The sequence below is a fragment of the Gorilla gorilla genome, chromosome 14 (genome assembly GCF_029281585.2).
Source record: "Gorilla gorilla gorilla isolate KB3781 chromosome 14, NHGRI_mGorGor1-v2.1_pri, whole genome shotgun sequence".
Taxonomy (NCBI): domain Eukaryota; kingdom Metazoa; phylum Chordata; class Mammalia; order Primates; family Hominidae; genus Gorilla; species Gorilla gorilla.
The window spans coordinates 15,826,218-15,898,306 of record NC_073238.2 but is presented as its reverse complement, the minus strand read 5'-3'; positions in this window follow the sequence as shown (position 1 = coordinate 15,898,306).

The window sequence follows — 72,089 nt, the reverse complement described above, 5'->3', positions numbered from 1 at the left end:
CCATTCCATTCCATTCCATTCCATTCCATTCCATTCCATTCCATTCCATTCCATTGCATTCCATTCCATTCCATTCCATTCCATTCCATTCCATTCCATTCCATTCCATTGCATTCCATTCCATTCCATTCCATTCCATTCCGTTCCGTTCTACTCGGTTACATTCCCTTCAATTCCATTCCATTCCGTTCTACTCGGGTAGATTCCATTCCATTCCATTCCATTCCTTTCCATTCCATTGCATTCCATTGCATTACATTGCACTCAATTCCATTCCATTCCATTCCATTCCATTCCATTCCATTCCATTCCATTCCGTTCCGTTCAACTCGGTTACATTCCATTCAATTACATTCCATTCCGTTCTACTCGGTTACATTCCATTCCATTCCATTCCATTCCATTCCAATCCATTCCATTCCATTCCATTCCGTTCTACTCGGGTACATTCCATTCCATTCCATTCCATTCCATTCCATTCCATTCCATTCCATTCCGTTCTACTTTGGTACATTCCATTCCATTCCATTCCATTCCATTCCATTCCATTCCATTCCATTCCATTCCATTCCGTTCTACTCGGGTTGATTCCATTCTATTCCATTCCATTCCATTCCATTCCATTCCATTCCATTCCATTCCATTCCATTGAATTCCATTCCATTCCATTCCATTCCATGGAATTCCATTCCATTCCAATCCATTCCATTCCATTCCATTCCATTGAATTCCATTCCATTCCATTCCATTCCATTCCATTGAATTCCATTCCATTCCATTCCATTCCATTCCATTCTATTCCATTCCATTCCATTGAATTCCATTCCATTCCATTCCATTCCATTCCATTGAATTCCATTCCATTCCATTCCATTCCATGGAATTCCATTCCATTCCAATCCATTCCATTCCATTCCATTCCATTGAATTCCATTCCATTCCATTCCATTCCATTCCATTGAATTCCATTCCGTTCCATTCCATTCCATGGAATTCCATTCCATTCCATTCCATTCCATTCCATTCCATTCCATTCCATTGAATTCCATTCCATTCCATTCCATTCCATTCCATTCCATTCCATTCCGTTCTACTCGGGTTGATTCCATTCTATTCCATTCCATTCCATTCGATCCCATTTGATTCCATTCGATTCCATTCAATTCCATTCGATTCCATTCCATTCCACTCCATTCCATTCCATTGAATTCCATTCCATTCCATTCCATTCCATTCCATTGAATTCCATTCCATTCCATTCCATTCCATTCCATTCCATTCCATTCCATTCCATTCTACTGGTGTGCATTCCATTCCATTTCATTCCATTCCATTCCATTCCATTCCATTCCTTTCCATTCCATTGCATTCCACTGCATTCCATTCCATTCCATTCCATTCCATTCCATTCCACTCCACTCCACTCCACTCCACTCCATTCCACTCCACTCCACTCCGGTACATTCCATTCCATTCCATTCCATTCCATTCCATTCCATTCCATTCCATTCCATTCCATTCCATTCCGTGCTTCTCGGGTACATTCCGTTCCGTTCCATTCCATTCCATTCCATTCCATTCCGTTCCAGTGCACTCTACTCCACTCCACTCCACTCCACTCCACTCCGGTACATTCCATTCCATTCCATTCCATTCCATTCCATTCAATTTCCATTCCCATTCCATTTCCATTCCCGTACCATTTCCATTCCCGTTTCTTTTCCATTCCCGTTCCATTTCCATTCCCGTTCCATTTCCATTCCCGTTCCATTACCATTGCCGTTCCATTTCCGTTCCCGTTCCGTTTCCGTTCCCGTTCCATTTCCGTTCTCGTTCCGTTTCCGTTCCCGTTCCATTTCCATTCCCGTTCCATTTCCGTTCCCGTTCCATTTCCATTCCCGTTCCATTTCCATTCCCTTTCCATTTCCATTTCATTCCATTCCGTTCTGCTCGGGTACATTCCATTCCATTCCATTGCATTCCATTCCGTTCTGCTCCTGTCCATTCCATTCCATTCCAATCCGTTCCATTCCGTTCTACTCGGGTAGATTCCATTCCATTCCATTCCATTCCATTCCATTCCATTCCATTCCATTCTACTGGTGTCCATTCCATTCCATTCCATTCCATTCCATTCCATTCCATTCCATTGCATTCCATTCCATTCCATTCCATTCCGTTCCGTTCTACTCGGTTACATTCCATTCAATTCCATTCCATTCCGTTCTACTCGGGTAGATTCCATTCCATTCCATTCCATTCCTTTCCATTCCATTGCATTCCATTGAATTGCATTGCACTCAATTCCATTCCATTCCATTCCATTCCATTCCATTCCATTCCATTCCGTTCCGTTCAACTCAGTTACATTCCATTCAATTACATTCCATTCCGTTCTACTCGGTTACATTCCATTGCATTCCATTCCATTCCATTCCAATCCATTCCATTCCATTCCATTCCGTTCTACTCGGGTACATTCCGTTCCATTCCATTCCATTCCATTCCATTCCATTCCAATCCTTTCCGTTCTACTTTGGTACATTCCATTCCATTCCATTCCATTCCATTCCATTCCATTCCATTCCATTCCGTTCTACTCAGGTTGATTCCATTCTATTCCATTCCATTCCATTCCATTCCATTCGATTCCATTCCATTCCATTCCATTGAATTCCATTCCATTCCATTCCATTCCATGGAATTCCGTTCCATTCCATTCCATTCCATTCCATTCCATTCCATTCCATTCCATTGAATTCCGTTCCATTCCATTCCATTCCATTCCATTCCATTCCATTCCGTTCCATTCCATTCCATTGAATTCCATTCCATTCCATTCCATTCCATTCCATTCCATTCCACTGAATTCCATTCCATTCCATTCCATTCCATTCCATTCCATCCCATTCCATTCCATTCCATTCCATTCCGTTCTACTCGGGTTGAATCCATTCTATTCCATTCCATTCCATTCGATCCCATTTGATTCCATTCGATTCCATTCAATTCCATTTGATTCCATTCCATTCCACTCCATTCCATTCCATTGAATTCCATTCCATTCCATTCCATTCCTTTCCATTCCATTCCATTCCATGGAATTCCATTCCATTCCATTCCATTCCATGGAATTCCATTCCATTCCATTCCATTCCATTCCATTCCATTCCATTCCATTCCATAGAATTCCATTCCATTCCATTCCATTCCACTGAATTCCGTTCCATTCCATTCCATTCCGTTCCGTTCCGTTCCGTTGCGTTCCGTTCCGTTCCGTTGTGTTCCGTTCCGTTCTACTCGGGTTGATTCCATTCTATTCCATTCCATTCCAATCCATTCCGTTCCATTCCATTGAATTCCATTCCATTCCATTCCATTCCATTCCATTCCATTCCATTCCATTCCATTCTACTGGTGTCCATTCCATTCCATTCCATTCCATTGAATTCCATTCCATTCCATTCCATTCCATTCCATTCCATTCTACTGTTGTCCATTCCATTCCATTCCATTCCATTCCATTCCATTCCATTCCATTCCTTTCCATTCCATTGCATTCCATTGCATTCCATTCCATTCCATTCCATTCCATTCCATTCCATTCCACTCCACTCCACTCCACTCCACTCCATTCCACTCCACTCCACTCCGGTACATTCCATTCCATTCCATTCCATTCCATTCCATTCCATTCCGTGCTTCTCGGGTACATTCCGTTCCGTTCCATTCCATTCCATTCCATTCCATTCCGTTCCAGTGCACTCTACTCCACTCCACTCCACTCCACTCCACTCCGGTACATTCCATTCCATTCCATTCCATTCCATTCCATTCCATTTCCATTCCCATTCCATTTCCATTCCCGTTCCATTTCCATTCCCGTTTCTTTTCCATTCCCGTTCCATTTCCATTCCAGTTCCATTACCATTCCCGTTCCATTTCCATTCCCCATCCATTTCCATTCCCGTTCCTTTTCCATTCCCGTTCCATTTCCATTCCCGTTCCGTTACCATTCCCGTTCCATTTCCGTTCCCGTTCCGTTTCCGTTCCCGTTCCATTTCCGTTCTCGTTCCGTTTCCGTTCCCGTTCCATTTCCATTCCCGTTCCATTTCCGTTCCCGTTCCATTTCCATTCCCGTTCCATTTCCATTCCCTTTCCATTTCCATTTCATTCCATTCCGTTCTGCTCGGGTACATTCCATTCCATTCAATTGCATTCCATTCCGTTCTGCTCCTGTCCATTCCATTCCATTCCATTCCGTTCCATTCCGTTCTACTCGGGTAGATTCCATTCCATTCCTTTCCATTCCATTCCATTCCATTCCATTCCATTCCATTCCATTCTACTGGTGTCCATTCCATTCCATTCCATTCCATTCCATTCCGTTCCATTGCATTCCATTCCATGGAATTCCATTCCATTCCATTCCATTCCATGGAATTCCATTCCATGGAATTCCATTCCATTCCATTCCATTCCATGGAATTCCATTCCATTCCATTCCATTCCATTCCATTCCATTCCATTCCATTCCATAGAATTCCATTCCATTCCATTCCATTCCACTGAATTCCGTTCCATTCCATTCCATTCCGTTCCGTTCCGTTCCGTTGCGTTCCGTTCCGTTCCGTTGTGTTCCGTTCCGTTCTACTCGGGTTGATTCCATTCTATTCCATTCCATTCCAATCCATTCCGTTCCATTCCATTGAATTCCATTCCATTCCATTCCATTCCATTCCATTCCATTCCATTCCATTCCATTCCATTCCATTCTACTGGTGTCCATTCCATTCCATTCCATTCCATTGAATTCCATTCCATTCCATTCCATTCCATTCCATTCCATTCTACAGTTGTCCATTCCATTCCATTCCATTCCATTCCATTCCATTCCATTCCATTCCATTCCTTTCCATTCCATTGCATTCCATTGCATTCCATTCCATTCCATTCCATTCCATTCCATTCCATTCCACTCCACTCCACTCCACTCCACTCCATTCCACTCCACTCCACTCCGGTACATTCCATTCCATTCCATTCCATTCCATTCCATTCCATTCCGTGCTTCTCGGGTACATTCCGTTCCGTTCCATTCCATTCCATTCCATTCCATTCCGTTCCAGTGCACTCTACTCCACTCCACTCCACTCCACTCCACTCCGGTACATTCCATTCCATTCCATTCCATTCCATTCCATTCCATTTCCATTCCCATTCCATTTCCATTCCCGTTCCATTTCCATTCCCGTTTCTTTTCCATTCCCGTTCCATTTCCATTCCAGTTCCATTACCATTCCCGTTCCATTTCCATTCCCCATCCATTTCCATTCCCGTTCCTTTTCCATTCCCGTTCCATTTCCATTCCCGTTCCGTTACCATTCCCGTTCCATTTCCGTTCCCGTTCCGTTTCCGTTCCCGTTCCATTTCCGTTCTCGTTCCGTTTCCGTTCCCGTTCCATTTCCATTCCCGTTCCATTTCCGTTCCCGTTCCATTTCCATTCCCGTTCCATTTCCATTCCCTTTCCATTTCCATTTCATTCCATTCCGTTCTGCTCGGGTACATTCCATTCCATTCAATTGCATTCCATTCCGTTCTGCTCCTGTCCATTCCATTCCATTCCATTCCGTTCCATTCCGTTCTACTCGGGTAGATTCCATTCCATTCCTTTCCATTCCATTCCATTCCATTCCATTCCATTCCATTCCATTCCATTCTACTGGTGTCCATTCCATTCCATTCCATTCCATTCCATTCCGTTCCATTGCATTCCATTCCATTCCATTCCATTCCATTCCGTTCCGTTCTACTCGGTTACATTCCATTCAATTCCATTCCATTCCGTTCTACTCGGGTAGATTCCATTCCATTCCATTCCATTCCATTCCATTCCATTGCATTCCATTGCATTGCATTGCACTCAATTCCATTCCATTCCATTCCATTCCATTCCATTCCATTCCATTCCATTCCATTCCATTCCGTTCCGTTCAACTCGGTTACATTCCATTCAATTACATTCCATTCCGTTCTACTCGGTTACATTCCATTCCATTCCATTCCATTCCATTCCAATCCATTCCATTCCATTCCATTCCGTTCTACTCGTGTACATTCCATTCCATTCCATTCCATTCCCTTTCCATTTCCATTTCTTTCCATTCCGTTCTGCTCGGGTACATTCCTTTCCATTCCATTGCATTCCATTGCATTCCATTCCATTCCATTCCATTCCATTCCATTCCATTCCATTTCCATTCCCATTCCATTTCCATTCCCGTTCCATTTCCATTCCCGTTTCTTTTCCATTCCCGTTCCATTTCCATTCCAGTTCCATTACCATTCCCGTTCCATTTCCATTCCCGATCCATTTCCATTCCCGTTCCATTTCCATTCCAGTTCCATTACCATTCCCGTTCCATTTCCATTCCCGATCCATTTCCATTCCCGTTCCATTTCCATTCCCGTTCCATTTCCTTTCCCGTTCCATTACCATTCCCGTTCCATTTCCGTTCCCGTTCCGTTTCCGTTCCCGTTCCATTTCCGTTCTCGTTCCGTTTCCGTTCCCGTTCCATTTCCATTCCCGTTCCATTTCCGTTCCCGTTCCATTTCCGTTCCCGTTCCATTTCCATTCCCTTTTCATTTCCATTTCATTCCATTCCGTTCTGCTCGGGTACATTCCTTTCCATTCCATTGCATTCCATTCCGTTCTGCTCCTGTCCATTCCATTCCATTCCAATCCGTTCCATTCCGTTCTACTCGGGTAGATTCCATTCCATTCCATTCCATTCCATTCCATTCCATTCCATTCCATTCCATTCCATTCCATTCTACTGGTGTCCATTCCATTCCATTCCATTCCATTCCATTCCATTCCATTCCATTCCATTGCATTCCATTCCATTCCATTCCGTTCCGTTCTACTCGGTTACATTCCATTCAATTCCATTCCATTCCGTTCTACTCGGGTAGATTTCATTCCATTCCATTCCATTCCTTTCCATTCCATTGCATTCCATTGCATTGCATTGCACTCAATTCCATTCCATTCCATTCCATTCCATTCCATTCCATTCCATTCCATTCCATTCCGTTCCGTTCAACTCGGTTACATTCCATTCAATTACATTCCATTCCGTTCTACTCGGTTACATTCCATTCCATTCCATTCCATTCCATTCCAATCCATTCCATTCCATTGAATTCCATTCCATTCCATTCCATTCCATTCCATTCCATTCCATTCCATTCTACTGGTGTCCATTCCATTCCATTCCATTCCATTCCATTCCATTCCATTCCATTCCATTCCATTCCATTGCATTCCATTGCATTCCATTCCATTCCATTCCATTCCATTCCACTCCACTCCACTCCACTCCACTCCATTCCACTCCACTCCATGCCGGTACATTCCATTCCATTCCATTCCATTCCATTCCATTCCATTCCATTCCATTCCATTCCGTGCTTCTCGGGTACATTCCGTTCCGTTCCATTCCATTCCATTCCATTCCATTCCGTTCCAGTGCACTCTACTCCACTCCACTCCACTCCACTCCACTCCGGTACATTCCATTCCATTCCATTCCATTCCATTCCATTTCCATTCCCATTCCATTTCCATTCCCGTTCCATTTCCATTCCCGTTTCTTTTCCATTCCCGTTCCATTTCCATTCCAGTTCCATTACCATTCCCGTTCCATTTCCATTCCCGATCCATTTCCATTCCCGTTCCATTTCCATTCCCGTTCCATTTCCATTCCCGTTCCATTACCATTCCCGTTCCATTTCCGTTCCCGTTCCGTTTCCGTTCCCGTTCCATTTCCGTTCTCGTTCCGTTTCAGTTCCCGTTCCATTTCCATTCCCGTTCCATTTCCGTTCCCGTTCCATTTCCATTCCCGTTCCATTTCCATTCCCTTTCCATTTCCATTTCATTCCATTCCGTTCTACTCGGGTACATTCCATTCCATTCCATTGCATTCCATTCCGTTCTGCTCCTGTCCATTCCATTCCATTCCAATCCGTTCCATTCCGTTCTACTCGGGTAGATTCCATTCCATTCCATTCCATTCCATTCCATTCCATTCCATTCCATTCCATTCCATTCTACTGGTGTCCATTCCATTCCATTCCATTCCATTCCATTCCATTGCATTCCATTCCATTGCATTCCATTCCATTCCATTCCATTCCGTTCCGTTCTACTCGGTTACATTCCATTCAATTCCATTCCATTCCGTTCTACTCGGGTAGATTCCATTCCATTCCATTCCATTCCTTTCCATTCCATTGCATTCCATTGCATTGCATTGCACTCAATTCCATTCCATTCCATTCCATTCCATTCCATTCCATTCCGTTCCGTTCAACTCAGTTACATTCCATTCAATTACATTCCATTCCGTTCTACTCGGTTACATTCCATTCCATTCCATTCCATTCCATTCCAATCCATTCCATTCCATTCCATTCCGTTCTACTCTGGTACATTCCGTTCCATTCCATTCCATTCCATTCCATTCCATTCCATTCCTTTCCGTTCTACTTTGGTACATTCCATTCCATTCCATTCCATTCCATTCCATTCCATTCCATTCCATTCCATTCCATTCCTTTCCGTTCTACTCAGGTTGATTCCATTCTATTCCATTCCATTCCATTCCAATCCATTCCATTCCATTCCATTCCATTCGATTCCATTCCTTTCCATTCCATTGAATTCCATTCCATTCCATTCCATTCCATGGAATTCCATTCCATTCCATTCCATTCCATTCCATTCCATTCCATTCCATTCCATTCCATTCCATTGAATTCCATTCCATTCCATTCCATTCCATTCCATTCCATTCCGTTCCATTCCATTCCATTGAATTCCACTCCATTCCATTCCATTCCATTCCATTCCATTCCATTGAATTCCATTCCATTCCATTCCATTCCATTCCATTCCATCCCATTCCATTCCATTCCATTCCATTCCATTCTACTCGGGTTGATTCCATTCTATTCCATTCCATTCCATTCGATCCCATTTGATTCCATTCGATTCCATTCAATTCCATTCGATTCCATTCCATTCCACTCCATTCCATTCCATTGAATTCCATTCCATTCCATTCCATTCCATTCCATTCCATTCCATTCCATGGAATTCCATTCCATTCCATTCCATTCCATTCCATAGAATTCCATTCCATTCCATTCCATTCCACTGAGTTCCGTTCCATTCCATTCCATTCCGTTCCGTTCCATTCCGTTCCGTTCCGTTGCGTTCCGTTCCGTTCCGTTGTGTTCCGTTCCGTTCTACTCGGGTTGATTCCATTCTATTCCATTCCATTCCAATCCATTCCGTTCCATTCCATTGAATTCCATTCCATTCCATTCCATTCCGTTCTACTCAGGTTGATTCCATTCTATTCCATTCCATTCCATTCCATTCCATTCCATTCCATTCCATTCCATTCCATTCCATTCCATTCCATTGAATTCCATTCCATTCCATTCCATTCCATGGAATTCCATTCCATTCCATTCCATCCCATTCCATTCCATTCCATTCCATTCCATTCCATTGAATTCCATTCCATTCCATTCCATTCCATTCCATTGAATTCCATTCCATTCCATTCCATTCCATTGAATTCCATTCCATTCCATTCCATTCCATTCCATTCCATTCCATTCCATTCCATTCCATTCCATTCTACTGGTGTCCATTCCATTCCATTCTATTCCATTCCATTCCATTCCATTCCATTCCATTCCTTTCCATTCCATTGCATTCCATTGCATTCCATTCCATTCCATTCCATTCCATTCCATTCCATTCCATTCCATTCCATTCCACTCCACTCCACTCCACTCCACTCCATTCCACTCCACTCCACTCCGGTACATTCCATTCCATTCCATTCCATTCCATTCCATTCCATTCCGTGCTTCTCGGGTACATTCCGTTCCGTTCCATTCCATTCCATTCCGTTCCAGTGCACTCTACTCCACTCCACTCCACTCCACTCCACTCCGGTACATTCCATTCCATTCCATTCCATTCCATTTCCATTCCCATTCCATTTCCATTCCCGTTCCATTTCCATTCCCGTTTCTTTTCCATTCCCGTTCCATTTCCATTCCAGTTCCATTACCATTCCCGTTCCATTTCCATTCCCGATCCATTTCCATTCCCGTTCCTTTTCCATTCCCGTTCCATTTCCATTCCCGTTCCGTTACCATTCCCGTTCCATTTCCGTTCCCGTTCCGTTTCCGTTCCCGTTCCATTTCCGTTCTCGTTCCGTTTCCGTTCCCGTTCCATTTCCCTTCCCGTTCCATTTCCCTTCCCGTTCCATTTCCGTTCCCGTTCCGTTTCCGTTCCCGTTCCATTTCCGTTCTCGTTCCGTTTCCGTTCCCGTTCCATTTCCATTCCCGTTCCATTTCCGTTCCCGTTCCATTTCCATTCCCGTTCCATTTCCATTCCCTTTCCATTTCCATTTCATTCCATTCCGTTCTGCTCGGGTACATTCCATTCCATTCCATTGCATTCCATTCCGTTCTGCTCCTGTCCATTCCATTCCATTCCAATCCGTTCCATTCCGTTCTACTCGGGTAGATTCCATTCCATTCCATTCCATTCCATTCCATTCCATTCCATTCCATTCCATTCCATTCCATTCTACTGGTGTCCATTCCATTCCATTCCATTCCATTCCATTCCATTCCATTCCATTGCATTCCATTCCATTCCATTCCATTCCGTTCCGTTCTACTCGGTTACATTCCATTCAATTCCATTCCATTCCGTTCTACTCGGGTAGATTCCATTCCATTCCATTCCATTCCTTTCCATTCCATTGCATTCCATTGCATTGCATTGCACTCAATTCCATTCCATTCCATTCCATTCCATTCCATTCCATTCCATTCCGTTCCGTTCAACTCAGTAACATTCCATTCAATTACATTCCATTCCGTTCTACTCGGTTACATTCCATTCCATTCCATTCCATTCCATTCCAATCCATTCCATTCCATTCCTTTCCGTTCTACTTTGGTACATTCCATTCCATTCCATTCCATTCCATTCCATTCCATTCCATTCCATTCCATTACATTCCATTCCATTCCATTCCGTTCTACTCAGGTTGATTCCATTCTATTCCATTCCATTCGATTCCATTCCATTCCATTCCATTCGATTCCATTCCATTCCATTCCATTGAATTCCATTCCATTCCCTTCCATTCCATGGAATTCCATTCCATTCCATTCCATTCCATTCCATTCCATTCCATTCCATTCCATTCCATTCCGTTCCATTCCATTCCATTGAATTCCATTCCATTCCATTCCATTCCATTCCATTCCATTCCATTGAATTCCATTCCATTCCATTCCATTCCATTCCATTCCATCCCATTCCATTCCATTCCATTCCATTCCGTTCTAATCGGGTTGATTCCATTCTATTCCATTCCATTCCATTCGATCCCATTTGATTCCATTCGATTCCATTCAATTCCATTCGATTCCATTCCATTCCACTCCATTCCATTCCATTGAATTCCATTCCATTCCATTCCATTCCATTCCATTCCATTCCATGGAATTCCATTCCATTCCATTCCATTCCATTCCATGGAATTCCATTCCATTCCATTCCATTCCACTGAATTCCGTTCCATTCCATTCCATTCCGTTCCGTTCCGTTCCGTTCCGTTCCGTTGCGTTCCGTTCCGTTCTACTCGGGTTGATTCCATTCTATTCCATTCCATTCCATTCGATTCCATTCGATTCCATTCGATTCCAATCCATTCCATTCCATAGAATTCCATTCCATTCCATTCCATTCCATTGAATTCCATTCCATTCCATTCCATTCCATTGAATTCCATTCCATTCCATTCCATTCCATTGAATTCCATTCCATTCCATTCCATTCCATTCCATTCCATTCCATTCCATTCCATTCCATTCTACTGGTGTCCATTCCATTCCATTCCATTCCATTCCATTCCATTCCATTCCATTCCATTCCATTGAATTCCATTCCATGGAATTCCATTCCATTCCATTCCATTCCATTGAATTCCATTCCATTCCATTCCATTCCATTCCATTCCATTCCATTCCATTCCATTCCATTCTACTGGTGTCCATTCCATTCCATTCTATTCCATTCCATTTCATTCCATTCCATTCCATTCCATTCCTTTCCATTCCATTGCATTACATTGCATTCCATTCCATTCCATTCCATTCCATTCCATTCCATTCCACTCCACTCCACTCCACTCCACTCCATTGCACTCCACTCCACTCCGGTACATTCCGTTCCATTCCATTCCATTCCATTCCATTCCATTCCTTTCCAGTGCACTCTACTCCACTCCACTCCACTCCACTCCACTCCGGTACATTCCATTCCATTCCATTCCATTCCATTCCATTCCATTTCCATTCCCATTCCATTTCCATTCCCGTTCCATTTCCATTCCCGTTCCATTTCCGTTCCCGTTCCATTTCCATTCCCGTTCTATTTCCATTCCCTTTCCATTTCCATTTCATTCCATTCCGTTCTGCTCGGGTACATTCCATTCCATTCCATTGCATTCCATTCCGTTCTGCTCCTGTCCATTCCATTCCATTCCATTCCGTTCCATTCCGTTCTACTAGGGTAGATTCCATTCCATTCCATTCCATTCCATTCCATTCCATTCCATTCCATTCCATTCCATTCCATTCCATTCTACTGGTGTCCATTCCATTCCATTCCATTCCATTCCATTCCATTCCATTCCATTGCATTCCATTCCATTGCATTCCATTCCATTCCGTTCCGTTCTACTCGGTTACATTCCATTCAATTCCATTCCATTCCGTTCTACTCGGGTAGATTCCATTCCATTCCATTCCATTCCATTCCTTTCCATTCCATTGCATTCCATTGCATTGCATTGCACTCAATTCCATTCCATTCCATTCCATTCCATTCCATTCCATTCCATTCCGTTCCGTTCAACTCGGTTACATTCCATTCAATTACATTCCATTCCGTTCTACTCGGTTACATTCCATTCCATTCCATTCCATTCCATTCCATTCCATTCCATTCCATTCCATTGCATTCCATTCCATTCCATTCCATTCCATTCCATTCCGTTCCGTTCTACTCGGTTACATTCCATTCAATTCCATTCCATTCCGTTCTACTCGGGTAGATTCCATTCCATTCCATTCCATTCCTTTCCATTCCATTGCATTCCATTGCATTGCATTGCACTCAATTCCATTCCATTCCATTCCATTCCATTCCATTCCATTCCATTCCATTCCGTTCCGTTCAACTCGGTTACATTCCATTCAATTACATTCCATTCCATTCTACTCGGTTACATTCCATTCCATTCCATTCCATTCCATTCCAATCCATTCCATTCCATTCCATTCCGTTCTACTCGGGTACATTCCATTCCATTCCATTCCATTCCATTCCATTCCATTCCATTCCATTCCATTCCATTCCATTCCGTTCTACTTTGGTACATTCCATTCCATTCCATTCCATTACATTCCATTGCATTCCATTCCATTCCATTCCATTCCATTGAATTCCATTCCGTTCCATTCCATTCCATTGAATTCCATTCCATTCCATTCCATTCCATTCCATTCCATTCCATTCCATTCCATTGAATTCCATTCCATTCCATTCCATTCCATTCCATTCCATTCCATCCCATTCCATTCCATTCCATTCCATTCCGTTCTACTCGGGTTGATTCCATTCTATTCCATTCCATTCCATTCGATCCTATTTGATTCCATTCGATTCCATTCAATTCCATTCGATTCCATTCCATTCCACTCCATTCCATTCCATTGAATTCCATTCCATTCCATTCCATTCCATTCCATTGAATTCCATTCCATTCCATTCCATTCCATTGCATTCCATTCCGTTCTGCTCCTGTCCATTCCATTCCATTCCAATCCGTTCCATTCCGTTCTACTCGGGTAGATTCCATTCCATTCCATTCCATTCCATTCCATTCCATTCCATTCCATTCCATTCCATTCCATTCCATTCTACTGGTGTCCATTCCATTCCATTCCATTCCATTCCATTCCATTCCATTCCATTGCATTCCATTCCATTCCATTCCATTCCGTTCCGTTCTACTCGGTTACATTCCATTCAATTCCATTCCATTCCGTTCTACTCGGGTAGATTCCATTCCATTCCATTCCATTCCTTTCCATTCCATTGCATTCCATTGCATTGCATTGCACTCAATTCCATTCCATTCCATTCCATTCCATTCCATTCCATTCCATTCCGTTCCGTTCAACTCAGTTACATTCCATTCAATTACATTCCATTCCGTTCTACTCGGTTACATTCCATTCCATTCCATTCCATTCCATTCCAATCCATTCCATTCCATTCCATTCCGTTCTACTCGGGTACATTCCGTTCCATTCCATTCCATTCCATTCCATTCCATTCCATTCCATTCCTTTCCGTTCTACTTTGGTACATTCCATTCCATTCCATTCCATTCCATTCCATTCCATTCCATTACATTCCATTCCATTCCATTCCGTTCTACTCAGGTTGATTCCATTCTATTCCATTCCATTCCATTCCATTCCATTCCATTCCATTCGATTCCATTCCATTCCATTCCATTGAATTCCATTCCATTCCATTCCATTCCATGGAATTCCATTCCATTCCATTCCATCCCATTCCATTCCATTCCATTCCATTCCATTCCATTGAATTCCATTCCATTCCATTCCATTCCATTCCATTGAATTCCATTCCATTCCATTCCATTCCATTCCATTGAATTCCATTCCATTCCATTCCATTCCATTCCATTCCATTCCATTCCATTCCATTCCATTCCATTCTACTGGTGTCCATTCCATTCCATTCTATTCCATTCCATTCCATTCCATTCCATTCCATTCCTTTCCATTCCATTGCATTCCATTGCATTCCATTCCATTGCATTCCATTCCATTCCATTCCATTCCATTCCATTCCATTCCATTCCATTCCATTCTATTCCATTCCATTCCGTGCTTCTCGGGTACATTCCGTTCCATTCCATTCCATTCCATTCCATTCCATTCCGTTCCAGTGCACTCTACTCCACTCCACTTCACTCCACTCCACTCCGGTACATTCCATTCCATTCCATTCCATTCCATTTCCATTCCCATTCCATTTCCATTCCCGTTCCATTTCCATTCCCGTTTCTTTTCCATTCCCGTTCCATTTTCATTCCAGTTCCATTACCATTCCCGTTCCATTTCCATTCCCGATCCATTTCCATTCCCGTTCCTTTTCCATTCCCGTTCCATTTCCATTCCCGTTCCGTTACCATTCCCGTTCCATTTCCGTTCCCGTTCCGTTTCCGTTCCCGTTCCATTTCCGTTCTCGTTCCGTTTCCGTTCCCGTTCCATTTCCCTTCCCGTTCCATTTCCCTTCCCGTTCCATTTCCGTTCCCGTTCCGTTTCCGTTCCCGTTCCATTTCCGTTCTCGTTCCGTTTCCGTTCCCGTTCCATTTCCATTCCCGTTCCATTTCCGTTCCCGTTCCATTTCCATTCCCGTTCCATTTCCATTCCCTTTCCATTTCCATTTCATTCCATTCCGTTCTGCTCGGGTACATTCCATTCCATTCCATTGCATTCCATTCCGTTCTGCTCCTGTCCATTCCATTCCATTCCAATCCGTTCCATTCCGTTCTACTCGGGTAGATTCCATTCCATTCCATTCCATTCCATTCCATTCCATTCCATTCCATTCCATTCCATTCTACTGGTGTCCATTCCATTCCATTCCATTCCATTCCATTCCATTCCATTCCATTGCATTCCATTCCATTCCATTCCATTCCGTTCCGTTCTACTCGGTTACATTCCATTCAATTCCATTCCATTCCGTTCTACTCGGGTAGATTCCATTCCATTCCATTCCATTCCTTTCCATTCCATTGCATTCCATTGCATTGCATTGCACTCAATTCCATTCCATTCCATTCCATTCCATTCCATTCCATTCCATTCCGTTCCGTTCAACTCAGTAACATTCCATTCAATTACATTCCATTCCGTTCTACTCGGTTACATTCCATTCCATTCCATTCCATTCCATTCCAATCCATTCCATTCCATTCCATTCCGTTCTACTCGGGTACATTCCGTTCCATTCCATTCCATTCCATTCCATTCCATTCCATTCCTTTCCGTTCTACTTTGGTACATTCCATTCCATTCCATTCCATTCCATTCCATTCCATTCCATTACATTCCATTCCATTCCATTCCGTTCTACTCAGGTTGATTCCATTCTATTCCATTCCATTCCATTCCATTCCATTCCATTCCATTCCATTCGATTCCATTCCATTCCATTCCATTGAATTCCATTCCATTCCATTCCATTCCATGGAATTCCATTCCATTCCATTCCATTCCATTCCATGGAATTCCATTCCATTCCATTCCATTCCATTCCATTCCATTCCATTCCATTCCATTCCGTTCCATTCCATTCCATTGAATTCCATTCCATTCCATTCCATTCCATTCCATTCCATTCCATTGAATTCCATTCCATTCCATTCCATTCCATTCCATTCCATCCCATTCCATTCCATTCCATTCCATTCCGTTCTACTCGGGTTGATTCCATTCTATTCCATTCCATTCCATTCGATCCCATTTGATTCCATTCGATTCCATTCAATTCCATTCGATTCCATTCCATTCCACTCCATTCCATTCCATTGAATTCCATTCCATTCCATTCCATTCCATTCCATTCCATTCCATGGAATTCCATTCCATTCCATTCCATTCCATTCCATGGAATTCCATTCCATTCCATTCCATTCCACTGAATTCCGTTCCATTCCATTCCATTCCATTCCATTGAATTCCATTCCATTCCATTCCATTCCATTCCATTCCATTCCATTCCATTCCATTCCATTCCATTCCATTCCATTCCATTCCATTCTACTGGTGTCCATTCCATTCCATTCTATTCCATTCCATTCCATTCCATTCCATTCCATTCCTTTCCATTCCATTGCATTCCATTGCATTCCATTCCATTCCATTCCATTCCATTCCATTCCATTCCATTCCATTCCATTCCATTCCACTCCACTCCACTCCACTCCACTCCATTCCACTCCACTCCACTCCGGTACATTCCATTCCATTCCATTCCATTGAATTCCATTCCATTCCATTCCATTCCATTCCATTCCATTCCATTCCATTCCATTCCGTTCCATTCCATTCCATGGAATTCCGTTCCATTCCATTCCATTCCGTTCCTTTCCGTCCCGTTCCGTTCCGTTCCGTTCCGTTGCGTTCCGTTCCGTTCTACTCGGGTTGATTCCATTCTATTCCATTCCATTCCATTCGATTCCATTCGATTCCATTCGATTCCAATCCATTCCATTCCATAGAATTCCATTCCATTCCATTCCATTCCATTGAATTCCATTCCATTCCATTCCATTGAATTCCATTCCATTCCATTCCATTCCATTGAATTCCATTCCATTCCATTCCATTCCATTCCATTCCATTCCATTCCATTCCATTCCATTCTACTGGTGTCCATTCCATTCCATTCCATTCCATTCCATTCCATTCCATTCCATTCCATTGAATTCCATTCCATGGAATTCCATTCCATTCCATTCCATTCCATTGAATTCCATTCCATTCCATTCCATTCCATTCCATTCCATTCCATTCCATTCCATTCTACTGGTGTCCATTCCATTCCATTCTATTCCATTCCATTCCATTCCATTCCATTCCATTCCATTCCATTCCTTTCCATTCCATTGCATTCCATTGCATTCCATTCCATTCCATTCCATTCCATTCCATTCCATTCCACTCCACTCCACTCCACTCCACTCCATTGCACTCCACTCCACTCCGGTACATTCCGTTCCATTCCATTCCATTCCATTCCATTCCATTCCGTTCCAGTGCACTCTACTCCACTCCACTCCACTCCACTCCACTCTGGTACATTCCATTCCATTCCATTCCATTCCATTCCATTCCATTTCCATTCCCATTCCATTTCCATTCCCGTTCCATTTCCATTCCCGTTCCATTTCCGTTCCCGTTCCATTTCCATTCCCGTTCTATTTCCATTCCCTTTCCATTTCCATTTCATTCCATTCCGTTCTGCTCGGGTACATTCCATTCCATTCCATTGCATTCCATTCCGTTCTGCTCCTGTCCATTCCATTCCATTCCATTCCGTTCCATTCCGTTCTACTAGGGTAGATTCCATTCCATTCCATTCCATTCCATTCCATTCCATTCCATTCCATTCCATTCCATTCCATTCTACTGGTGTCCATTCCATTCCATTCCATTCCATTCCATTCCATTCCATTCCATTCCATTGCATTCCATTCCATTGCATTCCATTCCATTCCGTTCCGTTCTACTCGGTTACATTCCATTCAATTCCATTCCATTCCGTTCTACTCGGGTAGATTCCATTCCATTCCATTCCATTCCATTCCTTTCCATTCCATTGCATTCCATTGCATTGCATTGCACTCAATTCCATTCCATTCCATTCCATTCCATTCCATTCCATTCCATTCCGTTCCGTTCAACTCGGTTACATTCCATTCTATTACATTCCATTCCGTTCTACTCGGTTACATTCCATTCCATTCCATTCCATTCCATTCCATTCCATTTCATTCCATTCCATTCCATTGAATTCCATTCCATTCCATTCCATTCCATTCCATTCCATTCCATTCCATTCCATTCCATTCTACTGGTGTCCATTCCATTCCATTCTATTCCATTCCATTCCATTCCATTCCATTCCATTCCTTTCCATTCCATTGCATTCCATTGCATTCCATTCCATTGCATTCCATTCCATTCCATTCCATTCCATTCCATTCCATTCCATTCCATTCCATTCTATTCCATTCCATTCCGTGCTTCTCGGGTACATTCCGTTCCATTCCATTCCATTCCATTCCATTCCATTCCGTTCCAGTGCACTCTACTCCACTCCACTTCACTCCACTCCACTCCGGTACATTCCATTCCATTCCATTCCATTCCATTTCCATTCCCATTCCATTTCCATTCCCGTTCCATTTCCATTCCCGTTTCTTTTCCATTCCCGTTCCATTTTCATTCCAGTTCCATTACCATTCCCGTTCCATTTCCATTCCCGATCCATTTCCATTCCCGTTCCTTTTCCATTCCCGTTCCATTTCCATTCCCGTTCCGTTACCATTCCCGTTCCATTTCCGTTCCCGTTCCGTTTCCGTTCCCGTTCCATTTCCGTTCTCGTTCCGTTTCCGTTCCCGTTCCATTTCCCTTCCCGTTCCATTTCCCTTCCCGTTCCATTTCCGTTCCCGTTCCGTTTCCGTTCCCGTTCCATTTCCGTTCTCGTTCCGTTTCCGTTCCCGTTCCATTTCCATTCCCGTTCCATTTCCGTTCCCGTTCCATTTCCATTCCCGTTCCATTTCCATTCCCTTTCCATTTCCATTTCATTCCATTCCGTTCTGCTCGGGTACATTCCATTCCATTCCATTGCATTCCATTCCGTTCTGCTCCTGTCCATTCCATTCCATTCCAATCCGTTCCATTCCGTTCTACTCGGGTAGATTCCATTCCATTCCATTCCATTCCATTCCATTCCATTCCATTCCATTCCATTCCATTCTACTGGTGTCCATTCCATTCCATTCCATTCCATTCCATTCCATTCCATTCCATTGCATTCCATTCCATTCCATTCCATTCCGTTCCGTTCTACTCGGTTACATTCCATTCAATTCCATTCCATTCCGTTCTACTCGGGTAGATTCCATTCCATTCCATTCCATTCCTTTCCATTCCATTGCATTCCATTGCATTGCATTGCACTCAATTCCATTCCATTCCATTCCATTCCATTCCATTCCATTCCATTCCGTTCCGTTCAACTCAGTAACATTCCATTCAATTACATTCCATTCCGTTCTACTCGGTTACATTCCATTCCATTCCATTCCATTCCATTCCAATCCATTCCATTCCATTCCATTCCGTTCTACTCGGGTACATTCCGTTCCATTCCATTCCATTCCATTCCATTCCATTCCATTCCTTTCCGTTCTACTTTGGTACATTCCATTCCATTCCATTCCATTCCATTCCATTCCATTCCATTACATTCCATTCCATTCCATTCCGTTCTACTCAGGTTGATTCCATTCTATTCCATTCCATTCCATTCCATTCCATTCCATTCCATTCCATTCGATTCCATTCCATTCCATTCCATTGAATTCCATTCCATTCCATTCCATTCCATGGAATTCCATTCCATTCCATTCCATTCCATTCCATGGAATTCCATTCCATTCCATTCCATTCCATTCCATTCCATTCCATTCCATTCCATTCCGTTCCATTCCATTCCATTGAATTCCATTCCATTCCATTCCATTCCATTCCATTCCATTCCATTGAATTCCATTCCATTCCATTCCATTCCATTCCATTCCATCCCATTCCATTCCATTCCATTCCATTCCGTTCTACTCGGGTTGATTCCATTCTATTCCATTCCATTCCATTCGATCCCATTTGATTCCATTCGATTCCATTCAATTCCATTCGATTCCATTCCATTCCACTCCATTCCATTCCATTGAATTCCATTCCATTCCATTCCATTCCATTCCATTCCATTCCATGGAATTCCATTCCATTCCATTCCATTCCATTCCATGGAATTCCATTCCATTCCATTCCATTCCACTGAATTCCGTTCCATTCCATTCCATTCCATTCCATTGAATTCCATTCCATTCCATTCCATTCCATTCCATTCCATTCCATTCCATTCCATTCCATTCCATTCCATTCCATTCCATTCCATTCTACTGGTGTCCATTCCATTCCATTCTATTCCATTCCATTCCATTCCATTCCATTCCATTCCTTTCCATTCCATTGCATTCCATTGCATTCCATTCCATTCCATTCCATTCCATTCCATTCCATTCCATTCCATTCCATTCCATTCCACTCCACTCCACTCCACTCCACTCCATTCCACTCCACTCCACTCCGGTACATTCCATTCCATTCCATTCCATTGAATTCCATTCCATTCCATTCCATTCCATTCCATTCCATTCCATTCCATTCCATTCCGTTCCATTCCATTCCATGGAATTCCGTTCCATTCCATTCCATTCCGTTCCTTTCCGTCCCGTTCCGTTCCGTTCCGTTCCGTTGCGTTCCGTTCCGTTCTACTCGGGTTGATTCCATTCTATTCCATTCCATTCCATTCGATTCCATTCGATTCCATTCGATTCCAATCCATTCCATTCCATAGAATTCCATTCCATTCCATTCCATTCCATTGAATTCCATTCCATTCCATTCCATTGAATTCCATTCCATTCCATTCCATTCCATTGAATTCCATTCCATTCCATTCCATTCCATTCCATTCCATTCCATTCCATTCCATTCCATTCTACTGGTGTCCATTCCATTCCATTCCATTCCATTCCATTCCATTCCATTCCATTCCATTGAATTCCATTCCATGGAATTCCATTCCATTCCATTCCATTCCATTGAATTCCATTCCATTCCATTCCATTCCATTCCATTCCATTCCATTCCATTCCATTCTACTGGTGTCCATTCCATTCCATTCTATTCCATTCCATTCCATTCCATTCCATTCCATTCCATTCCATTCCTTTCCATTCCATTGCATTCCATTGCATTCCATTCCATTCCATTCCATTCCATTCCATTCCATTCCACTCCACTCCACTCCACTCCACTCCATTGCACTCCACTCCACTCCGGTACATTCCGTTCCATTCCATTCCATTCCATTCCATTCCATTCCGTTCCAGTGCACTCTACTCCACTCCACTCCACTCCACTCCACTCTGGTACATTCCATTCCATTCCATTCCATTCCATTCCATTCCATTTCCATTCCCATTCCATTTCCATTCCCGTTCCATTTCCATTCCCGTTCCATTTCCGTTCCCGTTCCATTTCCATTCCCGTTCTATTTCCATTCCCTTTCCATTTCCATTTCATTCCATTCCGTTCTGCTCGGGTACATTCCATTCCATTCCATTGCATTCCATTCCGTTCTGCTCCTGTCCATTCCATTCCATTCCATTCCGTTCCATTCCGTTCTACTAGGGTAGATTCCATTCCATTCCATTCCATTCCATTCCATTCCATTCCATTCCATTCCATTCCATTCCATTCTACTGGTGTCCATTCCATTCCATTCCATTCCATTCCATTCCATTCCATTCCATTCCATTGCATTCCATTCCATTGCATTCCATTCCATTCCGTTCCGTTCTACTCGGTTACATTCCATTCAATTCCATTCCATTCCGTTCTACTCGGGTAGATTCCATTCCATTCCATTCCATTCCATTCCTTTCCATTCCATTGCATTCCATTGCATTGCATTGCACTCAATTCCATTCCATTCCATTCCATTCCATTCCATTCCATTCCATTCCGTTCCGTTCAACTCGGTTACATTCCATTCTATTACATTCCATTCCGTTCTACTCGGTTACATTCCATTCCATTCCATTCCATTCCATTCCATTCCATTCCATTCCATTGCATTCCATTCCATTCCATTCCATTCCATTCCGTTCCGTTCTACTCGGTTACATTCCATTCAATTCCATTCCATTCCGTTCTACTCGGGTAGATTCCATTCCATTCCATTCCATTCCTTTCCATTCCATTGCATTCCATTGCATTGCATTGCACTCAATTCCATTCCATTCCATTCCATTCCATTCCATTCCATTCCATTCCATTCCGTTCCGTTCTACTCGGTTACATTCCATTCAATTCCATTCCATTCCGTTCTACTCGGGTAGATTCCATTCCATTCCATTCCATTCCTTTCCATTCCATTGCATTCCATTGCATTGCATTGCACTCAATTCCATTCCATTCCATTCCAATCCATTCCATTCCATTCCATTCCGTTCTACTCGGGTACATTCCATTCCATTCCATTCCATTCCATTCCATTCCATTCCATTCCATTCCATTCCATTCCGTTCTACTTTGGTACATTCCATTCCATTCCATTCCATTCCATTCCATTGCATTCCATTCCATTCCATTCCATTCCATTGAATTCCATTCCGTTCCATTCCATTCCATTCCATTCCATTCCATTCCATTCCATTCCATCCCATTCCATTCCATTCCATTCCATTCCGTTCTACTCGGGTTGATTCCATTCTATTCCATTCCATTCCATTCGATCCTATTTGATTCCATTCGATTCCATTCAATTCCATTCGATTCCATTCCATTCCACTCCATTCCATTCCATTGAATTCCATTCCATTCCATTCCATTCCATTCCATTGAATTCCATTCCATTCCATTCCATTCCATTGAATTCCATTCCATTCCATTCCATTCCATTCCATTCCATTCCATTCCATTCCATTCCATTCTACTGGTGTCCATTCCATTCCATTCCATTCCATTCCATTCCATTCCATTCCTTTCCATTCCATTGCATTCCATTGCATTCCTTTCCATTCCATTCCATTCCATTCCATTCCATTCCACTCCACTCCACTCCACTCCACTCCATTCCACTCCACTCCACTCCGGTACATTCCATTCCATTCCATTCCATTCCATTCCATTCCATTTCCATTCCCATTCCATTTCCATTCCCGTTCCATTTCCATTCCCGTTTCTTTTCCATTCCCGTTCCATTTCCATTCCAGTTCCATTACCATTCCCGTTCCATTTCCATTCCCGATCCATTTCCATTCCCGTTCCATTTCCATTCCAGTTCCATTACCATTCCTGTTCCATTTCCATTCCCGATCCATTTCCATTCCCGTTCCATTTCCATTCCCGTTCCATTTCCATTCCCGTTCCATTACCATTCCCGTTCCATTTCCGTTCCCGTTCCGTTTCCGTTCCCGTTCCATTTCCGTTCTCGTTCCGTTTCCGTTCCCGTTCCATTTCCATTCCCGTTCCATTTCCGTTCCCGTTCCATTTCCATTCCCGTTCCATTTCCATTCCCTTTCCATTTCCATTTCATTCCATTCCGTTCTGCTCGGGTACATTCCATTCCATTCCATTGCATTCCATTCCGTTCTGCTCCTGTCCCTTCCATTCCATTCCAATCCGTTCCATTCCGTTCTACTCGGGTAGATTCCATTCCATTCCATTCCATTCCATTCCATTCCATTCCATTCCATTCCATTCCATTCCATTCCATTCCATTCTACTGGTGTCCATTCCATTCCATTCCATTCCATTCCATTCCATTCCATTCCATTCCATTGCATTCCATTCCATTCCATTCCATTCCGTTCCGTTCTACTCGGTTACATTCCATTCAATTCCATTCCATTCCGTTCTACTCGGTTACATTCCATTCCATTCCATTCCATTCCATTCCAATCCATTCCATTCCATTCCATTCCGTTCTACTCGGGTACATCCCATTCCACTCCATTCCATTCCATTGAATTCCATTCCATTCCATTCCATTCCATTCCATTCCATTCCATTCCATTCCATTCCATTCCATTCCATTCCATTCCATTGAATTCCATTCCATTCCATTCCATTCCATTCCATTGAATTCCATTCCATTCCATTCCATTCCATTCCATTCCATTCCATTCCATTCCATTCCATTCCATTCCATTCCATTCTACTGGTGTCCATTCCATTCCATTCCATTCCATTCCATTCCATTCCATTCCTTTCCATTCCATTGCATTCCATTGCATTCCATTCCATTCCATTCCATTCCATTCCATTCCATTCCACTCCACTCCACTCCACTCCACTCCATTCCACTCCACTCCACTCCGGTACATTCCATTCTATTCCATTCCATTCCATTCCATTCCATTTCCATTCCCATTCCATTTCCATTCCCGTTCCATTTCCATTCCCGTTTCTTTTCCATTCCCGTTCCATTTCCATTCCAGTTCCATTACCATTCCCGTTCCATTTCCATTCCCGATCCATTTCCATTCCCGTTCCATTTCCATTCCAGTTCCATTACCATTCCTGTTCCATTTCCATTCCCGATCCATTTCCATTCCCGTTCCATTTCCATTCCCGTTCCATTTCCATTCCCGTTCCATTACCATTCCCGTTCCATTTCCGTTCCCGTTCCGTTTCCGTTCCCGTTCCATTTCCGTTCTCGTTCCGTTTCCGTTCCCGTTCCATTTCCATTCCCGTTCCATTTCCGTTCCCGTTCCATTTCCATTCCCGTTCCATTTCCATTCCCTTTCCATTTCCATTTCATTCCATTCCGTTCTGCTCGGGTACATTCCATTCCATTCCATTGCATTCCATTCCGTTCTGCTCCTGTCCATTCCATTCCATTCCAATCCGTTCCATTCCGTTCTACTCGGGTAGATTCCATTCCATTCCATTCCATTCCATTCCATTCCATTCCATTCCATTCCATTCCATTCCATTCCATTCTACTGGTGTCCATTCCATTCCATTCCATTCCATTCCATTCCATTCCATTCCATTCCATTGCATTCCATTCCATTCCATTCCATTCCGTTCCGTTCTACTCGGTTACATTCCATTCAATTCCATTCCATTCCGTTCTACTCGGGTAGATTCCATTCCATTCCATTCCATTCCTTTCCATTCCATTGCATTCCATTGCATTGCATTGCACTCAATTCCATTCCATTCCATTCCATTCCATTCCATTCCATTCCATTCCATTCCGTTCCGTTCAACTCGGTTACATTCCATTCAATTACATTCCATTCCGTTCTACTCGGTTACATTCCATTCCATTCCATTCCATTCCATTCCAATCCATTCCATTCCATTCCATTCCGTTCTACTCGGGTACATTCCATTCCATTCCATTCCATTCCATTCCATTCCATTCCATTCCGTTCTACTTTGGTACATTCCATTCCATTCGATTCCATTCCATTCCATTCCATTCCATTCCATTCCATTCCATTCCATTCCATTCCATTGAATTCCATTCCATTCCATTCCATTCCATTCCATTCCATTCCATCCCATTCCATTCCATTCCATTCCATTCCGTTCTACTCGGGTTGATTCCATTCTATTCCATTCCATTCCATTCGATCCCATTTGATTCCATTCGATTCCATTCAATTCCATTCGATTCCATTCCATTCCACTCCATTCCATTCCATTGAATTCCATTCCATTCCATTCCATTCCATTCCATTCCATTCCATGGAATTCCATTCCATTCCATTCCATTCCATTCCATAGAATTCCATTCCATTCCATTCCATTCCACTGAATTCCGTTCCATTCCATTCCATTCCGTTCCGTTCCGTTCCGTTCCGTTCCGTTGCGTTCCGTTCCATTCCGTTGTGTTCCGTTCCGTTCTACTCGGGTTGATTCCATTCTATTCCATTCCATTCCAATCCATTCCGTTCCATTCCATTGAATTCCATTCCATTCCATTCCATTCCATTCCATTCCATTGAATTCCATTGCATTCCATTCCATTCCATTCCATTGAATTCCATTCCATTCCGTTCCTTTCCGTCCCGTTCCGTTCCGTTCCGTTCCGTTGCGTTCCGTTCCGTTCTACTCGGGTTGATTCCATTCTATTCCATTCCATTCCATTCGATTCCATTCGATTCCATTCGATTCCACTCCATTCCATTCCATAGAATTCCATTCCATTCCATTCCATTCCATTGAATTCCATTCCATTCCATTCCATTCCATAGAATTCCATTCCATTCCACTCCATTCCATTGAATTCCATTCCATTCCATTCCATTCCATTCCATTCCATTCCATTCCATTCCATTCTATTCCATTCTACTGGTGTCCATTCCATTCCATTCCATTCCATTCCATTCCATTCCATTCCATTCCATTCCTTTCCATTCCATTGCATTCCATTGCATTCCATTCCATTCCATTCCATTCCATTCCATTCCATTCCACTCCACTCCACTCCACTCCACTCCATTCCACTCCACTCCACTCCGGTACATTCCATTCCATTCCATTCCATTCCATTCCATTCCATTCCGTCTTCTCGGGTACATTCCGTTCCGTTCCATTCCATTCCATTCCATTCCATTCCATTCCGTTCCAGTGCACTCTACTCCACTCCACTCCACTCCACTCCACTCCGGTACATTCCATTCCATTCCATTCCATTCCATTCCATTCCATTCCATTTCCATTCCCATTCCATTTCCATTCCCGTTCCATTTCCATTCCCGTTTCTTTTCCATTCCCGATCCATTTCCATTCCAGTTCCATTACCATTCCCGTTCCATTTCCATTCCCGATCCATCTCCATTCCCGTTCCTTTTCCATTCCCGTTCCATTTCCATTCCCGTTCCGTTACCATTCCCGTTCCATTTCCGTTCCCGTTCCGTTTCCGTTCCCGTTCCATTTCCGTTCTCGTTCCGTTTCCGTTCCCGTTCCATTTCCATTCCCGTTCCATTTCCGTTCCCGTTCCATTTCCATTCCCGTTCCATTTCCGTTCCCGTTCCATTTCCATTCCCGTTCTATTTCCATTCCCTTTCCATTTCCTTTTCATTCCATTCCGTTCTGCTCGGGTACATTCCATTCCATTCCATTGCATTCCATTCCGTTCTGCTCCTGTCCATTCCATTCCATTCCATTCCGTTCCATTCCGTTCTACTCGGGTAGATTCCATTCCATTCCATTCCATTCCATTCCATTCCATTCCATTCCATTCCATTCCATTCCATTCCATTCCATTCCATTCTACTGGTGTCCATTCCATTCCATTCCATTCCATTCCATTCCATTCCATTCCATTGCATTCCATTCCATTCCATTCCATTCCATTCCGTTCCGTTCTACTCGGTTACATTCCATTCAATTCCATTCCATTCCGTTCTACTCGGGTAGATTCCATTCCATTCCATTCCATTCCATTCCTTTCCATTCCATTGCATTCCATTGCATTGCATTGCACTCCATTCCATTCCATTCCATTCCATTCCATTCCATTCCATTCCATTCCATTCCATTCCATTCCGTTCCGTTCAACTCGGTTACATTCCATTCAATTACATTCCATTCCGTTCTACTCGGTTACATTCCATTCCATTCCATTCCATTCCATTCCAATCCATTCCATTCCATTCCATTCCGTTCTACTCGGGTACATTCCATTCCATTCCATTCCATTCCATTCCATTCCATTCCATTCCATTCCATTCCATTCCATTCCATTCCATTCCATTCCGTTCTACTTTGGTACATTCCATTCCAATCCATTCCATTCCATTCCATTCCATTCCATTCCATTCCATTCCATTCCATTCCGTTCTACTCGGGTTGATTCCATTCTATTCCATTCCATTCCATTCCATTCCATTCCATTCCATTCCATTCCATTCCATTCGATTCCATTCCATTCCATTCCATTGAATTCCATTCCATACCATTCCATTCCATGGAATTCCATTCCATTCCATTCCATTCCATGGAATTCCATTCCATTCCATTCCATTCCATTCCATTCCATTCCATTCCTTTCCATTCCATTGCATTCCATTGCATTCCATTCCATTCCATTCCATTCCATTCCACTCCACTCCACTCCACTCCACTCCATTCCACTCCACTCCACTCCGGTACATTCCATTCCATTCCATTCCATTCCATTCCATTCCATTCCATTCCATTTCCTTTCCCATTCCATTTCCATTCCCGTTCCATTTCCATTCCCGTTTCTTTTCCATTCCCGTTCCATTTCCATTCCAGTTCCATTACCATTCCCGTTCCATTTCCATTCCCGATCCATTTCCATTCCCGTTCCATTTCCATTCCAGTTCCATTACCATTCCCGTTCCATTTCCATTCCCGATCCATTTCCATTCCCGTTCCATTTCCATTCCCTTTCCATTTCCTTTCCCGTTCCATTACCATTCCCGTTCCATTTCCGTTCCCGTTCCGTTTCCGTTCCCGTTCCATTTCCGTTCTCGTTCCGTTTCCGTTCCCGTTCCATTTCCATTCCCGTTCCATTTCCGTTCCCGTTCCATTTCCATTCCCGTTCCATTTCCATTCCCTTTCCATTTCCATTTCATTCCATTCCGTTCTGCTCGGGTACATTCCTTTCCATTCCATTGCATTCCATTCCGTTCTGCTCCTGTCCATTCCATTCCATTCCAATCCGTTCCATTCCGTTCTACTCGGGTAGATTCCATTCCATTCCATTCCATTCCATTCCATTCCATTCCATTCCATTCCATTCTACTGGTGTCCATTCCATTCCATTCCATTCCATTCCATTCCATTCCATTCCATTCCATTCCATTCCATTCCATTGCATTCCATTCCATTCCATTCCATTCCGTTCCGTTCTACTCGGTTACATTCCATTCAATTCCATTCCATTCCGTTCTACTCGGGTAGATTTCATTCCATTTAATTCCATTCCTTTCCATTCCATTGCATTCCATTGCATTGCATTGCACTCAATTCCATTCCATTCCATTCCATTCCATTCCATTCCATTCCATTCCATTCCGTTCCGTTCAACTCGGTTACATTCCATTCAATTACATTCCATTCCGTTCTACTCGGTTACATTCCATTCCATTCCATTCCATTCCATTCCAATCCATTCCATTCCATTGAATTCCATTCCATTCCATTCCATTCCATTCCATTCCATTCCATTCCATTCTACTGGTGTCCATTCCATTCCATTCCATTCCATTCCATTCCTTTCCATTCCATTGCATTCCATTGCATTCCATTCCATTCCATTCCATTCCATTCCATTCCATTCCACTCCACTCCACTCCACTCCACTCCATTCCACTCCACTCCACTCCGGTACATTCCATTCCATTCCATTCCATTCCATTCCATTCCATTCCATTCCATTCCATTCCGTGCTTCTCGGGTACATTCCGTTCCGTTCCATTCCAATTCTTTCCATTCCATTCCGTTCCAGTGCACTCTACTCCACTCCACTCCACTCCACTCCACTCCGGTACATTCCATTCCATTCCATTCCATTCCATTCCATTCCATTCCATTTCCATTCCCATTCCATTTCCATTCCCGTTCCATTTCCATTCCCGTTTCTTTTCCATTCCCGTTCCATTTCCATTCCAGTTCCATTACCATTCCCGTTCCATTTCCTTTCCCGATCCATTTCCATTCCCGTTCCATTTCCATTCCCGTTCCATTTCCATTCCCGTTCCATTACCATTCCCGTTCCGTTTCCGTTCCCGTTCCATTTCCGTTCCCGTTCCATTTCCATTCCCGTTCCATTTCCATTCCCTTTCCATTTCCATTTCATTCCATTCCGTTCTGCTCGGGTACATTCCATTCCATTCCATTGCATTCCATTCCGTTCTGCTCCTGTCCATTCCATTCCATTCCAATCCGTTCCATTCCGTTCTACTCGGGTAGATTCCATTCCATTCCATTCCATTCCATTCCATTCCATTCCATTCCATTCCATTCTACTGGTGTCCATTCCATTCCATTCCATTCCATTCCATTCCATTCCATTCCATTCCATTCCATTCCATTGCATTCCATTCCATTCCATTCCATTCCGTTCCGTTCTACTCGGTTACATTCCATTCAATTCCATTCCATTCCGTTCTACTCGGGTAGATTCCATTCCATTCCATTCCATTCCTTTCCATTCCATTGAATTCCATTGCATTGCATTGCACTCAATTCCATTCCATTCCATTCCATTCCATTCCATTCCATTCCATTCCATTCCGTTCCGTTCAACTCAGTTACATTCCATTCAATTACATTCCATTCCGTTCTACTCGGTTACATTCCATTCCATTCCATTCCATTCCATTCCAATCCATTCCATTCCATTCCATTCCGTTCTACTCGGGTACATTCCGTTCCATTCCATTCCATTCCATTCCATTCCATTCCTTTCCGTTCTACTTTGGTACATTCCATTCCATTCCATTCCATTCCATTCCATTCCATTCCATTCCATTACATTCCATTCCATTCCATTCCGTTCTACTCAGGTTGATTCCATTCTATTCCATTCCATTCCATTCCATTCCATTCCATTCCATTCCATTCCATTCCATTCCATTCCATTCGATTCCATTCCTTTCCATTCCATTGAATTCCATTCCATTCCATTCCATTCCATGGAATTCCATTCCATTCCATTCCATTCCATTCCATTCCATTCCATTCCATTCCATTGAATTCCATTCCATTCCATTCCATTCCATTCCATTCCATTCCATTCCGTTCCATTCCATTCCATTGAATTCCATTCCATTCCATTCCATTCCATTCCATTCCATTCCATTGAATTCCATTCCATTCCATTCCATTCCATTCCATTCCATCCCATTCCATTCCATTCCATTCCATTCCATTCTAATCGGGTTGATTCCATTCTATTCCATTCCATTCCTTTCGATCCCATTTGATTCCATTCGATTCCATTCAATTCCATTCGATTCCATTCCATTCCACTCCATTCCATTCCATTGAATTCCATTCCATTCCATTCCATTCCATTCCATTCCATTCCATTCCATGGAATTCCATTCCATTCCATTCCATTCCATTCCATAGAATTCCATTCCATTCCATTCCATTCCACTGAGTTCCGTTCCATTCCATTCCATTCCGTTCCGTTCCGTTCCGTTCCGTTCCGTTGCGTTCCGTTCCGTTCCGTTGTGTTCCGTTCCGTTCTACTCGGGTTGATTCCATTCTATTCCATTCCATTCCAATCCATTCCGTTCCATTCCATTGAATTCCATTCCATTCCATTCCATTCCATTGAATTCCATTCCATTCCATTCCATTCCATTGAATTCCATTCCATTCCATTCCATTCCATTGAATTCCATTCCATTCCATTCCATTCCATTCCATTCCATTCCATTCCATTCCATTCCATTCTACTGGTGTCCATTCCATTCCATTCTATTCCATTCCATTCCATTCCATTCCATTCCATTCCATTCCATTGAATTCCATTCCATTCCATTCCATTCCATTGAATTCCATTCCATTCCATTCCATTCCATTGAATTCCATTCCATTCCATTCCATTCCATTCCATTCCATTCCATTCCATTCCATTCCATTCCATTCTACTGGTGTCCATTCCATTCCATTCTATTCCATTCCATTCCATTCCATTCCATTCCATTCCATTCCATTCGATTCCATTCCATTCCATTCCATTGAATTCCATTCCATTCCATTCCATTCCATGGAATTCCATTCCATTCCATTCCATTCCATGGAATTCCATTCCATTCCATTCCATTCCATTCCATTCCATTCCATTCCTTTCCATTCCATTGCATTCCATTGCATTCCATTCCATTCCATTCCATTCCATTCCACTCCACTCCACTCCACTCCACTCCATTCCACTCCACTCCACTCCGGTACATTCCATTCCATTCCATTCCATTCCATTCCATTCCATTCCATTTCCTTTCCCATTCCATTTCCATTCCCGTTCCATTTCCATTCCCGTTTCTTTTCCATTCCCGTTCCATTTCCATTCCAGTTCCATTACCATTCCCGTTCCATTTCCATTCCCGATCCATTTCCATTCCCGTTCCATTTCCATTCCAGTTCCATTACCATTCCCGTTCCATTTCCATTCCCGATCCATTTCCATTCCCGTTCCATTTCCATTCCCGTTCCATTTCCTTTCCCGTTCCATTACCATTCCCGTTCCATTTCCGTTCCCGTTCCGTTTCCGTTCCCGTTCCATTTCCGTTCTCGTTCCGTTTCCGTTCCCGTTCCATTTCCATTCCCGTTCCATTTCCGTTCCCGTTCCATTTCCATTCCCGTTCCATTTCCATTCCCTTTCCATTTCCATTTCATTCCATTCCGTTCTGCTCGGGTACATTCCTTTCCATTCCATTGCATTCCATTCCGTTCTGCTCCTGTCCATTCCATTCCATTCCAATCCGTTCCATTCCGTTCTACTCGGGTAGATTCCATTCCATTCCATTCCATTCCATTCCATTCCATTCCATTCCATTCCATTCTACTGGTGTCCATTCCATTCCATTCCATTCCATTCCATTCCATTCCATTCCATTCCATTCCATTCCATTCCATTGCATTCCATTCCATTCCATTCCATTCCGTTCCGTTCTACTCGGTTACATTCCATTCAATTCCATTCCATTCCGTTCTACTCGGGTAGATTTCATTCCATTCCATTCCATTCCTTTCCATTCCATTGCATTCCATTGCATTGCATTGCACTCAATTCCATTCCATTCCATTCCATTCCATTCCATTCCATTCCATTCCGTTCCGTTCAACTCGGTTACATTCCATTCAATTACATTCCATTCCGTTCTACTCGGTTACATTCCATTCCATTCCATTCCATTCCATTCCAATCCATTCCATTCCATTGAATTCCATTCCATTCCATTCCATTCCATTCCATTCCATTCCATTCCATTCTACTGGTGTCCATTCCATTCCATTCCATTCCATTCCATTCCTTTCCATTCCATTGCATTCCATTGCATTCCATTCCATTCCATTCCATTCAATTCCATTCCATTCCACTCCACTCCACTCCACTCCACTCCATTCCACTCCACTCCACTCCGGTACATTCCATTCCATTCCATTCCATTCCATTCCATTCCATTCCATTCCATTCCATTCCGTGCTTCTCGGGTACATTCCGTTCCGTTCCATTCCAATTCTTTCCATTCCATTCCGTTCCAGTGCACTCTACTCCACTCCACTCCACTCCACTCCACTCCACTCCGGTACATTCCATTCCATTCCATTCCATTCCATTCCATTCCATTCCATTTCCATTCCCATTCCATTTCCATTCCCGTTCCATTTCCATTCCCGTTTCTTTTCCATTCCCGTTCCATTTCCATTCCAGTTCCATTACCATTCCCGTTCCATTTCCTTTCCCGATCCATTTCCATTCCCGTTCCATTTCCATTCCCGTTCCATTTCCATTCCCGTTCCATTACCATTCCCGTTCCGTTTCCGTTCCCGTTCCATTTCCGTTCCCGTTCCATTTCCATTCCCGTTCCATTTCCATTCCCTTTCCATTTCCATTTCATTCCATTCCGTTCTGCTCGGGTACATTCCATTCCATTCCATTGCATTCCATTCCGTTCTGCTCCTGTCCATTCCATTCCATTCCAATCCGTTCCATTCCGTTCTACTCGGGTAGATTCCATTCCATTCCATTCCATTCCATTCCATTCCATTCCATTCCATTCCATTCTACTGGTGTCCATTCCATTCCATTCCATTCCATTCCATTCCATTCCATTCCATTCCATTCCATTCCATTGCATTCCATTCCATTCCATTCCATTCCGTTCCGTTCTACTCGGTTACATTCCATTCAATTCCATTCCATTCCGTTCTACTCGGGTAGATTCCATTCCATTCCATTCCATTCCTTTCCATTCCATTGAATTCCATTGCATTGCATTGCACTCAATTCCATTCCATTCCATTCCATTCCATTCCATTCCATTCCGTTCCGTTCAACTCAGTTACATTCCATTCAATTACATTCCATTCCGTTCTACTCGGTTACATTCCATTCCATTCCATTCCATTCCATTCCAATCCATTCCATTCCATTCCATTCCGTTCTACTCGGGTACATTCCGTTCCATTCCATTCCATTCCATTCCATTCCATTCCATTCCTTTCCGTTCTACTTTGGTACATTCCATTCCATTCCATTCCATTCCATTCCATTCCATTCCATTCCATTCCATTACATTCCATTCCATTCCATTCCGTTCTACTCAGGTTGATTCCATTCTATTCCATTCCATTCCATTCCATTCCATTCCATTCCATTCCATTCGATTCCATTCCTTTCCATTCCATTGAATTCCATTCCATTCCATTCCATTCCATGGAATTCCATTCCATTCCATTCCATTCCATTCCATTCCATTCCATTCCATTCCATTCCATTGAATTCCATTCCATTCCATTCCATTCCATTCCATTCCATTCCGTTCCATTCCATTCCATTGAATTCCATTCCATTCCATTCCATTCCATTCCATTCCATTCCATTGAATTCCATTCCATTCCATTCCATTCCATTCCATTCCATCCCATTCCATTCCATTCCATTCCATTCCATTCTAATCGGGTTGATTCCATTCTATTCCATTCCATTCCTTTCGATCCCATTTGATTCCATTCGATTCCATTCAATTCCATTCGATTCCATTCCATTCCACTCCATTCCATTCCATTGAATTCCATTCCATTCCATTCCATTCCATTCCATTCCATTCCATGGAATTCCATTCCATTCCATTCCATTCCATTCCATAGAATTCCATTCCATTCCATTCCATTCCACTGAGTTCCGTTCCATTCCATTCCATTCCGTTCCGTTCCGTTCCGTTCCGTTCCGTTGCGTTCCGTTCCGTTCCGTTGTGTTCCGTTCCGTTCTACTCGGGTTGATTCCATTCTATTCCATTCCATTCCAATCCATTCCGTTCCATTCCATTGAATTCCATTCCATTCCATTCCATTCCATTGAATTCCATTCCATTCCATTCCATTCCATTGAATTCCATTCCATTCCATTCCATTCCATTGAATTCCATTCCATTCCATTCCATTCCATTCCATTCCATTCCATTCCATTCCATTCCATTCTACTGGTGTCCATTCCATTCCATTCTATTCCATTCCATTCCATTCCATTCCATTCCATTCCATTCCATTGAATTCCATTCCATTCCATTCCATTCCATTGAATTCCATTCCATTCCATTCCATTCCATTCCATTCCATTCCATTCCATTCCATTCCATTCCATTCCATTCTACTGGTGTCCATTCCATTCCATTCTATTCCATTCCATTCCATTCCATTCCATTCCATTCCTTTCCATTCCATTGCATTCCATTGCATTCCATTCCATTCCATTCCATTCCATTCCATTCCATTCCATTCCATTCCATTCCACTCCACTCCACTCCACTCCACTCCATTCCACTCCACTCCACTCCGGTACATTCCATTCCAATCCATTCCATTCCATTCCATTCCATTCCGTGCTTCTCGGGTACATTCCGTTCCGTTCCATTCCATTCCATTCCATTCCATTCCGTTCCAGTGCACTCTACTCCACTCCACTCCACTCCACTCCACTCCGGTACATTCCATTCCATTCCATTCCATTCCATTTCCATTCCCATTCCATTTCCATTCCCGTTCCATTTCCATTCCCGTTTCTTTTCCATTCCCGTTCCATTTCCATTCCAGTTCCATTACCATTCCCGTTCCATTTCCATTCCCGATCCATTTCCATTCCCGTTCCTTTTCCATTCCCGTTCCATTTCCATTCCCGTTCGTTACCATTCCCGTTCCATTTCCGTTCCCGTTCCGTTTCCGTTCCCGTTCCATTTCCGTTCTCGTTCCGTTTCCGTTCCCGTTCCATTTCCCTTCCCGTTCCATTTTCCTTCCCGTTCCATTTCCGTTCCCGTTCCGTTTCCGTTCCCGTTCCATTTCCGTTCTCGTTCCGTTTCCGTTCCCGTTCCATTTCCATTCCCGTTCCATTTCCGTTCCCGTTCCATTTCCATTCCCGTTCCATTTCCATTCCCTTTCCATTTCCATTTCATTCCATTCCGTTCTGCTCGGGTACATTCCATTCCATTCCATTGCATTCCATTCCGTTCTGCTCCTGTCCATTCCATTCCATTCCAATCCGTTCCATTCCGTTCTACTCGGGTAGATTCCATTCCACTCCATTCCATTCCATTCCATTCCATTCCATTCCATTCCATTCCATTCCATTCCATTCTACTGGTGTCCATTCCATTCCATTCCATTCCATTCCATTCCATTCCATTCCATTCCATTGCATTCCATTCCATTCCATTCCATTCCGTTCCGTTCTACTCGGTTACATTCCATTCAATTCCATTCCATTCCGTTCTACTCGGGTAGATTCCATTCCATTCCATTCCATTCCTTTCCATTCCATTGCATTCCATTGCATTGCATTGCACTCAATTCCATTCCATTCCATTCCATTCCATTCCATTCCATTCCATTCCGTTCCGTTCAACTCAGTTACATTCCATTCAATTACATTCCATTCCGTTCTACTCGGTTACATTCCATTCCATTCCATTCCATTCCATTCCAATCCATTCCATTCCATTCCATTCCGTTCTACTCGGGTACATTCCGTTCCATTCCATTCCATTCCATTCCATTCCATTCCATTCCTTTCCGTTCTACTTTGGTACATTCCATTCCATTCCATTCCATTCCATTCCATTCCATTCCATTCCATTCCATTCCATTCCATTCCATTCCGTTCTACTCAGGTTGATTCCATTCTATTCCATTCCATTCCATTCCATTCCATTCCATTCCATTCCATTCGATTCCATTCCATTCCATTCCATTGAATTCCATTCCATTCCATTCCATTCCATGGAATTCCATTCCATTCCATTCCATTCCATTCCATTCCATTCCATTCCATTCCATTCCATTGAATTCCATTCCATTCCATTCCATTCCATTCCATTCCATTCCATTCCATTCCGTTCCATTCCATTCCATTGAATTCCATTCCATTCCATTCCATTCCATTCCATTCCATTCCATTCCATTGAATTCCATTCCATTCCATTCCATTCCATTCCATTCCATCCCATTCCATTCCATTCCATTCCATTCCGTTCTACTCGGGTTGATTCCATTCTATTCCATTCCATTCCATTCGATCCCATTTGATTCCATTCGATTCCATTCAATTCCATTCGATTCCATTCCATTCCACTCCATTCCATTCCATTGAATTCCATTCCATTCCATTCCATTCCATTCCATTCCATTCCATTCCATTCCATTCCATGGAATTCCATTCCATTCCATTCCAATCCATTCCATTCCATTCCATTCCGTTCTACTCGGGTACATTCCGTTCCATTCCATTCCATTCCATTCCATTCCATTCCATTCCATTCCATTCCTTTCCGTTCTACTTTGGTACATTCCATTCCATTCCATTCCATTCCATTCCATTCCATTCCATTACATTCCATTCCATTCCATTCCGTTCTACTCAGGTTGATTCCATTCTATTCCATTCCATTCCATTCCATTCCATTCCATTCCATTGAATTCCATTCCATTCCATTGAATTCCATTCCATTCCATTCCATTCCATTCCATTCCATTCCGTTCCATTCCATTCCATTGAATTCCATTCCATTCCATTCCATTCCATTCCATTCCATTCCATTGAATTCCATTCCATTCCATTCCATTCCATTCCATTCCATTCCATCCCATTCCATTCCATTCCATTCCATTCCATTCTACTCGGGTTGATTCCATTCTATTCCATTCCATTCCATTCGATCCCATTTGATTCCATTCGATTCCATTCAATTCCATTCGATTCCATTCCATTCCACTCCATTCCATTCCATTGAATTCCATTCCATTCCATTCCATTCCATTCCATTCCATTCCATTCCATGGAAATCCATTCCATTCCATTCCATTCCATTCCATAGAATTCCATTCCATTCCATTCCATTCCACTGAGTTCCGTTCCATTCCATTCCATTCCGTTCCGTTCCGTTCCGTTCCGTTCCGTTGCGTTCCGTTCCGTTCGGTTGTGTTCCGTTCCGTTCTACTCGGGTTGATTCCATTCTATTACATTCCATTCCAATCCATTCCGTTCCATTCCATTGAATTCCATTCCATTCCATTCCATTCCATTGAATTCCATTCCATTCCATTCCATTCCATTGAATTCCATTCCATTCCATTCCATTCCATTCCATTCCATTCCATTCCATTCCATTCCATTCTACTGGTGTCCATTCCATTCCATTCTATTCCATTCCATTCCATTCCATTCCATTCCATTCCATTCCATTCCATTCCATTGAATTCCATTCCATTCCATTCCATTCCATTGAATTCCATTCCATTCCATTCCATTCCATTCCATTCCATTCCATTCCATTCCATTCTACTGGTGTCCATTCCATTCCATTCTATTCCATTCCATTCCATTCCATTCCATTCCATTCCTTTCCATTCCATTGCATTCCATTGCATTCCATTCCATTCCATTCCATTCCATTCCATTCCATTCCATTCCATTCCACTCCACTCCACTCCACTCCACTCCATTCCACTCCACTCCACTCCGGTACATTCCATTCCATTCCATTCCATTCCATTCCATTCCATTCTGTGCTTCTCGCGTACATTCCGTTCCGTTCCATTCCATTCCATTCCATTCCATTCCGTTCCAGTGCACTCTACTCCACTCCACTCCACTCCACTCCACTCCGGTACATTCCATTCCATTCCATTCCATTCCATTCCACTCCACTCCACTCCACTCCACTCCATTCCACTCCACTCCACTCCGGTACATTCCATTCCATTCCATTCCATTCCATTCCATTCCATTCCGTGCTTCTCGGGTACATTCCGTTCCGTTCCATTCCATTCCATTCCATTCCATTCCGTTCCAGTGCACTCTACTCCACTCCACTCCACTCCACTCCACTCCGGTACATTCCATTCCATTCCATTCCATTCCATTCCATTCCATTCCATTTCCATTCCCATTCCATTTCCATTCCCGTTCCATTTCCATTCCCGTTTCTTTTCCATTCCCGATCCATTTCCATTCCAGTTCCATTACCATTCCCGTTCCATTTCCATTCCCGATCCATCTCCATTCCCGTTCCTTTTCCATTCCCGTTCCATTTCCATTCCCGTTCCGTTACCATTCCCGTTCCATTTCCGTTCCCGTTCCGTTTCCGTTCCCGTTCCATTTCCGTTCTCGTTCCGTTTCCGTTCCCGTTCCATTTCCATTCCCGTTCCATTTCCGTTCCCGTTCCATTTCCATTCCCGTTCCATTTCCGTTCCCGTTCCATTTCCATTCCCGTTCTATTTCCATTCCCTTTCCATTTCCTTTTCATTCCATTCCGTTCTGCTCGGGTACATTCCATTCCATTCCATTGCATTCCATTCCGTTCTGCTCCTGTCCATTCCATTCCATTCCATTCCGTTCCATTCCGTTCTACTCGGGTAGATTCCATTCCATTCCATTCCATTCCATTCCATTCCATTCCATTCCATTCCATTCCATTCCATTCCGTTCTACTCAGGTTGATTCCATTCTATTCCATTCCATTCCATTCCATTCCATTCCATTCCATTCCATTCGATTCCATTCCTTTCCATTCCATTGAATTCCATTCCATTCCATTCCATTCCATGGAATTCCATTCCATTCCATTCCATTCCATTCCATTCCATTCCATTCCATTCCATTGAATTCCATTCCATTCCATTCCATTCCATTCCATTCCATTCCGTTCCATTCCATTCCATTGAATTCCATTCCATTCCATTCCATTCCATTCCATTCCATTCCATTGAATTCCATTCCATTCCATTCCATTCCATTCCATTCCATTCGATTCCATTCCTTTCCATTCCATTGAATTCCATTCCATTCCATTCCATTCCATGGAATTCCATTCCATTCCATTCCATTCCATTCCATTCCATTCCATTGAATTCCATTCCATTCCATTCCATTCCATTCCATTCCATTCCGTTCCATTCCATTCCATTGAATTCCATTCCATTCCATTCCATTCCATTCCATTCCATTCCATTGAATTCCATTCCATTCCATTCCATTCCATTCCATTCCATCCCATTCCATTCCATTCCATTCCATTCCATTCTAATCGGGTTGATTCCATTCTATTCCATTCCATTCCTTTCGATCCCATTTGATTCCATTCGATTCCATTCAATTCCATTCGATTCCATTCCATTCCACTCCATTCCATTCCATTGAATTCCATTCCATTCCATTCCATTCCATTCCATTCCATTCCATTCCATGGAATTCCATTCCATTCCATTCCATTCCATTCCATAGAATTCCATTCCATTCCATTCCATTCCACTGAGTTCCGTTCCATTCCATTCCATTCCGTTCCGTTCCGTTCCGTTCCGTTCCGTTGCGTTCCGTTCCGTTCCGTTGTGTTCCGTTCCGTTCTACTCGGGTTGATTCCATTCTATTCCATTCCATTCCAATCCATTCCGTTCCATTCCATTGAATTCCATTCCATTCCATTCCATTCCATTGAATTCCATTCCATTCCATTCCATTCCATTGAATTCCATTCCATTCCATTCCATTCCATTGAATTCCATTCCATTCCATTCCATTCCATTCCATTCCATTCCATTCCATTCCATTCTACTGGTGTCCATTCCATTCCATTCTATTCCATTCCATTCCATTCCATTCCATTCCATTCCATTCCATTGAATTCCATTCCATTCCATTCCATTCCATTGAATTCCATTCCATTCCATTCCATTCCATTCCATTCCATTCCATTCCATTCCATTCCATTCCATTCCATTCTACTGGTGTCCATTCCATTCCATTCTATTCCATTCCATTCCATTCCATTCCATTCCATTCCTTTCCATTCCATTGCATTCCATTGCATTCCATTCCATTCCATTCCATTCCATTCCATTCCATTCCATTCCACTCCACTCCACTCCACTCCACTCCATTCCACTCCACTCCACTCCGGTACATTCCATTCCAATCCATTCCATTCCATTCCATTCCATTCCGTGCTTCTCGGGTACATTCCGTTCCGTTCCATTCCATTCCATTCCATTCCATTCCGTTCCAGTGCACTCTACTCCACTCCACTCCACTCCACTCCACTCCGGTACATTCCATTCCATTCCATTCCATTCCATTTCCATTCCCATTCCATTTCCATTCCCGTTCCATTTCCATTCCCGTTTCTTTTCCATTCCCGTTCCATTTCCATTCCAGTTCCATTACCATTCCCGTTCCATTTCCATTCCCGATCCATTTCCATTCCCGTTCCTTTTCCATTCCCGTTCCATTTCCATTCCCGTTCGTTACCATTCCCGTTCCATTTCCGTTCCCGTTCCGTTTCCGTTCCCGTTCCATTTCCGTTCTCGTTCCGTTTCCGTTCCCGTTCCATTTCCCTTCCCGTTCCATTTTCCTTCCCGTTCCATTTCCGTTCCCGTTCCGTTTCCGTTCCCGTTCCATTTCCGTTCTCGTTCCGTTTCCGTTCCCGTTCCATTTCCATTCCCGTTCCATTTCCGTTCCCGTTCCATTTCCATTCCCGTTCCATTTCCATTCCCTTTCCATTTCCATTTCATTCCATTCCGTTCTGCTCGGGTACATTCCATTCCATTCCATTGCATTCCATTCCGTTCTGCTCCTGTCCATTCCATTCCATTCCAATCCGTTCCATTCCGTTCTACTCGGGTAGATTCCATTCCACTCCATTCCATTCCATTCCATTCCATTCCATTCCATTCCATTCCATTCCATTCTACTGGTGTCCATTCCATTCCATTCCATTCCATTCCATTCCATTCCATTCCATTCCATTCCATTCCATTCCATTGCATTCCATTCCATTCCATTCCATTCCGTTCCGTTCTACTCGGTTACATTCCATTCAATTCCATTCCATTCCGTTCTACTCGGGTAGATTCCATTCCATTCCTTTCCATTCCTTTCCATTCCATTGCATTCCATTGCATTGCATTGCACTCAATTCCATTCCATTCCATTCCATTCCATTCCATTCCATTCCATTCCGTTCCGTTCAACTCAGTTACATTCCATTCAATTACATTCCATTCCGTTCTACTCGGTTACATTCCATTCCATTCCATTCCATTCCATTCCAATCCATTCCATTCCATTCCATTCCGTTCTACTCGGGTACATTCCGTTCCATTCCATTCCATTCCATTCCATTCCATTCCATTCCTTTCCGTTCTACTTTGGTACATTCCATTCCATTCCATTCCATTCCATTCCATTCCATTCCATTCCATTCCATTCCATTCCATTCCGTTCTACTCAGGTTGATTCCATTCTATTCCATTCCATTCCATTCCATTCCATTCCATTCCATTCCATTCGATTCCATTCCATTCCATTCCATTGAATTCCATTCCATTCCATTCCATTCCATGGAATTCCATTCCATTCCATTCCATTCCATTCCATTCCATTCCATTCCATTCCATTCCATTGAATTCCATTCCATTCCATTCCATTCCATTCCATTCCATTCCATTCCGTTCCATTCCATTCCATTGAATTCCATTCCATTCCATTCCATTCCATTCCATTCCATTCCATTCCATTGAATTCCATTCCATTCCATTCCATTCCATTCCATTCCATCCCATTCCATTCCATTCCATTCCATTCCGTTCTACTCGGGTTGATTCCATTCTATTCCATTCCATTCCATTCGATCCCATTTGATTCCATTCGATTCCATTCAATTCCATTCGATTCCATTCCATTCCACTCCATTCCATTCCATTGAATTCCATTCCATTCCATTCCATTCCATTCCATTCCATTCCATTCCATTCCATTCCATGGAATTCCATTCCATTCCATTCCAATCCATTCCATTCCATTCCATTCCGTTCTACTCGGGTACATTCCGTTCCATTCCATTCCATTCCATTCCATTCCATTCCATTCCATTCCTTTCCGTTCTACTTTGGTACATTCCATTCCATTCCATTCCATTCCATTCCATTCCATTCCATTACATTCCATTCCATTCCATTCCGTTCTTCTCAGGTTGATTCCATTCTATTCCATTCCATTCCATTCCATTCCATTCCATTCCATTGAATTCCATTCCATTCCATTGAATTCCATTCCATTCCATTCCATTCCATTCCATTCCATTCCGTTCCATTCCATTCCATTGAATTCCATTCCATTCCATTCCATTCCATTCCATTCCATTCCATTGAATTCCATTCCATTCCATTCCATTCCATTCCATTCCATTCCATCCCATTCCATTCCATCCCATTCCATTCCATTCCATTCCATTCCATTCTACTCGGGTTGATTCCATTCTATTCCATTCCATTCCATTCGATCCCATTTGATTCCATTCGATTCCATTCAATTCCATTCGATTCCATTCCATTCCACTCCATTCCATTCCATTGAATTCCATTCCATTCCATTCCATTCCATTCCATTCCATTCCATTCCATGGAAATCCATTCCATTCCATTCCATTCCATTCCATAGAATTCCATTCCATTCCATTCCATTCCACTGAGTTCCGTTCCATTCCATTCCATTCCGTTCCGTTCCGTTCCGTTCCGTTCCGTTGCGTTCCGTTCCGTTCGGTTGTGTTCCGTTCCGTTCTACTCGGGTTGATTCCATTCTATTACATTCCATTCCAATCCATTCCGTTCCATTCCATTGAATTCCATTCCATTCCATTCCATTCCATTGAATTCCATTCCATTCCATTCCATTCCATTCCATTCCATTCCATTCCATTCCATTCCATTCCATTCCATTCCATTCCATTCTACTGGTGTCCATTCCATTCCATTCTATTCCATTCCATTCCATTCCATTCCATTCCATTCCATTCCATTCCATTCCATTCCATTGAATTCCATTCCATTCCATTCCATTCCATTGAATTCCATTCCATTCCATTCCATTCCATTCCATTCCATTCCATTCCATTCCATTCTACTGGTGTCCATTCCATTCCATTCTATTCCATTCCATTCCATTCCATTCCATTCCATTCCTTTCCATTCCATTGCATTCCATTGCATTCCATTCCATTCCATTCCATTCCATTCCATTCCATTCCATTCCATTCCACTCCACTCCACTCCACTCCACTCCATTCCACTCCACTCCACTCCGGTACATTCCATTCCATTCCATTCCATTCCATTCCATTCCATTCTGTGCTTCTCGCGTACATTCCGTTCCGTTCCATTCCATTCCATTCCATTCCATTCCGTTCCAGTGCACTCTACTCCACTCCACTCCACTCCACTCCACTCCGGTACATTCCATTCCATTCCATTCCATTCCATTCCACTCCACTCCACTCCACTCCACTCCATTCCACTCCACTCCACTCCGGTACATTCCATTCCATTCCATTCCATTCCATTCCATTCCATTCCGTTCTTCTCGGGTACATTCCGTTCCGTTCCATTCCATTCCATTCCATTCCATTCCGTTCCAGTGCACTCTACTCCACTCCACTCCACTCCACTCCACTCCGGTACATTCCATTCCATTCCATTCCATTCCATTCCATTCCATTCCATTTCCATTCCCATTCCATTTCCATTCCCGTTCCATTTCCATTCCCGTTTCTTTTCCATTCCCGATCCATTTCCATTCCAGTTCCATTACCATTCCCGTTCCATTTCCATTCCCGATCCATCTCCATTCCCGTTCCTTTTCCATTCCCGTTCCATTTCCATTCCCGTTCCGTTACCATTCCCGTTCCATTTCCGTTCCCGTTCCGTTTCCGTTCCCGTTCCATTTCCGTTCTCGTTCCGTTTCCGTTCCCGTTCCATTTCCGTTCCCGTTCCATTTCCGTTCCCGTTCCATTTCCATTCCCGTTCCATTTCCGTTCCCGTTCCATTTCCATTCCCGTTCTATTTCCATTCCCTTTCCATTTCCTTTTCATTCCATTCCGTTCTGCTCGGGTACATTCCATTCCATTCCATTGCATTCCATTCCGTTCTGCTCCTGTCCATTCCATTCCATTCCATTCCGTTCCATTCCGTTCTACTCGGGTAGATTCCATTCCATTCCATTCCATTCCATTCCATTCCATTCCATTCCATTCCATTCCATTCCATTCCATTCCATTCTACTGGTGTCCATTCCATTCCATTCCATTCCATTCCATTCCATTCCATTCCATTCCATTCCATTCCATTCCGTTCCGTTCTACTCGGTTACATTCCATTCAATTCCATTCCATTCCGTTCTACTCGGGTAGACTCCATTCCATTCCATTCCATTCCATTCCTTTCCATTCCATTGCATTCCATTGCATTGCATTGCACTCAATTCCATTCCATTCCATTCCATTCCATTCCATTCCATTCCATTCCATTCCATTCCATTCCATTCCGTTCCGTTCAACTCGGTTACATTCCATTCAATTACATTCCATTCCGTTCTACTCGGTTACATTCCATTCCATTCCATTCCATTCCATTCCAATCCATTCCATTCCATTCCATTCCGTTCTACTCGGGTACATTCCATTCCATTCCATTCCATTCCATTCCATTCCATTCCATTCCATTCCGTTCTACTTTGGTACATTCCATTCCAATCCATTCCATTCCATTCCATTCCATTCCATTCCATTCCATTCCATTCCGTTCTACTCGGGTTGATTCCATTCTATTCCATTCCATTCCATTCCATTCCATTCCATTCCATTCCATTCCATTCCATTCGATTCCATTCCATTCCATTCCATTGAATTCCATTCCATTCCATTCCATTCCATGGAATTCCATTCCATTCCATTCCATTCCATTCCATTCCATTCCATTCCTTTCCATTCCATTGCATTCCATTGCATTCCATTCCATTCCATTCCATTCCATTCCATTCCATTCCACTCCACTCCACTCCACTCCACTCCATTCCACTCCACTCCACTCCGGTACATTCCATTCCATTCCATTCCATTCCATTCCATTCCATTTCCATTCCCATTCCATTTCCATTCCCGTTCCATTTCCATTCCCGTTTCTTTTCCATTCCCGTTCCATTTCCATTCCAGTTCCATTACCATTCCCGTTCCATTTCCATTCCCGATCCATTTCCATTCCCGTTCCATTTCCATTCCAGTTCCATTACCATTCCCGTTCCATTTCCATTCCCGATCCATTTCCATTCCCGTTCCATTTCCATTCCCGTTCCATTTCCTTTCCCGTTCCATTACCATTCCCGTTCCATTTCCGTTCCCGTTCCGTTTCCGTTCCCGTTCCATTTCCGTTCTCGTTCCGTTTCCGTTCCCGTTCCATTTCCATTCCCGTTCCATTTCCGTTCCCGTTCCATTTCCATTCCCGTTCCATTTCCATTCCCTTTCCATTTCCATTTCATTCCATTCCGTTCTGCTCGGGTACATTCCTTTCCATTCCATTGCATTCCATTCCGTTCTGCTCCTGTCCATTCCATTCCATTCCAATCCGTTCCATTCCGTTCTACTCGGGTAGATTCCATTCCATTCCATTCCATTCCATTCCATTCCATTCTACTGGTGTCCATTCCATTCCATTCCATTCCATTCCATTCCATTCCATTCCATTGCATTCCATTCCATTCCATTCCATTCCGTTCCGTTCTACTCGGTTACATTCCATTCAATTCCATTCCATTCCGTTCTACTCGGGTAGATTTCATTCCATTCCATTCCATTCCTTTCCATTCCATTGCATTCCATTGCATTGCATTGCACTCAATTCCATTCCATTCCATTCCATTCCATTCCATTCCATTCCATTCCATTCCGTTCCGTTCAACTCGGTTACATTCCATTCAATTACATTCCATTCCGTTCTACTCGGTTACATTCCATTCCATTCCATTCCATTCCATTCCAATCCATTCCATTCCATTCCATTCCATTCCATTCCATTCCATTCCATTCCATTCCATTCCATTCTACTGGTGTCCATTCCATTCCATTCCATTCCATTCCATTCCATTCCTTTCCATTCCATTGCATTCCATTGCATTCCATTCCATTCCATTCCATTCCATTCCATTCCATTCCACTCCACTCCACTCCACTCCACTCCATTCCACTCCACTCCACTCCGGTACATTCCATTCCATTCCATTCCATTCCATTCCATTCCATTCCATTCCATTCCATTCCGTGCTTCTCGGGTACATTCCGTTCCGTTCCATTCCATTCCATTCCATTCCATTCCGTTCCAGTGCACTCTACTCCACTCCACTCCACTCCACTCCACTCCGGTACATTCCATTCCATTCCATTCCATTCCATTCCATTCCATTCCATTTCCATTCCCATTCCATTTTCATTCCCGTTCCATTTCCATTCCCGTTTCTTTTCCATTCCCGTTCCATTTCCATTCCAGTTCCATTACCATTCCCGTTCCATTTCCATTCCCGATCCATTTCCATTCCCGTTCCATTTCCATTCCCGTTCCATTTCCATTCCCTTTCCATTTCCGTTCCCGTTCCATTTCCATTCCCGTTCCATTTCCATTCCCTTTCCATTTCCATTTCATTCCATTCCGTTCTGCTCGGGTACATTCCATTCCATTCCATTGCATTCCATTCCGTTCTGCTCCTGTCCATTCCATTCCATTCCAATCCGTTCCATTCCGTTCTACTCGGGTAGATTCCATTCCATTCCATTCCATTCCATTCCATTCCATTCCATTCCATTCTACTGGTGTCCATTCCATTCCATTCCATTGCATTCCATTCCATTCCATTCCATTCCATTCCATTGCATTCCATTCCATTCCATTCCATTCCGTTCCGTTCTACTCGGTTACATTCCATTCAATTCCATTCCATTCCGTTCTACTCGGGTAGATTCCATTCCATTCCATTCCATTCCTTTCCATTCCATTGCATTCCATTGCATTGCATTGCACTCAATTCCATTCCATTCCATTCCATTCCATTCCATTCCATTCCATTCCGTTCCGTTCAACTCAGTTACATTCCATTCAATTACATTCCATTCCGTTCTACTCGGTTACATTCCATTCCATTCCATTCCATTCCATTCCAATCCATTCCATTCCATTCCATTCCGTTCTACTCGGGTACATTCCGTTCCATTCCATTCCATTCCATTCCATTCCATTCCATTCCTTTCCGTTCTACTTTGGTACATTCCATTCCATTCCATTCCATTCCATTCCATTCCATTCCATTACATTCCATTCCATTCCATTCCGTTCTACTCAGGTTGATTCCATTCTATTCCATTCCATTCCATTCCATTCCATTCCATTCCATTCCATTCGATTCCATTCCTTTCCATTCAATTGAATTCCATTCCATTCCATTCCATTCCATGGAATTCCATTCCATTCCATTCCATTCCATTCCATTCCATTCCATTCCATTCCATTGAATTCCATTCCATTCCATTCCATTCCATTCCATTCCGTTCCATTCCATTCCATTGAATTCCATTCCATTCCATTCCATTCCATTCCATTCCATTGAATTCCATTCCATTCCATTCCATTCCATTCCATTCCATTCCATTCCATTCCATAGAATTCCATTCCATTCCATTCCATTCCACTGAGTTCCGTTCCATTCCATTCCATTCCGTTCCGTTCCGTTCCGTTCCGTTCCGTTGCGTTCCGTTCCGTTCCGTTGTGTTCCGTTCCGTTCTACTCGGGTTGATTCCATTCTATTCCATTCCATTCCAATCCATTCCGTTCCATTCCATTGAATTCCATTCCATTCCATTCCATTCCATTGAATTCCATTCCATTCCATTCCATTCCATTGAATTCCATTCCATTCCATTCCATTCCATTGAATTCCATTCCATTCCATTCCATTCCATTCCATTCCATTCCGTTCCGTTCAACTCAGTTACATTCCATTCAATTACATTCCATTCCGTTCTACTCGGTTACATTCCATTCCATTCCATTCCATTCCATTCCAATCCATTCCATTCCATTCCATTCCGTTCTACTCGGGTACATTCCGTTCCATTCCATTCCATTCCATTCCATTCCATTCCATTCCTTTCCGTTCTACTTTGGTACATTCCATTCCATTCCATTCCATTCCATTCCATTCCATTCCATTCCATTCCATTCCATTCCATTCCGTTCTACTCAGGTTGATTCCATTCTATTCCATTCCATTCCATTCCAATCCATTCCATTCCATTCCATTCCATTCGATTCCATTCCTTTCCATTCCATTGAATTCCATTCCATTCCATTCCATTCCATGGAATTCCATTCCATTCCATTCCATTCCATGGAATTCCATTCCATTCCATTCCATTCCATTCCATTCCATTCCATTCCATTCCATTGAATTCCATTCCATTCCATTCCATTCCATTCCATTCCATTCCGTTCCATTCCATTCCATTGAATTCCACTCCATTCCATTCCATTCCATTCCATTCCATTCCATTGAATTCCATTCCATTCCATTCCATTCCATTCCATTCCATCCCATTCCATTCCATTCCATTCCATTCCATTCTACTCGGGTTGATTCCATTCTATTCCATTCCATTCCATTCGATCCCATTTGATTCCATTCGATTCCATTCAATTCCATTCGATTCCATTCCATTCCACTCCATTCCATTCCATTGAATTCCATTCCATTCCATTCCATTCCATTCCATTCCATTCCATTCCATTCCATGGAATTCCATTCCATTCCATTCCATTCCATTCCATAGAATTCCATTCCATTCCATTCCATTCCACTGAGTTCCGTTCCATTCCATTCCATTCCGTTCCGTTCCATTCCGTTCCGTTCCGTTGCGTTCCGTTCCGTTCCGTTGTGTTCCGTTCCGTTCTACTCGGGTTGATTCCATTCTATTCCATTCCATTCCAATCCATTCCGTTCCATTCCATTGAATTCCATTCCATTCCATTCCATTCCATTGAATTCCATTCCATTCCATTCCATTCCATTGAATTCCATTCCATTCCATTCCATTCCATTGAATTCCATTCCATTCCATTCCATTCCATTCCATTCCATTCCATTCCATTCCATTCTACTGGTGTCCATTCCATTCCATTCTATTCCATTCCATTCCATTCCATTCCATTCCATTCCATTCCATTGAATTCCATTCCATTCCATTCCATTCCATTGAATTCTATTCCATTCCATTCCATTCCATTCCATTCCATTCCTTTCCATTCCATTCCATTCTACTGGTGTCCATTCCATTCCATTCTATTCCATTCCATTCCATTCCATTCCATTCCATTCCTTTCCATTCCATTGCATTCCATTGCATTCCATTCCATTCCATTCCATTCCATTCCATTCCATTCCATTCCATTCCACTCCACTCCACTCCACTCCACTCCATTCCACTCCTCTCCACTCCGGTACATTCCATTCCATTCCATTCCATTCCATTCCATTCCATTCCGTGCTTCTCGGGTACATTCCGTTCCGTTCCATTCCATTCCATTCCATTCCATTCCGTTCCAGTGCACTCTACTCCACTCCACTCCACTCCACTCCACTCCGGTACATTCCATTCCATTCCATTCCATTCCATTTCCATTCCCATTCCATTTCCATTCCCGTTCCATTTCCATTCCCGTTTCTTTTCCATTCCCGTTCCATTTCCATTCCAGTTCCATTACCATTCCCGTTCCATTTCCATTCCCGATCCATTTCCATTCCCGTTCCTTTTCCATTCCCGTTCCATTTCCATTCCCGTTCCGTTACCATTCCCGTTCCATTTCCGTTCCCGTTCCGTTTCCGTTCCCGTTCCATTTCCGTTCTCGTTCCGTTTCCGTTCCCGTTCCATTTCCCTTCCCGTTCCATTTCCCTTCCCGTTCCATTTCCGTTCCCGTTCCGTTTCCGTTCCCGTTCCATTTCCGTTCTCGTTCCGTTTCCGTTCCCGTTCCATTTCCATTCCCGTTCCATTTCCGTTCCCGTTCCATTTCCATTCCCGTTCCATTTCCATTCCCTTTCCATTTCCATTTCATTCCATTCCGTTCTGCTCGGGTACATTCCATTCCATTCCATTGCATTCCATTCCGTTCTGCTCCTGTCCATTCCATTCCATTCCAATCCGTTCCATTCCGTTCTACTCGGGTAGATTCCATTCCATTCCATTCCATTCCATTCCATTCCATTCCATTCCATTCCATTCCATTCCATTCCATTCCATTCCATTCTACTGGTGTCCATTCCATTCCATTCCATTCCATTCCATTCCATTCCATTCCATTGCATTCCATTCCATTCCATTCCATTCCGTTCCGTTCTACTCGGTTACATTCCATTCAATTCCATTCCATTCCGTTCTACTCGGGTAGATTCCATTCCATTCCATTCCATTCCTTTCCATTCCATTGCATTCCATTGCATTGCATTGCACTCAATTCCATTCCATTCCATTCCATTCCATTCCATTCCATTCCGTTCCGTTCAACTCAGTTACATTCCATTCAATTACATTCCATTCCGTTCTACTCGGTTACATGCCATTCCATTCCATTCCATTCCATTCCAATCCATTCCATTCCATTCCATTCCGTTCTACTCGGGTACATTCCGTTCCATTCCATTCCATTCCATTCCATTCCATTCCATTCCTTTCCGTTCTACTTTGGTACATTCCATTCCATTCCATTCCATTCCATTCCATTCCATTACATTCCATTCCATTCCATTCCGTTCTACTCAGGTTGATTCCATTCTATTCCATTCCATTCCATTCCATTCCATTCCATTCCATTCCATTCGATTCCATTCCATTCCATTCCATTGAATTCCATTCCATTCCATTCCATTCCATTCCATTCCATTCCATTCCATTCCATTCCATTCCATTCCATTGAATTCCATTCCATTCCATTCCATTCCATTCCATTCCATTCCATTCCGTTCCATTCCATTCCATTGAATTCCATTCCATTCCATTCCATTCCATTCCATTGAATTCCATTCCATTCCATTCCATTCCATTCCATTCCATCCCATTCCATTCCATTCCATTCCATTCCGTTCTACTCGGGTTGATTCCATTCTATTCCATTCCATTCCATTCGATCCCATTTGATTCCATTCGATTCCATTCGATTCCATTCGATTCCATTCCATTCCACTCCATTCCATTCCATTGAATTCCATTCCATTCCATTCCATTCCATTCCATTCCATTCCATTCCATGGAATTCCATTCCATTCCATTCCAATCCATTCCATTCCATTCCATTCCGTTCTACTCGGGTACATTCCGTTCCATTCCATTCCATTCCATTCCATTCCATTCCATTCCTTTCCGTTCTACTTTGGTACATTCCATTCCATTCCATTCCATTCCATTCCATTCCATTCCATTACATTCCATTCCATTCCATTCCGTTCTACTCAGGTTGATTCCATTCTATTCCATTCCATTCCATTCCATTCCATTCCATTCCATTCCATTCCATTCGATTCCATTCCTTTCCATTCCATTGAATTCCATTCCATTCCATTCCATTCCATGGAATTCCATTCCATTCCATTCCATTCCATTCCATTCCATTCCATTCCATACCATTGAATTCCATTCCATTCCATTCCATTCCATTCCATTCCATTCCATTCCGTTCCATTCCATTCCATTGAATTCCATTCCATTCCATTCCATTCCATTCCATTCCATTCCATTCCATTCCATTGAATTCCATTCCATTCCATTCCATTCCATTCCATTCCATCCCATTCCATTCCATTCCATTCCATTCCATTCTACTCGGGTTGATTCCATTCTATTCCATTCCATTCCATTCGATCCCATTTGATTCCATTCGATTCCATTCAATTCCATTCGATTCCATTCCATTCCACTCCATTCCATTCCATTGAATTCCATTCCATTCCATTCCATTCCATTCCATTCCATTCCATTCCATTCCATGGAATTCCATTCCATTCCATTCCATTCCATTCCATAGAATTCCATTCCATTCCATTCCATTCCACTGAGTTCCATTCCATTCCATTCCATTCCGTTCCGTTCCGTTCCGTTCCGTTCCGTTGCGTTCCGTTCCGTTCCGTTGTGTTCCGTTCCGTTCTACTCGGGTTGATTCCATTCTATTCCATTCCATTCCAATCCATTCCGTTCCATTCCATTGAATTCCATTCCATTCCATTCCATTCCATTGAATTCCATTCCATTCCATTCCATTCCATTGAATTCCATTCCATTCCATTCCATTCCATTCCATTCCATTCCATTCCATTCCATTCCATTCTACTGGTGTCCATTCCATTCCATTCTATTCCATTCCATTCCATTCCATTCCATTCCATTCCATTCCATTGAATTCCATTCCATTCCATTCCATTCCATTGAATTCCATTCCATTCCATTCCATTCCATTCCATTCCATTCCATTCCATTCCATTCTACTGGTGTCCATTCCATTCCATTCCATTCTATTCCATTCCATTCCATTCCATTCCATTCCATTCCTTTCCATTCCATTGCATTCCATTGCATTCCATTCCATTCCATTCCATTCCATTCCATTCCATTCCACTCCACTCCACTCCACTCCACTCCATTCCACTCCACTCCACTCCGGTACATTCCATTCCATTCCATTCCATTCCATTCCATTCCATTCCGTGCTTCTCGGGTACATTCCGTTCCGTTCCATTCCATTCCATTCCATTCCATTCCGTTCCAGTGCACTCTACTCCACTCCACTCCACTCCACTCCACTCCGGTACATTCCATTCCATTCCATTCCATTCCATTTCCATTCCCATTCCATTTCCATTCCCGTTCCATTTCCATTCCCGTTTCTTTTCCATTCCCGTTCCATTTCCATTCCAGTTCCATTACCATTCCCGTTCCATTTCCATTCCCGATCCATTTCCATTCCCGTTCCTTTTCCATTCCCGTTCCATTTCCATTCCCGTTCCGTTACCATTCCCGTTCCATTTCCGTTCCCGTTCCGTTTCTGTTCCCGTTCCATTTCCGTTCTCGTTCCGTTTCCGTTCCCGTTCCATTTCCCTTCCCGTTCCATTTCCCTTCCCGTTCCATTTCCGTTCCCGTTCCGTTTCCGTTCCCGTTCCATTTCCGTTCTCGTTCCGTTTCCGTTCCCGTTCCATTTCCATTCCCGTTCCATTTCCGTTCCCGTTCCATTTCCATTCCCGTTCCATTTCCATTCCCTTTCCATTTCCATTTCATTCCATTCCGTTCTGCTCGGGTACATTCCATTCCATTCCATTGCATTCCATTCCGTTTTGCTCCTGTCCATTCCATTCCATTCCAATCCGTTCCATTCCGTTCTACTCGGGTAGATTCCATTCCATTCCATTCCATTCCATTCCATTCCATTCCATTCCATTCCATTCCATTCCATTCCATTCTACTGGTGTCCATTCCATTCCATTCCATTCCATTCCATTCCATTCCATTCCATTGCATTCCATTCCATTCCATTCCATTCCGTTCCGTTCTACTCGGTTACATTCCATTCAATTCCATTCCATTCCGTTCTACTCGGGTAGATTCCATTCCATTCCATTCCATTCCTTTCCATTCCATTGCATTCCATTGCATTGCATTGCACTCAATTCCATTCCATTCCATTCCATTCCATTCCATTCCATTCCATTCCGTTCCGTTCAACTCAGTTACATTCCATTCAATTACATTCCATTCCGTTCTACTCGGTTACATTCCATTCCATTCCATTCCATTCCATTCCAATCCATTCCATTCCATTCCATTCCGTTCTACTCGGGTACATTCCGTTCCATTCCATTCCATTCCATTCCATTCCATTCCATTCCATTCCTTTCCGTTCTACTTTGGTACATTCCATTCCATTCCATTCCATTCCATTCCATTCCATTCCATTCCATTACATTCCATTCCATTCCATTCCGTTCTACTCAGGTTGATTCCATTCTATTCCATTCCATTCCATTCCATTCCATTCCATTCCATTCCATTCCATTCCATTGAATTCCATTCCATTCCATTCCATTCCATGGAATTCCATTCCATTCCATTCCATCCCATTCCATTCCATTCCATTCCATTCCATTCCATTGAATTCCATTCCATTCCATTCCATTCCATTCCATTGAATTCCATTCCATTCCATTCCATTCCATTGAATTCCATTCCATTCCATTCCATTCCATTCCATTCCATTCCATTCCATTCCATTCCATTCCATTTTACTGGTGTCCATTCCATTCCATTCTATTCCATTCCATTCCATTCCATTCCATTCCATTCCTTTCCATTCCATTGCATTCCATTGCATTCCATTCCATTCCATTCCATTCCATTCCATTCCATTCCATTCCATTCCATTCCACTCCACTCCACTCCACTCCACTCCATTCCACTCCACTCCACTCCGGTACATTCCATTCCATTCCATTCCATTCCATTCCATTCCATTCCGTGCTTCTCGGGTACATTCCGTTCCGTTCCATTCCATTCCATTCCATTCCATTCCGTTCCAGTGCACTCTACTCCACTCCACTCCACTCCACTCCACTCCGGTACATTCCATTCCATTCCATTCCATTCCATTTCCATTCCCATTCCATTTCCATTCCCGTTCCATTTCCATTCCCGTTTCTTTTCCATTCCCGTTCCATTTCCATTCCAGTTCCATTACCATTCCCGTTCCATTTCCATTCCCGATCCATTTCCATTCCCGTTCCTTTTCCATTCCCGTTACATTTCCATTCCCGTTCCGTTACCATTCCCGTTCCATTTCCGTTCCCGTTCCGTTTCCGTTCCCGTTCCATTTCCGTTCTCGTTCCGTTTCCGTTCCCGTTCCATTTCCCTTCCCGTTCCATTTCCCTTCCCGTTCCATTTCCGTTCCCGTTCCGTTTCCGTTCCCGTTCCATTTCCGTTCTCGTTCCGTTTCCGTTCCCGTTCCATTTCCATTCCCGTTCCATTTCCGTTCCCGTTCCATTTCCATTCCCGTTCCATTTCCATTCCCTTTCCATTTCCATTTCATTCCATTCCGTTCTGCTCGGGTACATTCCATTCCATTCCATTGCATTCCATTCCGTTCTGCTCCTGTCCATTCCATTCCATTCCAATCCGTTCCATTCCGTTCTACTCGGGTAGATTCCATTCCATTCCATTCCATTCCATTCCATTCCATTCCATTCCATTCCATTCCATTCCATTCTACTGGTGTCCATTCCATTCCATTCCATTCCATTCCATTCCATTCCATTCCATTGCATTCCATTCCATTCCATTCCATTCCGTTCCGTTCTACTCGGTTACATTCCATTCAATTCCATTCCATTCCGTTCTACTCGGGTAGATTCCATTCCATTCCATTCCATTCCTTTCCATTCCATTGCATTCCATTGCATTGCATTGCACTCAATTCCATTCAATTCCATTCCATTCCATTCCATTCCATTCCATTCCGTTCCGTTCAACTCAGTAACATTCCATTCAATTACATTCCATTCCGTTCTGCTCGGTTACATTCCATTCCATTCCATTCCATTCCATTCCAATCCATTCCATTCCATTCCATTCCGTTCTACTCGGGTACATTCCGTTCCATTCCATTCCATTCCATTCCATTCCATTCCATTCCTTTCCGTTCTACTTTGGTACATTCCATTCCATTCCATTCCATTCCATTCCATTCCATTCCATTACATTCCATTCCATTCCATTCCGTTCTACTCAGGTTGATTCCATTCTATTCCATTCCATTCCATTCCATTCCATTCCATTCCATTCGATTCCATTCCATTCCATTCCATTCCATTCCATTCCATTCCATTCCATTCCATTCCGTTCCATTCCATTCCATTGAATTCCATTCCATTCCATTCCATTCCATTCCATTCCATTCCATTGAATTCCATTCCATTCCATTCCATTCCATTCCATTCCATCCCATTCCATTCCATTCCATTCCATTCCGTTCTACTCGGGTTGATTCCATTCTATTCCATTCCATTCCATTCGATCCCATTTGATTCCATTCGATTCCATTCAATTCCATTCGATTCCATTCCATTCCACTCCATTCCATTCCATTGAATTCCATTCCATTCCATTCCATTCCATTCCATTCCATTCCATGGAATTCCATTCCATTCCATTCCATTCCATTCCATGGAATTCCATTCCATTCCATTCCATTCCACTGAATTCCGTTCCATTCCATTCCATTCCGTTCCGTTCCGTTCCGTTCCGTTCCGTTGCGTTCCGTTCCGTTCCGTTGTGTTCCGTTCCGTTCTACTCGGGTTGATTCCATTCTATTCCATTCCATGCCAATCCATTCCGTTCCATTCCATAGAATTCCATTCCATTCCATTCCATTCCATTCCATTCCATTCCATTCCATTCCATTCCATTCCATTGAATTCCATTCCATTCCATTCCATTCCATTCCATTCCATTCCATTCCATTCCATTCCATGGAATTCCGTTCCATTCCATTCCATTCCGTTCCTTTCCGTCCCGTTCCGTTCCGTTCCGTTCCGTTGCGTTCCGTTCCGTTCTACTCGGGTTGATTCCATTCTATTCCATTCCATTCCATTCGATTCCATTCGATTCCATTCGATTCCAATCCATTCCATTCCATAGAATTCCATTCCATTCCATTCCATTCCATCGAATTCCATTCCATTCCATTCCATTCCATTGAATTCCATTCCATTCCATTCCATTCCATTGAATTCCATTCCATTCCATTCCATTCCATTCCATTCCATTCCATTCCATTCCATTCCATTCCATTCTACTGGTGTCCATTCCATTCCATTCCATTCCATTCCATTCCATTCCATTCCATTCCATTCCATTGAATTCCATTCCATGGAATTCCATTCCATTCCATTCCATTCCATTGAATTCCATTCCATTCCATTCCATTCCATTCCATTCCATTCCATTCCATTCCATTCTACTGGTGTCCATTCCATTCCATTCTATTCCATTCCATTCCATTCCATTCCATTCCATTCCATTCCTTTCCATTCCATTGCATTCCATTGCATTCCATTCCATTCCATTCCATTCCATTCCATTCCATTCCACTCCACTCCACTCCACTCCACTCCATTGCACTCCACTCCACTCCGGTACATTCCGTTCCATTCCATTCCATTCCATTCCATTCCATTCCGTTCCAGTGCACTCTACTCCACTCCACTCCACTCCACTCCACTCCGGTACATTCCATTCCATTCCATTCCATTCCATTCCATTCCATTTCCATTCCCATTCCATTTCCATTCCCGTTCCATTTCCATTCCCGTTCCATTTCCGTTCCCGTTCCATTTCCATTCCCGTTTTTTTCCATTCCCTTTCCATTTCCATTTCATTCCATTCCGTTCTGCTCGGGTACATTCCATTCCATTCCATTGCATTCCATTCCGTTCTGCTCCTGTCCATTCCATTCCATTCCATTCCGTTCCATTCCGTTCTACTAGGGTAGATTCCATTCCATTCCATTCCATTCCATTCCATTCCATTCCATTCCATTCCATTCCATTCCATTCCATTCTACTGGTGTCCATTCCATTCCATTCCATTCCATTCCATTCCATTCCATTCCATTCCATTGCATTCCATTCCATTGCATTCCATTCCATTCCGTTCCGTTCTACTCGGTTACATTCCATTCAATTCCATTCCATTCCGTTCTACTCGGGTAGATTCCATTCCATTCCATTCCATTCCATTCCTTTCCATTCCATTGCATTCCATTGCATTGCATTGCACTCAATTCCATTCCATTCCATTCCATTCCATTCCATTCCATTCCATTCCGTTCCGTTCAACTCGGTTACATTCCATTCAATTACATTCCATTCCGTTCTACTCGGTTACATTCCATTCCATTCCATTCCATTCCATTCCATTCCATTCCATTCCATTCCATTCCATTGCATTCCATTCCATTCCATTCCATTCCATTCCATTCCGTTCCGTTCTACTCGGTTACATTCCATTCAATTCCATTCCATTCCGTTCTACTCGGGTAGATTCCATTCCATTCCATTCCATTCCTTTCCATTCCATTGCATTCCATTGCATTGCATTGCACTCAATTCCATTCCATTCCATTCCATTCCATTCCATTCCATTCCATTCCATTCCGTTCCGTTCAACTCGGTTACATTCCATTCAATTACATTCCATTCCATTCTACTCGGTTACATTCCATTCCATTCAATTCCATTCCATTCCAATCCATTCCATTCCATTCCATTCCGTTCTACTCGGGTACATTCCATTCCATTCCATTCCATTCCATTCCATTCCATTCCATTCCATTCCATTCCATTCCATTCCATTCCATTCCGTTCTACTTTGGTACATTCCATTCCATTCCATTCCATTCCATTCCATTGCATTCCATTCCATTCCATTCCATTCCATTGAATTCCATTCCGTTCCATTCCATTCCATTGAATTCCATTCCATTCCATTCCATTCCATTCCATTCCATTCCATTCCATTCCATTCCATTGAATTCCATTCCATTCCATTCCATTCCATTCCATTCCATCCCATTCCATTCCATTCCATTCCATTCCGTTCTACTCGGGTTGATTCCATTCTATTCCATTCCATTCCATTCGATCCTATTTGATTCCATTCGATTCCATTCAATTCCATTCGATTCCATTCCATTCCACTCCATTCCATTCCATTGAATTCCATTCCATTCCATTCCATTCCATTCCATTGAATTCCATTCCATTCCATTCCATTCCATTGAATTCCATTCCATTCCATTCCATTCCATTCCATTCCATTCCATTCCATTCCATTCCATTCCATTCTACTGGTGTCCATTCCATTCCATTCCATTCCATTCCATTCCATTCCATTCCTTTCCATTCCATTGCATTCCATTGCATTCCATTCCATTCCATTCCATTCCATTCCATTCCATTCCACTCCACTCCACTCCACTCCACTCCATTCCACTCCACTCCACTCCGGTACATTCCATTCCATTCCATTCCATTCCATTCCATTCCATTCCATTTCCATTCCCATTCCATTTCCATTCCCGTTCCATTTCCATTCCCGTTTCTTTTCCATTCCCGTTCCATTTCCATTCCAGTTCCATTACCATTCCCGTTCCATTTCCATTCCCGATCCATTTCCATTCCCGTTCCATTTCCATTCCAGTTCCATTACCATTCCTGTTCCATTTCCATTCCCGATCCATTTCCATTCCCGTTCCATTTCCATTCCCGTTCCATTTCCATTCCCGTTCCATTACCATTCCCGTTCCATTTCCGTTCCCGTTCCGTTTCCGTTCCCGTTCCATTTCCGTTCTCGTTCCGTTTCCGTTCCCGTTCCATTTCCATTCCCGTTCCATTTCCGTTCCCGTTCCATTTCCATTCCCGTTCCATTTCCATTCCCTTTCCATTTCCATTTCATTCCATTCCGTTCTGCTCGGGTACATTCCATTCCATTCCATTGCATTCCATTCCGTTCTGCTCCTGTCCATTCCATTCCATTCCAATCCGTTCCATTCCGTTCTACTCGGGTAGATTCCATTCCATTCCATTCCATTCCATTCCATTCCATTCCATTCCATTCCATTCCATTCCATTCTACTGGTGTCCATTCCATTCCATTCCATTCCATTAAATTCCATTCCATTCCATTGCATTCCATTCCATTCCATTCCATTCCGTTCCGTTCTACTCGGTTACATTCCATTCAATTCCATTCCATTCCGTTCTACTCGGTTACATTCCATTCCATTCCATTCCATTCCATTCCAATCCATTCCATTCCATTCCATTCCGTTCTACTCGGGTACATTCCATTCCACTCCATTCCATTCCATTGAATTCCATTCCATTCCATTCCATTCCATTCCATTCCATTCCATTCCATTCCATTCCATTCCATTCCATTCCATTCCATTGAATTCCATTCCATTCCATTCCATTCCATTCCATTGAATTCCATTCCATTCCATTCCATTCCATTCCATTCCATTCCATTCCATTCCATTCCATTCCATTCCATTCCATTCCATTCCATTCTACTGGTGTCCATTCCATTCCATTCCATTCCATTCCATTCCATTCCATTCCATTCCTTTCCATTCCATTGCATTCCATTGCATTCCATTCCATTCCATTCCATTCCATTCCATTCCATTCCATTCCACTCCACTCCACTCCACTCCACGCCATTCCACTCCACTCCACTCCGGTACATTCCATTCTATTCCATTCCTTTCCATTCCATTCCATTTCCATTCCCATTCCATTTCCATTCCCGTTCCATTTCCATTCCCGTTTCTTTTCCATTCCCGTTCCATTTCCATTCCAGTTCCATTACCATTCCCGTTCCATTTCCATTCCCGATCCATTTCCATTCCCGTTCCATTTCCATTCCAGTTCCATTACCATTCCTGTTCCATTTCCATTCCCGATCCATTTCCATTCCCGTTCCATTTCCATTCCCGTTCCATTTCCATTCCCGTTCCATTACCATTCCCGTTCCATTTCCGTTCCCGTTCCGTTTCCGTTCCCGTTCCATTTCCGTTCTCGTTCCGTTTCCGTTCCCGTTCCATTTCCATTCCCGTTCCATTTCCGTTCCCGTTCCATTTCCATTCCCGTTCCATTTCCATTCCCTTTCCATTTCCATTTCATTCCATTCCGTTCTGCTCGGGTACATTCCATTCCATTCCATTGCATTCCATTCCGTTCTGCTCCTGTCCATTCCATTCCATTCCAATCCGTTCCATTCCGTTCTACTCGGGTAGATTCCATTCCATTCCATTCCATTCCATTCCATTCCATTCCATTCCATTCCATTCCATTCCATTCTACTGGTGTCCATTCCATTCCATTCCATTCCATTCCATTCCATTCCATTCCATTCCATTCCATTCCATTGCATTCCATTCCATTCCATTCCATTCCGTTCCGTTCTACTCGGTTACATTCCATTCAATTCCATTCCATTCCGTTCTACTCGGGTAGATTCCATTCCATTCCATTCCATTCCTTTCCATTCCATTGCATTCCATTGCATTGCATTGCACTCAATTATATTCCATTCCATTCCATTCCATTCCATTCCATTCCATTCCATTCCGTTCCGTTCAACTCGGTTACATTCCATTCAATTACATTCCATTCCGTTCTACTCGGTTACATTCCATTCCATTCCATTCCATTCCATTCCAATCCATTCCATTCCATTCCATTCCGTTCTACTCGGGTACATTCCATTCCATTCCATTCCATTCCATTCCATTCCATTCCATTCCGTTCTACTTTGGTACATTCCATTCCATTCGATTCCATTCCATTCCATTCCATTCCATTCCATTCCATTCCATTCCATTCCGTTCTACTCAGGTTGATTCCATTCTATTCCTTTCCATTCCATTCCATTCCATTCCATTCCATTCCATTCGATTCCATTCCATGGAATTCCATTCCATTCCATTCCATTCCATTCCATTCCATTCCATTCCATGGAATTCCATTCCATTCCATTCCATTCCATTCCATTGAATTCCATTCCGTTCCATTCCATTCCATTGAATTCCATTCCATTCCATTCCATTCCATTCCATTCCATTCCATTCCATTCCATTCCATTGAATTCCATTCCATTCCATTCCATTCCATTCCATTCCATCCCATTCCATTCCATTCCATTCCATTCCGTTCTACTCGGGTTGATTCCATTCTATTCCATTCCATTCCATTCGATCCCATTTGATTCCATTCGATTCCATTCAATTCCATTCGATTCCATTCCATTCCACTCCATTCCATTCCATTGAATTCCATTCCATTCCATTCCATTCCATTCCATTCCATTCCATGGAATTCCATTCCATTCCATTCCATTCCATTCCATAGAATTCCATTCCATTCCATTCCATTCCACTGAATTCCGTTCCATTCCATTCCATTCCGTTCCGTTCCGTTCCGTTCCTTTCCGTTGCGTTCCGTTCCATTCCGTTGTGTTCCGTTCCGTTCTACTCGGGTTGATTCCATTCTATTCCATTCCATTCCAATCCATTCCGTTCCATTCCATTGAATTCCATTCCATTCCATTCCATTCCATTCCATTCCATTGAATTCCATTGCATTCCATTCCATTCCATTCCATTCCATTCCATTGAATTCCATTCCATTCCATTCCATTCCATGGAATTCCGTTCCATTCCATTCCATTCCGTTCCTTTCCGTCCCGTTCCGTTCCGTTCCGTTCCGTTGCGTTCCGTTCCGTTCTACTCGGGTTGATTCCATTCTATTCCATTCCATTCCATTCGATTCCATTCGATTCCATTCGATTCCACTCCATTCCATTCCATAGAATTCCATTCCATTCCATTCCATTCCATTGAATTCCATTCCATTCCATTCCATTCCATAGAATTCCATTCCATTCCACTCCATTCCATTGAATTCCATTCCATTCCATTCCATTCCATTCCATTCCATTCCATTCCATTCCATTCTATTCCATTCTACTGGTGTCCATTCCATTCCATTCCATTCCATTCCATTCCATTCCATTCCATTCCTTTCCATTCCATTGCATTCCATTGCATTCCATTCCATTCCATTCCATTCCATTCCATTCCATTCCACTCCACTCCACTCCACTCCACTCCATTCCACTCCACTCCACTCCGGTACATTCCATTCCATTCCATTCCATTCCATTCCATTCCATTCCGTCTTCTCGGGTACATTCCGTTCCGTTCCATTCCATTCCATTCCATTCCATTCCATTCCGTTCCAGTGCACTCTACTCCACTCCACTCCACTCCACTCCACTCCGGTACATTCCATTCCATTCCATTCCATTCCATTCCACTCCACTCCACTCCACTCCACTCCATTCCACTCCACTCCACTCCGGTACATTCCATTCCATTCCATTCCATTCCATTCCATTCCATTCCGTGCTTCTCGGGTACATTCCGTTCCGTTCCATTCCATTCCATTCCATTCCATTCCGTTCCAGTGCACTCTACTCCACTCCACTCCACTCCACTCCACTCCGGTACATTCCATTCCATTCCATTCCATTCCATTCCATTCCATTTCCATTCCCATTCCATTTCCATTCCCGTTCCATTTCCATTCCCGTTTCTTTTCCATTCCCGTTCCATTTCCATTCCAGTTCCATTACCATTCCCGTTCCATTTCCATTCCCGATCCATCTCCATTCCCGTTCCTTTTCCATTCCCGTTCCATTTCCATTCCCGTTCCGTTACCATTCCCGTTCCATTTCCGTTCCCGTTCCGTTTCCGTTCCCGTTCCATTTCCGTTCTCGTTCCGTTTCCGTTCCCGTTCCATTTCCATTCCCGTTCCATTTCCGTTCCCGTTCCATTTCCATTCCCGTTCCATTTCCGTTCCCGTTCCATTTCCATTCCCGTTCTATTTCCATTCCCTTTCCATTTCCTTTTCATTCCATTCCGTTCTGCTCGGGTACATTCCATTCCATTCCATTGCATTCCATTCCGTTCTGCTCCTGTCCATTCCATTCCATTCCATTCCGTTCCATTCCGTTCTACTCGGGTAGATTCCATTCCATTCCATTCCATTCCATTCCATTCCATTCCATTCCATTCCATTCCATTCCATTCCATTCTACTGGTGTCCATTCCATTCCATTCCATTCCATTCCATTCCATTCCATTCCATTCCATTCCATTGCATTCCATTCCATTCCATTCCATTCCATTCCGTTCCGTTCTACTCGGTTACATTCCATTCAATTCCATTCCATTCCGTTCTACTCGGGTAGATTCCATTCCATTCCATTCCATTCCATTCCTTTCCATTCCATTGCATTCCATTGCATTGCATTGCACTCCATTCCATTCCATTCCATTCCATTCCATTCCATTCCATTCCATTCCATTCCATTCCGTTCCGTTCAACTCGGTTACATTCCATTCAATTACATTCCATTCCGTTCTACTCGGTTACATTCCATTCCATTCCATTCCATTCCATTCCAATCCATTCCATTCCATTCCATTCCGTTCTACTCGGGTACATTCCATTCCATTCCATTCCATTCCATTCCATTCCATTCCATTCCATTCCATTCCATTCCGTTCTACTTTGGTACATTCCATTCCAATCCATTCCATTCCATTCCATTCCATTCCATTCCATTCCATTCCATTCCGTTCTACTCGGGTTGATTCCATTCTATTCCATTCCATTCCATTCCATTCCATTCCATTCCATTCCATTCCATTCCATTCGATTCCATTCCATTCCATTCCATTGAATTCCATTCCATTCCATTCCATTCCATGGAATTCCATTCCATTCCATTCCATTCCATGGAATTCCATTCCATTCCATTCCATTCCATGGAATTCCATTCCATTCCATTCCATTCCATTCCATTCCATTCCATTCCATTCCATTCCATTCCATTCCTTTCCATTCCATTGCATTCCATTGCATTCCATTCCATTCCATTCCATTCCATTCCATTCCATTCCACTCCACTCCACTCCACTCCACTCCATTCCACTCCACTCCACTCCGGTACATTCCATTCCATTCCATTCCATTCCATTCCATTCCATTCCATTCCATTTCCATTCCCATTCCATTTCCATTCCCGTTCCATTTCCATTCCCGTTTCTTTTCCATTCCCGTTCCATTTCCATTCCAGTTCCATTACCATTCCCGTTCCATTTCCATTCCCGATCCATTTCCATTCCCGTTCCATTTCCATTCCAGTTCCATTACCATTCCCGTTCCATTTCCATTCCCGATCCATTTCCATTCCCGTTCCGTTTCCGTTCCCGTTCCATTTCCGTTCTCGTTCCGTTTCCGTTCCCGTTCCATTTCCATTCCCGTTCCATTTCCGTTCCCGTTCCATTTCCATTCCCGTTCCATTTCCATTCCCTTTCCATTTCCATTTCATTCCATTCCGTTCTGCTCGGGTACATTCCTTTCCATTCCATTGCATTCCATTGCGTTCTGCTCCTGTCCATTCCATTCCATTCCAATCCGTTCCATTCCGTTCTACTCGGGTAGATTCCATTCCATTCCATTCCATTCCATTCCATTCCATTCCATTCCATTCCATTCTACTGGTGTCCATTCCATTCCATTCCATTCCATTCCATTCCATTCCATTCCATTCCATTCCATTGCATTCCATTCCATTCCATTCCATTCCGTTCCGTTCTACTCGGTTACATTCCATTCAATTCCATTCCATTCCGTTCTACTCGGGTAGATTTCATTCCATTCCATTCCATTCCTTTCCATTCCATTGCATTCCATTGCATTGCATTGCACTCAATTCCATTCCATTCCATTCCATTCCATTCCATTCCATTCCATTCCATTCCGTTCCGTTCAACTCGGTTACATTCCATTCAATTACATTCCATTCCGTTCTACTCGGTTACATTCCATTCCGTTCCATTCCATTCCATTCCAATCCATTCCATTCCATTGAATTCCATTCCATTCCATTCCATTCCATTCCATTCCATTCCATTCCATTCTACTGGTGTCCATTCCATTCCATTCCATTCCATTCCATTCCATTCCTTTCCATTCCATTGCATTCCATTGCATTCCATTCCATTCCATTCCATTCCATTCCATTCCATTCCATTCCATTCCACTCCACTCCACTCCACTCCACTCCATTCCACTCCACTCCACTCCGGTACATTCCATTCCATTCCATTCCATTCCATTCCATTCCATTCCATTCCATTCCGTGCTTCTCGGGTACATTCCGTTCCGTTCCATTCCATTCCATTCCATTCCATTCCGTTCCAGTGCACTCTACTCCACTCCACTCCACTCCACTCCACTCCGGTACATTCCATTCCATTCCATTCCATTCCATTCCATTCCATTCCATTTCCATTCCCATTCCATTTCCATTCCCGTTCCATTTCCATTCCCGTTTCTTTTGCATTCCCGTTCCATTTCCATTCCAGTTCCATTACCATTCCCGTTCCATTTCCTTTCCCGATCCATTTCCATTCCCGTTCCATTTCCATTCCCGTTCCATTTCCATTCCCGTTCCATTACGATTCCCGTTCCGTTTCCGTTCCCGTTCCATTTCCGTTCCCGTTCCATTTCCGTTCCCGTTCCATTTCCATTCCCGTTCCATTTCCATTCCCTTTCCATTTCCATTTCATTCCATTCCGTTCTGCTCGGGTACATTCCATTCCATTCCATTGCATTCCATTCCGTTCTGCTCCTGTCCATTCCATTCCATTCCAATCCGTTCCATTCCGTTCTACTCGGGTAGATTCCATTCCATTCCATTCCATTCCATTCCATTCCATTCCATTCCATTCCATTCCATTCTACTGGTGTCCATTCCATTCCATTCCATTCCATTCCATTCCATTCCATTCCATTCCATTCCATTCCATTCCATTGCATTCCATTCCATTCCATTCCATTCCGTTCCGTTCTACTCGGTTACATTCCATTCAATTCCATTCCATTCCGTTCTACTCGGGTAGATTCCATTCCATTCCATTCCATTCCTTTCCATTCCATTGCATTCCATTGCATTGCATTGCACTCAATTCCATTCCATTCCATTCCATTCCATTCCATTCCATTCCATTCCGTTCCGTTCAACTCAGTTACATTCCATTCAATTACATTCCATTCCGTTCTACTCGGTTACATTCCATTCCATTCCATTCCATTCCATTCCAATCCATTCCATTCCATTCCATTCCATTCCATTCCATTCCATTCCATTGCATTCCATTCCATTCCATTCCATTCCATTCCGTTCCGTTCTACTCGGTTACATTCCATTCAATTCCATTCCATTCCGTTCTACTCGGGTAGATTCCATTCCATTCCATTCCATTCCATTCCTTTCCATTCCATTGCATTCCATTGCATTGCATTGCACTCCATTCCATTCCATTCCATTCCATTCCATTCCATTCCATTCCATTCCATTCCGTTCCGTTCAACTCGGTTACATTCCATTCAATTACATTCCATTCCGTTCTACTCGGTTACATTCCATTCCATTCCATTCCATTCCATTCCAATCCATTCCATTCCATTCCATTCCGTTCTACTCGGGTACATTCCATTCCATTCCATTCCATTCCATTCCATTCCATTCCATTCCATTCCATTCCATTCCGTTCTACTTTGGTACATTCCATTCCAATCCATTCCATTCCATTCCATTCCATTCCATTCCATTCCATTCCATTCCGTTCTACTCGGGTTGATTCCATTCTATTCCATTCCATTCCATTCCATTCCATTCCATTCCATTCCATTCCATTCCATTCGATTCCATTCCATTCCATTCCATTGAATTCCATTCCATTCCATTCCATTCCATGGAATTCCATTCCATCCCATTCCATTCCATGGAATTCCATTCCATTCCATTCCATTCCATTCCATTCCATTCCATTCCTTTCCATTCCATTGCATTCCATTGCATTCCATTCCATTCCATTCCATTCCATTCCATTCCATTCCACTCCACTCCACTCCACTCCACTCCATTCCACTCCACTCCACTCCGGTACATTCCATTCCATTCCATTCCATTCCATTCCATTCCATTCCATTCCATTTCCATTCCCATTCCATTTCCATTCCCGTTCCATTTCCATTCCCGTTTCTTTTCCATTCCCGTTCCATTTCCATTCCAGTTCCATTACCATTCCCGTTCCATTTCCATTCCCGATCCATTTCCATTCCCGTTCCATTTCCATTCCAGTTCCATTACCATTCCCGTTCCATTTCCATTCCCGATCCATTTCCATTCCCGTTCCGTTTCCGTTCCCGTTCCATTTCCGTTCTCGTTCCGTTTCCGTTCCCGTTCCATTTCCATTCCCGTTCCATTTCCGTTCCCGTTCCATTTCCATTCCCGTTCCATTTCCATTCCCTTTCCATTTCCATTTCATTCCATTCCGTTCTGCTCGGGTACATTCCTTTCCATTCCATTGCATTCCATTGCGTTCTGCTCCTGTCCATTCCATTCCATTCCAATCCGTTCCATTCCGTTCTACTCGGGTAGATTCCATTCCATTCCATTCCATTCCATTCCATTCCATTCCATTCCATTCCATTCTACTGGTGTCCATTCCATTCCATTCCATTCCATTCCATTCCATTCCATTCCATTCCATTGCATTCCATTCCATTCCATTCCATTCCGTTCCGTTCTACTCGGTTACATTCCATTCAATTCCATTCCATTCCGTTCTACTCGGGTAGATTTCATTACATTCCATTCCATTCCTTTCCATTCCATTGCATTCCATTGCATTGCATTGCACTCAATTCCATTCCATTCCATTCCATTCCATTCCATTCCATTCCATTCCATTCCGTTCCGTTCAACTCGGTTACATTCCATTCAATTACATTCCATTCCGTTCTACTCGGTTACATTCCATTCCATTCCATTCCATTCCATTCCAATCCATTCCATTCCATTGAATTCCATTCCATTCCATTCCATTCCATTCCATTCCATTCCATTCCATTCTACTGGTGTCCATTCCATTCCATTCCATTCCATTCCATTCCATTCCTTTCCATTCCATTGCATTCCATTGCATTCCATTCCATTCCATTCCATTCCATTCCATTCCATTCCATTCCATTCCATTCTATTCCATTCCATTCCATTCCATTCCATTCCACTCCACTCCACTCCACTCCACTCCATTCCACTCCACTCCACTCCGGTACATTCCATTCCATTCCATTCCATTCCATTCCATTCCATTCCATTCCATTCCATTCCGTGCTTCTCGGGTACATTCCGTTCCGTTCCATTCCATTCCATTCCATTCCATTCCGTTCCAGTGCACTCTACTCCACTCCACTCCACTCCACTCCACTCCGGTACATTCCATTCCATTCCATTCCATTCCATTCCATTCCATTCCATTTCCATTCCCATTCCATTTCCATTCCCGTTCCATTTCCATTCCCGTTTCTTTTGCATTCCCGTTCCATTTCCATTCCAGTTCCATTACCATTCCCGTTCCATTTCCTTTCCCGATCCATTTCCATTCCCGTTCCATTTCCATTCCCGTTCCATTTCCATTCCCGTTCCATTACCATTCCCGTTCCGTTTCCGTTCCCGTTCCATTTCCGTTCCCGTTCCATTTCCGTTCCCGTTCCATTTCCATTCCCGTTCCATTTCCATTCCCTTTCCATTTCCATTTCATTCCATTCCGTTCTGCTCGGGTACATTCCATTCCATTCCATTGCATTCCATTCCGTTCTGCTCCTGTCCATTCCATTCCATTCCAATCCGTTCCATTCCGTTCTACTCGGGTAGATTCCATTCCATTCCATTCCATTCCATTCCATTCCATTCCATTCCATTCCATTCTACTGGTGTCCATTCCATTCCATTCCATTCCATTCCATTCCATTCCATTCCATTCCATTCCATTGCATTCCATTCCATTCCATTCCATTCCGTTCCGTTCTACTCGGTTACATTCCATTCAATTCCATTCCATTCCGTTCTACTCGGGTAGATTCCATTCCATTCCATTCCATTCCTTTCCATTCCATTGCATTCCATTGCATTGCATTGCACTCAATTCCATTCCATTCCATTCCATTCCATTCCATTCCATTCCATTCCATTCCGTTCCGTTCAACTCAGTTACATTCCATTCAATTACATTCCATTCCGTTCTACTCGGTTACATTCCATTCCATTCCATTCCATTCCATTCCAATCCATTCCATTCCATTCCATTCCGTTCTACTCGGGTACATTCCGTTCCATTCCATTCCATTCCATTCCATTCCATTCCATTCCTTTCCGTTCTACTTTGGTACATTCCATTCCATTCCATTCCATTCCATTCCATTCCATTCCATTACATTCCATTCCATTCCATTCCGTTCTACTCAGGTTGATTCCATTCTATTCCATTCCATTCCATTCCATTCCATTCCATTCCATTCCATTCGATTCCATTCCTTTCCATTCCATTGAATTCCATTCCATTCCATTCCATTCCATGGAATTCCATTCCATTCCATTCCATTCCATTCCATTCCATTCCATTCCATTCCATTCCATTGAATTCCATTCCATTCCATTCCATTCCATTCCATTCCATTCCGTTCCATTCCATTCCATTGAATTCCATTCCATTCCATTCCATTCCATTCCATTCCATTCCATTGAATTCCATTCCATTCCATTCCATTCCATTCCATTCCATCCCATTCCATTCCATTCCATTCCATTCCATTGTAATCGGGTTGATTCCATTCTATTCCATTCCATTCCATTCGA